Consider the following 72089-nt stretch of genomic DNA (forward strand, 5'->3'; position numbering starts at 1 on the left):
AGATACTCTTCAGTACTCACCAGCGAGGGTGTCCAGATAGGTCTGGCGGTACTCTTCACAACTCACCAGCGAGGGTGCCCAGATAGGTCTGGCGGTACTCTTTAGCACTCACCAGCGAGGGTGTCCAGATAGGTCTGGAGATACTCTTTAGCACTCACCAGCGAGGGTGTCCAGATAGGTCTGGAGATACTCTTTAGCACTCACCAGCGAGGGTGTCCAGATAGGTCTGGAGATACTCTTTAGCACTCACCAGCGAGGGTGTCCAGATAGGTCTGGAGATACTCTTTAGCACTCACCAGCGAGGGTGTCCAGATAGGTCTGGAGATACTCTTCAGTACTCACCAGCAAGCATGTCCAGATAGGTCTGGAGATACTCTTCAGTACTCACCAGCGAGGGTGCCCAGATAGGTCTGGCGGTACTCTTTAGCACTCACCAGCGAGGGTGTCCAGATAGGTCTGGAGATACTCTTCAGTACTCACCAGCAAGCATGTCCAGATAGGTCTGGAGATACTCTTTAGCACTCACCAGCGAGGGTGTCCAGATAGGTCTGGCGGTACTCTTTAGCACTCACCAGCGAGGGTGTCCAGATAGGTCTGGAGATACTCTTCAGTACTCACCAGCGAGGGTGTCCAGATAGGTATGGAGGTACTCTTCAGTACTCACCAGCAAGCATGTCCAGATAGGTCTGGAGGTACTCTTCAGTACTCAACAGCGAGGGAGTCCAGATAGGTCTGGAGGTACACTTCAGTACTCACCAGCGAGGGTGTCCAGAATCGTAGTGCTGTGCTGCGACCTGCAAAACATTGCGTAGCAGAGAGGATTACAGGTGGACGATGACCAAGACGCTCATTAGGCATCTTCTGATGAGGAGGATATTGAAGAAGAGAAGGAGGAGGGGGAATATGAAGAGAAGGAGGAGGAGGAATATGAAAGTGGGGCACCCATCACCAGACCATCCGCGTACATTGCTGACCAGGATGCCAAGGATGCTCGAAGGTTTAGTTAATTATTTCGACTGGAACAAATAACAAATGAAAGCCACCACCACCACCAATGCCCCCACCTCTTCCCACCCACCCCACTCTTTTTGCACAAAACAGTCCTTCAACCACGCATCCACCCACTGCACATCCGCCCATTGGGTTCCGTCATGTATTGACATTCAAGATGAAACAATTTAAAGAGTGAGTTGCCACTCGGGATGCAATAATGGGCAAGAAGTGGAAGTGTTGCTAATCAAAAATTTTATGTGTCATTATAAGAAAAGGAAACTTAACCACAAAACATTTTGTCAAACACCCATGTGCATACTGTTGAGTCTGTGGTTTCAATTGCAGTTATACTGAATAACAGGACACAGGCTACAGAAGTAAGTAAACAGGTCTTTAGTGATTGAGGGTCAGGGCTGAACTGAGATACACTTTGCTCTGCAGGGTTTATATACCGGTGTGGTTACCACCGGTACTACAATGTACAGGAGCCATCAAAAAGTAGTCCATCACCTTAAGGTATCCTCTTAAGGTGGTACAGGTTACATACACTACAATTCCTCCCCTTTTAGCTTAACAGTGTACACCCCAAATTAAACATTACATGGATAACATATATACAATTTACACACAACTGTTCAAAGATTCAGTCTCTGAGGAGGCCTCCTGATCCGGCCCGGATAACGCCTTTCAGGGGTCTCTGGTTCTCGTTGCTGGGGTGACTCATCCACTTGATCACCTATGGATTGAACATCATCAGGTACGTTCGAGTCTGAGGTAGATGCTACAGGCTCAATAAGTTTTTCAACTGGTGTCTCTGCTGTAGACATGTGGTTGACCCTTGTTCTCGATTCCACAAGTTGGTCAGCATGACGTCGTATTACGTTCTCTCCAACATCTACCATGTACATCAAGGGTCCTTGTCGTGCACAAATTGTTCCAGGTTGTCATTTATCATCCCTATAGTCCCTGACCAACACTGGTTGTCCTATTTCAAAACTATGAGTGGCCTTGTTATTTACATGCTGGAATTGCTTGTTTTCGACTTCCCTTCGCACATTGGGTTTTAACAAATCCAACCGGGACCGCAACCTTCTGTTATAGAACATTATGGCAGGGCTTTGATTTGTCACTGAATGCGTGGCGTTTCGATACGCCATCAGGAAATTGTCCACCTTGTGTTGTAGTGGAATATGGTCTTCACTCATGGCCTTTATCGCCTTTTTGAACGTTTGAACAAATCTCTCGGCCAACCCATTTGTAGCCGGATGATATGGGGCAGATGTACAGTGTTTCACCCCATTCTTTTTCATGAATTTCTGGAATTCTTCTGACACGAACTGTGGTCCGTTGTCTGAACATATTTGCTCCGGCAACCCATTCCTTGCAAATATGGTTCTTAGAATTGCGACCATCTTCTCAGAGGTAGTGGTCGACATCTTAATCACTTCTGGCCATTTAGAATGTGCATCTACTGCTATCAAAAACATGGAATCCATGAATGGACCTGCAAAGTCGATATGCACACGTTGCCATGGGGCTGAAGGCCATTCCCACGGATGTAGCGGTGCAATTGGAGGTGCATTTTGAACTTTTTGGCACCCTGAGCAGCTTTTAGTCAGATCCTCTATTTGTTTGTCGATACCTGGCCACCACACATAAGCCCTAGCAAGGCTTTTCATCTTGACTCCCCCCAGATGACCTTCGTGCAATTCTTTCAGAACTCTCTCTCTTAATTTTGGAGGAATAATCACCCTTGTTCCATACATCAATGTTCCTTGACATACGGACAGCTGTTCTCGTCTGGCTGAGAATGCTGGTAACAGTGGTTCGCCATGTGCTGGCCATCCCTTCACTGTCAAGTCGTAGACCCGAGACAGTGTCGGGTCATTTCGGGTCTCTCTCTCAATACCCGCATTGGTGACTGGTAAGCATTCGATGATGGTCGAGTGAAATATCTCTACAGGGTCAACTGCCGGTGCCTCTTCCGCTGTAGGTAGTGGCAGGCACGACAGCCCATCAGCATTACCATGTTGTTTTGTACCTTTGAATTCAATATCATATTGATGTGCCCCTAGGAAAAGGGACCATCTCTGAAGCCTCTGCGCCGTCATTACCGGAACACCCTTCTTAGGGTTGAAAATGGAAACCAACGGCTGGTGATTTGTCAGCAGCGTAAACTTTTGGCCTTGCAGGTAATGGTTACATTTCTTAACTCCCCACACGAGGCTGAGAGCCTCCCTATCTATCTGAGCATAGTTGCGCTCAGCAGAGGTCAATGATCTGGATGCGAAAGCGACTGGCCTTTCCGAGCCATCTGGAAACTTATGTGAGAGCACTGCCCCGATACCATATGGAGAAGCGTCACAAGCTAAGCGAATAGGCAGCGTTGGGTTAAAGTGAGCCAACACTTCCTTAGAGGTGATCAGTGCTTTGCTCTTTTGAAAAGCCCGCTTACAATCATCGCTCCACTTCCATGGTATTCCCATTTGCAAAAGAGTGTTTAGCGGGTGTAACACCGTGGATAAATTTGGAAGAAACTTATGGTAATAGTTAACCAACCCGAGGAACGACCTCAACTGGGATACATTCTCCGGTGCAGGAGCTTTTACAACAGCTTCGATCTTGTCAGGTGACTTATGGAGCCCCTCCCGGTCAATGACGTGGCCGCAGTACGAGATTCGCTTTTGAAAGAACTCGCATTTCTGGCGATTAACTCTGAGCCCATATTCTTTCAATCTGATGAGCAGCTGCTCCAAATTCACGAGGTGATCGTTATCGTTATCTCCTGTAATCAGGATGTCATCCAGGTAGCATTGTGTGCCTGGAATTCCCTGCAATACCTGCTCCATGGCCCTTTGCCAAATTGCTGGAGCCGATGCCACTCCAAAAAACAGCCTATTATACCGATATAAGCCCTTATGCGTGTTGTTCGTGAGATACTGACGTGACACTTCATCAACTTCCATCCGTAGGTACGCCTGCGCCAGGTCTATCTTAGTGAAGTGTTTCCCGCCAGACAGAGAAGCGAAGATATCTTCAATCCGCGGAAGCGGATATTGCACCGTGTGAAGAACCAGATTAACAGTGATCTTGAAATCGCCACAGATGCGAACCTCCCCAGGCTCCCCCGGCTTGTTGCTCAACGAACGCTTCATGACAGGAACAATGGGTGTAGCCCATTCGCTCCAGTCCACCTTGGACAGTACCCCTGAACGTTCTAGCCCTTCCAGCTCTGCTTCCACAGCAGGTCGTATTGCATAAGGCACCGGTCTGGCTTTGAAAAATTTTGGGTTTGCATGTTCTTCAACCTTGATGGTTGCCATAATTCCTTTCAGTGTTCCAAGTCCCTGTTGGAACACCTCCTTAGCATCGTCTAAGATTTTGGACAGTTGTTTAGGTTTGACGTCGTCCTCCTTACAGGCATCTACAGTCAGTGCTTGTATGGAATGCCAGTCCACATTTATTCTCTGGATCCATTCCCGTCCCAGTAGTGGCGGACCTCCATCAGGTAACACATGCAAGTCCATTTTCTGAAATTCTTTACCATTGTAGACCACGTTTACTTTTATCTTTCCTTTGGGGTATACTATTTGCCCCGTGTATGTTTTCAATACAATCTCCATATCCCTCAGGGGAATGTGCGAGAATAACCTTTTGTAATCTTGCTTATTCATGACCATTAATGCCGACCCAGTGTCCAATTCCATCTTCACTTGGACTCCTGCTATCCGAAGCGTGACCCAGATAGTTTGGTGGTCTGCTGTGTTACCCACATTATGTATTTTCAGACAACCCAGTTGCTTACTGCTGGAGTCTGAATCCGTCTTCTGTTCATCCGAACTGTTCTCTGTCACCTTGTGTACTTTTTTGTACTTCACCTGCGGTGACTTTTTGCTGCTGGTCTTCTTTCCTGACCGGCATACTCTCGCTATGTGACCAAGTTTGCCACATTGCCTGCATTCTTTATCTTTGAACCAGCACTGGTTCTGGTCATGCGTTGTCCTTCCACAACGATAGCACTTTACTGTGCCCAATGCCATTTCATTGGTGCTGAATTCCAATGGCCTTTGCTGTTTCTCTGCAGCGCCTCATGCTGCTGCCTCGTGGGATGCTGCAATGTTGAAAGCTTTGTCCAGCGTAAGATCCTTTTCCTCCAGCAGTCACTTCTGGGTTCCTTCCCTTAGGAGCCCACACACAAACTTATCTCTCAGTGCGTCTGCTAGTCCTGTTCCGAACTGGCAGTACTTTGATAACTTGTGCAGTTCTGTTAGGAATTCAGCGTTGCTTTCTTCTTTAAGTTGAATTCTTTTGTAGAATTTAAATCGTTCCGCTATCAGCAGCGGCGTGGGGTTTAAATGCTCCTGCAGGATAGTAACAATATCCGCGAAACTCTTCCCTACCGGTTTGTCTGGTGTTACAAGGTTCCTTAATAACCCATATGTCTTCGCACCCATTGAGTTTAATAGGGTTAGTGCTTTCTTATCCTCCGGTACCTCATTCGTTGTACAGTAAACTTCGATGCGTTCCACATAAGTGGCCCAATCTTCCACATCGTTATCAAAAGCAGTGATGTTACCCGTTTTTGGCATCCTTGCTGAGTTTCTCCTTCCCCTTTGGATATTATTATTATTATTTATTTATTTATTTTCAAAATGGCAGCTTTTCCCGCACTTGACGGCTTTTCCCGCGCTTGTCTTCTTCCCCCGCCGACTCAAAATGGCGATTCCCGCGCTGTTGCCGTCCACGCCTCCCAGCGGTCCTTTACTTTTCCCTGCGTTGCTGCTCTTGTTCCCCCGCCGCTCCCGCGGTCCCTGTGGCCATAAACGCTTTTCTGGCTGCTGCGCGTCTCTGCCCGATTGCAGTCCGGCCCCTGACACCAGCTGCGGTCGTGTTCTCCACCCTTTTCGTCGTTTTCCCTCTCCTTCTCCCCTGACAACTCGGCCGACTTCCCCCTCGTGCAGCTCGATCGGGCTTACCCGCCGCTGTCGTAGAAGGGATGCTCACTGATGCTTGACTTCGTGGTCAGCAAACCAACCCGGGTTTCCGATGGCCTCCTGTGCGATGCAGGGTGTTGAGGGCGGATGCCCTTTTTCGACGCCTGTTCCTGAGGACGAAGCTTCCTTTGATGCAAAACTGCCGCAAGGTAAGATCAGACTCATCGCCACTGTTGAGTCTGTGGTTTCAATTGCAGTTATACTGAATAACAGGACACAGACTACAGAAGTAAGTAAACAGGTCTTTAGTGATTGAGGGTCAGGGCTGAACTGGGATACACTTTGCTCTGCAGGGTTTATATACCGGTGTGGTCACCACCGGTACTACAATGTACAGGAGCCATCAAAAAGTAGTCCATCACCTTAAGGTATCCTCTTAAGGTGGTACAGGTTACATACACTACACATACCTTGGGTGAATTACAATTGCTTTAACTTACACTTCCTACTGCTTCTACTTGGTGTATCTCATGTGCTTCAGCAGAGGTAGAGGCAGGCTGCTCAGATCCCTAGCCTGACTGCTGAAATGCTGGGTTTTGGAGCCTGTGAGGGCCCTGCCAAAGACTGCTCCACCTGCACCTGTGTAGGGGCAGACTCGGCCATCCAGGGATGTGGCAGCATGTTGTGTACTGGCTGAGTGGGAGCAAAGTGTAAGAAGTGAGAATGCTTTGCGTGGAGTTCCCACTTCCATGTCCCGTTTTGCTATCATCCCTCTCCTAGGCCAGCGCCACATCACTCCTACCACTCTGCTGCAGACCAGCTTGGTGAAGATCAGTGACGTGTTGTAAGGTCATGGGCAAGGTTACTGTCACCCTGTTTAAGGAGGCAGACATATTAACATCCAAAGTGCCGTGGGACATTTTACTACATTAAAGGCGCTATATAAATGCAAGTTGTTGTTGTTGTTGCATGGCTGTCCAAATGACCGGCACAGACTCGTTTTAGAGCCGGGCTTGAAGCTCCATGGGTGTGGTCACTCTCTCCATGGAAGACAATCTCGCAATTCCCTGTGCCACCAATCAACAAATGATCAAATTGGACTCCTCCACCCTCTCCGCTACAGTGGAGAGCATGCGTGGCACGTCTGTCAGTACCTTGCTAATTTGCTGATGTACCTCTAGCATTCTCCTTCTCAATGATAGCCCCCAGGATTCAGCATCTGTGTCCAGCTGAGCAGAGCTTGGAGAGGGTTGCGCCACCCACAACAGCAGCCCCACCCCCACCCCCGCCACAATTCAGAATCTCCACAGCTGTTCCTGCCATCAGTGTCTGCTCGTGCTCACTTGTGAGTTGTGAATCACCAGGTGAAAACCCAACTAACTCTCTAAATGGACCTACCAAAGTGCGAGTATTTGCTCTACTGCCTGGCTGTAAGCCTTGTGATGGTGCACCCTCAGAAGGAATGGTGTTCTCTGAGGAATCATCCACATGCATGTCCAGTGATACTTGTTGTATGCGTGAAGGCCTTGGAAGATAAAAGACAGGGTTATGAATTAGTCGTGGCAAAGTAACAATCACTATACTCAGTGGCTGCGAAATTGGAAGCTTTAGGGCTGACCATTAAGGAGATGGAGCAGAGGCAGCAAAGGGGACAAGCTGCTCGCAGAGGGAGGAGAAAGCAGAGGGGGGAGGAAGCAAAAGAGGAGGAAGCGGAAGGAAGGAGGCAACCCAACAGGTCACTTTCTGATTGGGATATCTGGGATCGTATGACCTGCCTGCAGTACCAGTGAACAGAACCCCAATTCTCCTTTCAACATTAGTCCCACATCTTACCTTCCCTCTGTTACTGACCATCACAGCGTCCTCTTGACCACAATGCTGAAATAAAAACCACCGCAAAACCAACTTTCCAATACAACTTTAGCCATAAAAAATCAATTAATCACCCTTGTGCATTCGCTTAGTGAGTGTCTTGCATGTGCCGTTGCCTATCCTAGTGATGTCCCACAGTGCAACCCCAGTGGCTGCAGCATGGCTGGTGGAAGGCTGCTGGCTTTTAGTGGGGATCACTGCAGATGGCCTTTCAGGACGACCTCAAGGAACTGGGAGTATGAAATCAAGTGACGGTATTTCTTCTTCTTCTTCTCAACTCTCCTCTCCCTCACCTTGATCAACCACTGGCTGGTCAGGCTGGATTTCTTGTGTGTCTGAAATGAGGAAGGCACAAGGGTAGGGTTGTGGTGAGGGGAGGGGGGTAAAGCAAGAGGTGCAGCTTACACCATGTGCAGTTTGTAAATCAGGAGTGATTGTGGGATGAGGGGGAAGTGGGATGTGAGAAGGAGGATAATGTATGTAGATACCAACATCTTATATTCTTTCAGCCCCACCACTGGCCAAGGGCTCAGCCATGCCCCTGCCAAGAATGGCCAGCCCCGTCTCTTCCAAGGTGGTGAGGTGAAGCTAGGAATGTGAGGTGTGCCTCATGTTTGGTAGAGATTGTTGGTAGGTAAGTAATGAGGAGAGGTTGTGCATTTAGCAATGTTTGAGGCTAGTGGTGCAGTTGGTAGGAGGCGGCTTTTGAAGATGCATTCACTGACCTTGACCACTCATTTGAGGTCATGAAACTTCTTTGGGCACTGGAGCCATGTCCTGGGAGGTGACACTGCTGGCAGTGACTTCCTCGGTGATCTGGTCCCACGTCCTTCTTTCTGGAGGGGCTCCTGGCCCCCTATGGGGAGAGGACTTCTCTTCCAGTGTTGACCTCCTGCACAAAGCTGGAGTGCTGCATCCGAGACTCTGGGTGCACTTTCCCTGGCCTCTTGAGCCAGTTGTGTTAGTGATGAAGCACTTTTACCATTTTTTATGTGAGTAGGCTGCTCAATGTTAAGAGCCGCAGACTGCCTAGTGCTGAAGGATTTTTAATTTTTTTGTGCAGAAGGCAGCTCAGCTTTAAGAGCTGGAGACACCCTTGAAAAGGAGCAGGCTAGCTTTAAGTAAAGCTTTAAGTAAAGCTAGCCTCGCTCCAGCGATGTGAACTTGAGGTCATGAAACTTCTTTGGGCACTGGAGCATTCATCGCTAGGCTGTCCGCTTCTATCATGTTAATTAGCAAGCAGCACCAAACTTACGTGCTGCTTGCGCTTTCTGAATGGACATGAGCATATCTCGCATCACGATGTCCGCGTCTGTTTTTTGTTGTTATTGAATTTCACCCCCAGTCTTCTCACCGTTCAGTCATTGATGAAATTAAAGCAGCACGTGTGACAATGATATTTTTAATTCTGTCACCAGCCACCTTCGAGATTCCACTCTCTCCATCTGTGATTGAGAGGGACGCAAATGATTCACTTATATCCATGGCATCCTCCTCTGCATCTGTGAGCTGGAATATTTGTGGTGATCCATCTCTAGTCCTCTCCTTCTCCCTTGCGCTTTGCACTCTCTTCTCCTACAAGGAGTGCAAAATCAGACCTGTGAGTGACTGAAGATTATGGCCCAGAAATTCGTGTCGGGGGCTTCCCGCGGGTGCAAGCCCCCGACCTACACTTACCTAGCGCGCCATCAGTTGAGGCCTGGGCCTGCATGCATTTCCTCTCTGTGGCCCGGTCCAGCTCCCGGCGCGCTGTGCTTGCGTGATCCAGCGGCGTACTTAGTGCGATGCGTCGGCTGGGATCACGTGAGCACTGGGCAACCAATCGGAGGAGGGAAAAGTCCATTCATGAGTTTGACAGAAAACTCCGGGCGCCCAAAACAGTACGTAACCTTAAAATAAATTTGAAAAAAATCACACTATTTAAATCAACTATAAATAACATTAAATAAATATTTTAAACAATAATTTAAATTTTTGAAAAAATAATTGTATAAAAAATCGGGGCTAAAAATACACTTACCTGTAAAGTATTTAAAAATAATAAACCTGTGGAAAAAATGTTCTAATTTTAATTAATTGACCACTTACCTTTTAAAATGAAGTCCTTACATCTGTTTTTTTAATGTGTAAAATGTAGAGGCCTTCACGCACGGGCAAACCTGTAAAAAAAGAGGAAGTTCAACGCACACGCGCAGACTCCTGCACGCACGCGTTCATAGAAACATAGAAGGTAGGAGCAGGAGTAGGCCATTCGGCCCTTCGAGCCTGCTCCGCCATTCAACGAGATCATGGCTGATCATCCAAACCCTAGCACCCGGTCCCTACACCGACAGCCATCCCACCCAAGCCCTATCCCCGTAACCCCATAACCCCACGTATTTAATCCACCCTAACACTAAGGGCCAATTTTTTTATCATGGCCAATCAACCTAACCCGCACATCTTTGGACTGTGGGAGGAAACCGGAGCACCCGGAGGAAACCCACGCAAACACGGGGAGAATGTGCAAATTCCACACAGACAGTCACCCGAGGCCGGATTTGAACCTGGGTCCCTGGCGCTGTGAGGCAACAGTGCTAACCACTATGCCACCGTGCTGCCCCTTCGTTCAGAGGATCGGAAATGCCGGTTTCCCGCGCATGCGTAGTGCATGCAAGAAACCGGCACTTCCATCGGGTCCACGCATGAGTACTCCGTCCGTACTCACGCGTTGGGACCCGAATTTCTGGGCCATTGTATTCACCCAAAGGATGCAGTGCATTCAGTGAGGGTGACGATCAGACAGATGCATCACATTGCATAAAGATTGGGGTGAGTGGCAGCAGTAGATGGAGGTGATAAAAGTGCATAGAAAGTGAAGGCTGGGTGCTGCTGAAAATTAACTGGGTGTGAGTAATGATGTGATGGAGTATGCTTGGCAAGACAGAGTGAGCGGTGGGTGGGGGAGGGTCATTATTACATCACAGGATGCACGTGAATTGCTTCCTGCACTGCATTCAAGACCACGGCACAATGCTTCTGTTACTCACCACCTCAGCCACCTCCAACTATGCCTTCTTGGTGACAGCAGCAGGATTCTTCCTCCCATTGCTCAGTTGGTAGCACTCTCACCTCTAAGGCAGAAGGTTGTGGGTTCAAGTCCCACTGCAGAGACTTGAGCACAAAAATCTAGGCTGACACTTCAGTGCAGTAGTGAAGGAGTGCTGAACTGTCAGAGATGCCCCAATTGCTCACACAGGTGGACATAAAAGATCCCATAGCACTATTTTGAAGAAGTGCAGCAGAGTTATCCCTGGTGTCCTGGCTAATATTTATCCCTCAATCAACATTACTAAAACAGATTATCAGGTTATTACCACAATGCTATTGTGGGAGCTTGCGGTGTGCAAATTGGCTACAGCTACTCCTACATTACAACAGTGACTACACTTGAAAGTACTTTGTTAGCTTTAAAGTGCTTTGGGACGTCCTGAGGTTGTGAAAGGCATTTTATAAATGCAAATCTTTCTTTCTTTTTCTGACTGCATCCAGCAGTAATTCAAGGGAAGCCTCATTAAATCTGGATGCTGCTCTTTCTGTCTGTGTTTCCATCCTAAACACCTCCTGGCTCCCCCAAATTCTATTTCTGCATTGACCGTTTAAATAGTGGACTTCAGATCGTGTCATGTGGGTGCACATCGCGCCTGCTGTGCACCTTAAGAACATAAGAAATAGTAGCTGAAGTAGGCCATTCGACCACTTGAGCCTGCTCCGCCATTCAATAAGATCATGGCTGATCTTTTATCTCGTCTCCACTTTCTTGCACGATCCCCATATCCCTTGATTCCCTTAATATTCAAAAATCTATCGCTCTCTGTCTTGAATATACTCAACGACTGAGCCTCCATAGCCCTCTGGGGTAGAGAATTCCAAAGATTCACCACCCTCTGAGTGAAGAATTTTCTCCTCATCTCAGTCCTAAATGGCTGACCCCTTATTTTGAGACTGTGACCCCCTGGTTCTAGACTCCCCAGCCAGGAGAAGCATCCTCCCTGCACCTACCTTGTCAACATAGAAACATAGAAACATAGAAGATAGGAGCAGGAGTAGGCCATTCGGCCCCTCAAGCCTGCTCCACCATTTAATGGGATCATGGTTGTTCATCCAAATTCATTACCCTGTCCCTGCTTTCTCCCCATATCCCTTGATCCCTTTAGCCTTAAGAAATATATCTAACTCCTTCTTGAATATATTTAATGAATTGGCCTCAACTGCCTTCTGTGGTAGAGAATTCCACAGGTTCACCACTCTCTGGGTGAAGAAATTCCTCCTCATCTCTGTCCTAAATGGCTTACCCCTTCTCTTTAGACTGTGACCCCTGGTTCTGGACTCCCCCGCCATCGGGAACATCCTTCCTGCATCTAGTCTGTCTAGTCCTGTTAGAATTTTATAAGTTTCAATGAGATCCCCTCTCATTCTTCTAAACTCCAGCGAATATAAGCCCAATCGACCCAATCTCTCCTCATACGTCATTCCTGCCATCCCAGGTAGCAGTCTGGTGAATCTTCGCTGCACTCCCTCCATGGCAAGAACATCCTTCCTCAGATAAGGCGACCAAAACTGCACACAATACTTAAGGTGTGGTCTCACCAAGGCCCTGTACAACTGCAGCAAGACATCCTTGCTCCTGTACTCGAATCCTCTTGCTATGAAGGCCAACATACCACTTGCCTTCTTAACCGCCTGCTGCACCTGCATGCTTAACTTCAGCGACTGGTGCACAAGGACACCCAGGTCTCGTTACACTTCCCCTTCTCCCAATCTATTGCTGTTCAGATAATAATCTGCCTTCCTGTTTTTTGCCACCAAAGTGGATAACCTTGCATTTATCCACATTATACTGCATCTGCCATGCATCTGCCCAATCACCCAATCTGTCCAAATCATACTGGAGTTTGTCAGCATCCTCCTCACAGCACACACACCCACCCAGCTTTGTGTCATCTGCAAACTTGGAGATATTACATCTAGTGCCCTCATCTAGATCATTAATATATGTTGTGAATAGCTGGGGTCCCAGCACCGATCCCTGCAGTACCCCACTGCCTGCCACTCGGAAAAAGACCCGTTAATTCCAACTCTTTGCTTCCTGTCTGCCAACCAGTTCTCTATCCAAGTCAGTACCTTACTCCCAATCCCATGTGCTTGAACTTTAGACGCTAATCTCTTATGCTGGACCTTATCGAAAGTCCAAATACACCACATCTACTGGTTCTCCCTTATCTATTCTACCAGTTACATCCTCAAAAAATTCCAGTAGATTAGTCAAGCACAATTTAACTTTTGTAAATCAATGTTGACTTTGTCCGATCCTGTCACTGTTTTCCAAGTGCTCTGCTATAATGGACTCTAGCATTTTCCCCACTGCCGATGTCAAGCTTACCGGTCTATAATTCCCCGTTTTCTCTCTATCACCTTTTTTAAATAGTGGTGTTATATTAGCTATCCTCCAATGCATGGGAACTGTTCCAGAGTCTATAGAATTTTGGAAGATGACCAGCAATGCATCTACTATTTCTAGGGCCACTTCCTTAAGTACCCTAGGATGTAGATTATCAGGCCCTGGGGATTTATCGGCCTTCAATCCCATCAATTTCCCTAATATCATTTCCTTACAAATACTGATTTCATTCAGTTCCTCTCTCTCATTATACCCTATGTTCCCCAACATCTCTGGGAGGTTATTTGTGTCCTCCTTTGTGAAGGCAGAACCAAAGTATGTATTTAATTGCTCTGCCATTTCTTTGTTCCGCATTATAAATTCCCCTGATTCTGACTGCAAGGGACCTACGCTTGACTTCACCAATCTTTTTCTCTTTACATATCTATAGAAGCTTTTACAGTCAGTTTTTATGTTCCCTACAAGCTTACTCTCATACTCTATTTTCCCCCTCTTAATTAATCCCTTTGTCCTCCTTTGCTGAATCCTAAACTGCTCCCAATCATCAGGTTTGCTGCTTTTTCTGGTCAATTTATATGTCCTCTCCTTGGATCTTATGCTATCCCTAATTTCCCTTATTAGCCACAGTTGAGTCACCTTTTTTGTTTTATTTTTATGCCAAACTGGGATGAACAAATTCTGTAGTTAATCCATGCGATCTTTAAATGTTTGCCATTGCCTATCCAACATCACCCCTTTAAGTAACGTTCCCCAATCCATCCTAACCAACTCGCGCTTCATACCATCATAATTTCCTTTATTTAAATTCAGGACCCTAGTCTCAGAGTCAACTACTTCACTCTCCATCTTAATGAAGAATTCTATCATATTATGACCGCTCCACCCCAAGGGGCCTCGCACAACAAGATTGCTAATTAATCCTTTCTCACTACATAATACCCAGTCTAAGATGGCCTGATCTCTAGTTTGTTCCTCGACATATTGGCCCAGGAAACCATCTTGTATATACTCCAGGAATTCCTCCTCCACAGTATGGTTACTAATTTGGCTAGCCCAATCTATATGTAGATTAACGTCACCCATGAGAACTGCTGTGCCCTTATTGCACGTGTCTCTAATTTCCCATTTAATGCCATCCCCAACCTCAGCATTACTGTTTGGGGGTCTGTATACAACTCCCACTAACGTTTTCTGCCCCTGGGTATTTCTCAGCTCTACCCATACAGATTCCACATCATCAGAGCTAATGTCCTTCCTTATTATTGTGTTAATCTCCTCTTTAACCAGCAATGCTGCCCCACCTCCTTTTCCTTTTTGCCTGTCTTTCCTGAATATTGAATACCCCTGGATGTTGAATTCCCAGCCTTGGTCACCCTGGAGCCATGTCTCCATAATTCCAATTATATCATATCCGTTTACATCTATTTGCGCAGCTAATTCATCCACCTTATTACAATGCTCCTCGCATTAAGACACAAAGCCTTCAGGCTTGTTTTTTTAACACTCTTAGATGTTTTAGAATTATTATTTACTGTGGCCATGTTTGATTTAAACCCTTGATTTCTCTGACTGCCACTTTGGCTTTTCTCCTTCCTGTCTTTTGCTTCTATCCTTGCTTCACTTTCCTCTGTCTTCCTGCACAGGTTCCCAACACCCTGCCATTTTAGTTTAAACCCTCCCCAACAGCACTGCACTAGCAATCACTCCCCCTAGGACATCGGTCCCGGTCCTGCCCAGGTGCAAACCATCCAGTTTGTACTGGTCCTACCTCCCCCAGAACCAGTTCCAATGTCCCAGGAATTTGAATCCCTCCCCCTTGCACCATTCCTCTAGCCACGTATTCATCTGAAGTATCCTTCTATTTCTACTCTGACTAGCACGTGGCACTGGTAGCAATCCTGAGATTACTACCTTTGAGGTCCTATTTTAAAATTTACCTCCTAACTCCCTATATTCAGCTTTTAGGACCTCATCCCGGTGTTTACCTATATTGTTGGTACCTATATGCACCACAACAACTGGCTGTTCACCCTCCCCCTCCAGGATGCCTTGCAGCTGCTCCGTGACATCCTTGACCCTTGCACCAGGGAGGCAACATACCATCCTGGAGTCTCGTTTGAAGCCGGAGAAACGCCTATCTATTCACCTTACAATAGAATCCCCTGTTACTATAGCTGTCCCGCACATTTTCCTCCTGCCCTGTGCAGCAGAACCACCCACGGTGCCAGGAAGTTGGCTGCTGCTGCCTTCCCCCAATAAGCCATCTCCCTCAACAATATCCAAATTGGTATATCTGTTTGAGAGGCGGATGGCCACAGGGGACCCCTGCACTACCTGCCTGTGCCTACTACTCTCCCTGGCGGTCACCCATTCCCTTCCTGCCTGTGCAGCCTTTACCTGCGGTGTGACCAACTGATTAAACGTGATATCCACGATGTCCTCAGCATCGCAAATGCTCCAGTATGTATCCACTTGCAGCTCCAGTGCTGCAATGCGGTCTGCCAGTAGCTGCAGCTGGATACAATACAATACAATACAATACAAATCGCTTTATTGGCATGATAAGGTACATCTTATGTTGCCAAAGCATCAAAATACATTTATGGTTGAACACATAAACGGTTCCATTCATACAGTGTATAAACAGGTATATCCCTGAGTTTATAAATATATTTTCGCCTTGTTTATATATACTCTTGTCTTAGTTTACTGGTTGTCCCTCTGTTCATGGCAAGCTGTAACATAGTGTGCCGCCAGTGTTACACAGCTTCTCTCCTCCCCCAGTAGGAATGGGAGTTTTTGGTTGTCAGTCAGATTTCTGAATTCAGGGCATATTTGTGAGAATTTTTGATAGAAATTCTCTCTGATGCCCTGATATTTTCCACAGGCTGTGAGGAAGTGCATCTCTGTCTCAACTACTCCCTGACTGCAGTGAGAGCATATCCTGTCTTCTCTTGGCAGCCTGGTCTGCCTGTGTCTGCCTTTTTCGATCGCTAGGCTATGTTCGCTAAGTCTGTACCTTGTCAAGGTTCTTCTCAGTTTGTTATCCTTTACCATGGTCAGGTAATCAGCTATGTTGTATTGTCTGTTTAGGGCCAAGTAGCAATTGAGTTTGCTTTGGGTTTTTGTTGTTTCTGCCCAATATGACAGATATTTTTCCTTTTGCTTAGCGACGATTGTGTTGGGTCGAATTCTTTGTGTTACCCTGTCACTGTCCTGGGGCTGGTTCTTGTTAGTATTGTTATTAGTTACTTCACTGAGTCCCAGGACTAGTTGACTGAGGGTATTCTTCTTTATGGTCAGCTCTTGGCATTTCAGGGCGTCGTAGTGATAGCATTGGGGGTTGCTCATTTGTAGGTGATTCCAAAATTTGGTGGCTCTTTTTTGGATAGTGATTATTAATGGGTATTGGCCTAGTTCCGCCCTGCATGCGTTGTTTACTGTTTTCCTTTGAGTCCGGAGGATACTTTTACAGAATTCCGCATGTAGGATCTCAATTGGGTGTTTGTCCCATTTTGCAAAATCTTGTTGTGTTAGTGGTCCCCAGACCTCACTGCCATAGAGTGCAATTGGTTCAATTACTGATTTGAAAATTTTGAGCCAAATGCTAATTGGGATTTCTATTTGGATTGATTTTTTGATGGCATAGAAAGCCCTTCTTGCTTTCTCTTTCAGTTCATTCACAGCCAGTTTGAAGTTTCCCGTAGAACTGATTTTTAAGCCCAAGTATGTGTAGTGAGTGGTTTGTTCAATTTTGGTTGTTCCTACTGTGAAATTTATTGTGGGTCCATGTTGTTTGGATCTTTGCTGGAACACAAGGACTTTGGTTTTTTGGGGATTTATTGTCAGGGCCCAAGTCTGGCAGTACGACTCCAGCAGGTCCAGGTTCTGCTGTAGACCCTCCTTAGTTGGTGACAGCAGAACCAGGTCGTCGGCATAGAGGAGGAATTTAACCTTGGATTCATATAGGGTGAGGCCGGGTGCTGTAGATTGTTCAAGTAGTTTTGCCAATCCATTAATGTAAATATTAAAGAGTGTCGGTGAGATTGGCGAGCCCTGCGTCACCCCCCGCCCCTGTGGGAAGTATTTTGTTTGTTTGTCTCCAATTTTAACTGCACATTTATTGTTTGTATACATTGATTTAATTACATCATATGTTTTACCTCCTACCCCGCTTTCGATAAGTTTCAGGAATAAACCGTCATGCCAGATGGAGTCGAAAGCCTTCTGGAAATCTACAAAGCATGCGTAGATTTTGCTTTTGTTATGGTGAACGTGTTTGTCAATTAGGGTCTGTAGGGTGAAGATATGATCGGATGTTCTATAGTTTGGCAGGAATCCAATTTGGCTTTTACTCAATTTGGCTTTTACACTTCTCGCACACATGGTCGTCAGGGACACAGGAAGTGTCAAGCCCTGTAAGAATCTTGTATGTTTCAATGGGATCACCTCTCATTCTTCTAAACTCTAGAGAATATTGGCCTAGACTACTCAATCTCTCCTCATCGGACAATTCCCCCTATCCCAGGAATCAGTCTAGTGAACCTTCATTGCACTCCCTCTAAGGCAAGTATATCCTTCCTTAGGTAAGGAGACCAAAACTGTATGCAATACTCCAAGTGTGGTCTCACCGGGGCCCTATATAATTGCAGTAAGACGTCTTTACTCTTATACTCAATGCCTCTTATAATAAAGGCCAACATACTGTTTGCTTTCTTAATTGCTTGCTGTACCTGCATGTTAACTTTCAGTGATTCGTGGACAAGGACACCCAGGTCCCTCTGAACACCAACATTTCCCAATCTTTCACCATGGAGACGCGAAACACAGACAGAAAAATGTAATCATTCAATCAAGTTGAAATCAGAGAATCTGACCTGCTTACTTTACTTCTGGGTTTCGCGCATGCATGTCACTCCCCACCCTAACACCTCCAGCTCGGAACCCAACTTTGCATTAAAGGTGTTAGTTATGGAAGCTCACTACATCTACCTGCCTCTCTATCATTATTTCTGTTTGTTTATCTAACTCTCAATCTATTGCCAAGGATTGTTAGAAACTCATAACTGCCAGCCTCATTCAAATAATAATAGGTTGTCATATTCATAACTGAACCAATCACAAAGTCTGTATATAAAAGCAAATTACCGCGGAGGCTGGAAATCTGAAATAAAAACAGAAAATGCTGGAAATACACAACAGGTCAGGCAGCATCTGTGGAGAGAGAAACAGAGTTAACGGGCTCGAATTTCATTGGGCCGTTGAGGCGGGATTGGAGGCGTGTGGGGGGTTAAAATTGCAAAAACTGGCGGGCGGGCCCAACCCTGCCTCCATCCCACATCCAAGCAATTTTCATTAAATCATGTCTACTGGTCCCGTCTCCGTCTCGCCTCCAAGAGGCAGGATAGGCCGTTAACGCCCTTAACAAGCACTAAATTGCCTCTATAATGCCATTTTGATAGGCCTTTGTGATTTTAAACCTTTTCCCATGTGAATCACGCCTGTTCTGAAACACGACGGTGAAACCTGGCGGTAGCACAATTGGATTGCTGACTATCAGCTTCAGCTCAAACATTAAAGAGGAGATGTGATCAGCCATCATTTCCAGGTGGCAGGACTTTGTTGTCTCAGGTCTGGGGGAACTTTTAGAAGGCTTAACCACAGCTGTGGAAGTTTGGAGCCTGACACCCATCTCCAGTGTGACCTCCTGGGAAAACCCTCTCACCGCCATGACTGAGCCCTTCCTCAACTGAGGCATATGCCAGAAGCATGGGAGGCATTTATTTCCTTCCCCTCTGGACATCAGATGAGGACGAAGACCAGCCGCGGCACCAGCAGAACCAGGAACAACAACAGCACCAACAGCAGCAGCACCAACAGGAGCAGCAACAACAGGAGCGCCAAGCTGCTGGTCACCCAGCTGAAACTGCACAGGTCAGAAGGGGCCAGCGCATGGAAGCCCGTCGGCGCAGGAGATACCCCCCAAACAGGGTCTACAGACACATGGTCAGCTACCTCAACATGTCTGAGCAGTAGTGCCAAAGGCGGCTCCGACTTTCGCGAGAGGTAGTGGGTGTAGTGTATGTAACTGTTCTACCTTTAAGAGAACTATTGTATGTAACCGTTCACCTTTAAGAGAACTATTTTAGGTGTGGCACTACTTTATCTTGGCTGCTGTATACTGTAATACCGACGGTGACCACACCGGTATATAAGTGCTGTGTCAGGATTTATTGGGCAGATTCGCCCTGACCTTCGAATAGTAAAGTCCTGTTAAAGTTACTCTTGTAGTCTGTGTATTAATTCGCCATAATACCTACAGACTTTACAGTGGCGACGAATTCGATCTTACCCTGCGGCAACAATACTTCCGAAGCAGTTAACGAGCGTCGAGAAGAGGCACCCGCCCTCGTCGTTCTGCTGAGAGAAAACTCGAGTCTGCAGAGCAAGGAAGAAGGAAGAATTCAGACACGAAGCCTTCCATCAGCAACAGGCACTGATTGTCCCTTCTGCCACGGTGGTGAGTGAGCCGATCAGCACGAGAAGCAAGTCGGCCACGGTGACTGTGAGTAAAGGGAAAATAAAAAAAATAAACGGAGGATAAGGGCGGTGAACTCGACCACGGTCGGGGGAAAGGAGCCAGACAGAAGTCGGGCCCAGAGGCGCTGAGACTGGGGCAGCATGGAGCACGGAAACCACGGTACAAGCGGGCTGGGAGACGCAACGGCGTCGTGAGACAGCTAGACCGCGACCGGCGAAAAAGGCCGGGCAGCTACCGAGGCCACGAGGCGCTGTGACCGGGATCATAAGGCGCGGGAAGATATAAAAATAAATAAACCGCGGTGAACTCAGCCGCAGCCGGGGAGGAAAGCACCGGACTGCGAGAGGACTGGGAGGCGCGATTGGAGTGAAAAAGGCCGGGCAGCGACCGAGGCCACGAAGCGCTGCGACCGGGATCGTAAGGCGCGGGAAGATATAAAAATAAATAAATCACGGAGAACTCAGCCGCAGCCGGGGAGGAAAGCACCGGACTGCGAGAGGGCTGGGAGGCGCGATTGGAAGCCGCTGAGGGAGAGACAGAGCCCGAGCGAGTGGGAGAGACAGAGCCCGAGCGAGGGAGACTGTGCGAGATCCAGCCAGCGGCTGAAACTGTTCGCCGTCAACGGGTTGTACCCAGCGCCGGTTGCCCTGCCGAGAAAAGGGAACAACAGAGCCCGAGCGAGGGAGACTGAGCGAGATCCAGCCCAGCGGCTGAAACTGTTCGCCGTCAACGGGTTGTACCCAGCGCCGGTTGCCCTGCTGAGAAAAGGGAACAAGGAACGCACTGAAGCTGACGCGCAGGCTGCGAACCCCGAAAGCCAGCGGTCGTCGCCCGAGGGAAAAGCTTACCCCTCCCGCCAGGGGAAGAAACGCGGGAAGCCGCCAGTAGGCGGGGAAGGCGACAGAAGCGGGAAACCGCCATTTTGAAAGTGGGCGGGGGAAGAAGACAAGCGCGGGAAACCGCCATTTTGAAAAAAAAAAGTTAAAGAAAAATTTCGTGTTTGTTTCGCAGAAAGATAGTGAGAGATAGTGAAGATGCCTAAGCATGGTAACATCAACAACTTCGATTCCGAGGTGGAAGATTGGGCCACGTGCGTAGAACGTATCGAGATATATTGTGAGGCCAATAAGATAGCAGATGATGATAAAGCTCTCACCTTATTAAACGCAATGGGGGCAAAGACATACGGGCTATTGAAGCATCTTCTATCACCAGCTAAACCGGCAGATCAGACTTTCGCTAATATTGTTGCTGTCCTGAAGGATCATTTGAACCCCACACCACTGATGTTGGCGGAACGATTCAAATTCTATGCGAGAACGCAACGGAAAGAGGAAAGCAACGCGGAATACTTGGTCGAACTGCGTAGACTAGCGAAATACTGCCAGTTTGGGGAAAATCTGACAGAGGCATTGAGAGACAAGTTCGTGTGCGGGTTGTCGAAGGAAGGAACACAAAAGCGTCTGCTAGAAGAGAACGATCTCACACTTGATAAGGCTGTCCTTATTGCAGCATCGCACAAAGCCGCAGCGAGAGGCACAGCGGAAATGCAGCTGAAGGCAGCAGTACTCAGTGTGGATCAAAATGTTATCGTTGTGGGAAGACAACACACGACCAGAACCAATGCTGGTTAAAAAACCAGGAATGTAGAAAATGTGGCAAACTTGGTCACATAGCTAAGGTATGCCGGTCAGGAAAGAAGACCAACAACAACAACAAAAAGTCACCGCAGGAAAAGTACAATAAGGTACACAAGGTGGCTGAGAAGAGTTCAGATGAACAGAATTCGGATTCAGACCCAACCGTTCAGGAACTGGGTAGTCTGAGAATTCACAATGTGAGTAAGGAAGCTGACCTGCAAACTATCTGGGTCATGCTAAAAATAGCCAGAGTCCAAGTGAAAATGGAATCGGACACAGGATCAGCCCTATCAGTCATAAATCGAAGGGATTACAACCGGCTATTCTCACACATACCCTTGAGAGATACCAAGATCGTATTGCAGACATACACGGGGCAGAAAGTATACCCCATGGGAAAGATAAAAGTCAAGGTGAGAGACAGGGGCAAAGAACACCAAGGAATGTATTTATATGTACTACCTGAGGGAGGTCCACCACTTCTGGGACGGGAGTGGATCTGGGAAATAAACATGGAATGGCACTATTTAAAAGCAATAATGAGTGAGAACTCGGTGAAGACAATCAGCTCAGACTCTGAAACGGGTGACGATAAGACCAGCCCAGGTGCGAAAGACAAGTTTAAAATGGACTTGCTGACTAAGGTTGGAAAAAGGAAGGAGTGCATAAATGCTTATGCTTCAGAGGAGAACAAAGTTTCAGAACAGAATTCCACTGAACAACAACAACATAGTTTGACAGAGAATTCTGAGTCTGTCCAGTTTACAGGTATGCACAATTCTGAGGAACACCGGGCTCGAACTCAACTCCATTTCAAATTACAACAGCAATTAGAACAATTGAGTTGCCGTCTCGAACAAGAGATGAAAGCAATGAAAAAGTTCTGTGACACAGAGTGGGAGAACCTGGAAAGACAACAGAAACAGCTGATGGAGAAAAAGGAGCAGGAGCACACAAACCGTCGGGGCAAGGAGGCCAAACGAATCAAAGCTGATTCGGTTTCAGAAGGTGCGCGCTTTAATCTGGTGGAGCAAGAGGTTCAGCAACTGAAAGCGCTTGTTAGCGGATTGCAGGCAGAAAAGACTGATTTGGTCGCCATGAACTTCGAGCTCCTACTGAAGTTGGGTGCAGCATCACCGGACGATTCAAGTGGGGAAATTCGAATGGTGGAGGCTGCGGATAACGGCGAAGTAGAAACAGCAAAGGAGCCCCAGGGCAAGGTTATAAACAGCCCTGCAGCTACTGGGAAACATATGAGGTCAGAAGAGTTAACGGTCAGCCAACTCCTTCATATGCTGAAGGACAAGACTCTGAAATGGGAACAAATTGAACAGGAGTTTAAATCTTCAAAGGAGAGGGGTTTGGAGCTCCCAAAAGTTATTGAAATAGCTGAGGTTGCAACACAGACTGAGAAGATGGCAGCAGAGCAACCCTTGGATGCCAAAAGTACGCTGACTCACGTCAATGTTGAACAACAGAAGGTTGAAACAGCTGCTGCAGTAGAGGGATTGAATAGTCCGATCAACCAATCTCCGAATGAAGTTGAAGTATTGAAATCACAAATGACGTCATTAGTAAAAGGCTTGCAGGAAGCCCAGAAAAAGCTGGATGAAGCTGAACGCCTGAAGAAGTCTCTTCAGGAAAATGTCTGGATTTGGAACAAAAGCTGGCTAATGTCCAGCTGGGTATGGAGGAAATAGAAGACCCTCTCACTGGCCTAGCTCAAGATGACACCGAATATTACCATGACCTGTTGGACGACATCGAATATTACGATGACCTGTTCTGCCCAGCTTGTGATGAAAACTCCCAAAGTGCAGAAATCATGAAGAATCACAAAAAGTCTAAGGAACATCGGGAGATGGTGGCGCTACTACGGAAAAAGGAGGACGAGAAGGAGGAACTGTGCATGCAGCTGGCAGCTGACAGTGGAGCCCAGAGAGTCTCCAAGAAGCAGAAAAGGAAAAGACGAAGCAGAAGATGATGATCATCTGGACCATCATCATCACTACTAGATCACGCACGGGGTCCCTTCGAACGGAGCCAAATCAGTTTGGAAGTGGAAAAACTTCCCAAGGTACTCAAGTTATTACAAGCCAACAATGCTGGTTCAGAAGGACGGAAGTTCAAGCTGTTAAGTCCAGTAAAGGACTATTGGATGAGTCACTCCAGCAACGTGAACCGACTACACCACAGGGAACTGCTACACCACTGAGGTGTTGTCAGGACCGAGTCAAGAAGCACGGAAGGCGCATCCACCGAGATTGAATCTGTGAACTGTTTTCCGCAGAGACTGAATCTATGAACTGTTTCCCGCAGAGACTGAATCTGTGAACTGTTTCCGCAGAGACTACATCTGTGAACTGTTTTAACATGAAGTTGGATATATGTTATGATGTTATGTTTAATGGGGAATAAGTATGTTGTAAGCTAAAAAGGGAGGATTGTAGTGTATGTAACTGTTCTACCTTTAAGAGAACTATTGTATGTAACCGTTCACCTTTAAGAGAACTATTTTAGGTGTGGCACTACTTTATCTTGGCTGCTGTATACTGTAATACCGACGGTGACCACACCGGTATATAAGTGCTGTGTCAGGATTTATTGGGCAGATTCGCCCTGACCTTCGAATAGTAAAGTCCTGTTTAAGTTACTCTTGTAGTCTGTGTATTAATTCGCCATAATACCTACAGACTTTACAGTGGGTGACATCTGCGCAATGCTGCAACAAGACCTGGAGCCCAGAGGACCAGGTGGACAACCCTTACCAGTGGCCGTCAAAGTCACCACTGCACTCAACTTTTTTGCCTCAGGCTCATTCCAGGGATCAGCAGTAGACATCAGCGGCATCTCCCAGGTGGCCGCACACACTTGCATCACGCAGGTAACCAATGCCCTCTTTGCCAGCACACACAATCACATCCATTTCACCAAGGATCAAGCAAGTGTCACGGCGCGTGCAGTTGGATTAGCTAATCTGGCAGGCTTTCCAAGGGTGCAGGGCGTTGTTGACTGCACACATGTGGCCCTTAAGGCACCCCATCACAATCCAGGTATTTTTGTCAACCATTCCCTTAATGTTCAGCTGGTGTGTGACAACAAGAAGGAAATTTTGCATGTTTGTGCCAAGTACCCTGGCAGTTGCCATGACTCCTTCATACTGCGCCAGTCCAGTGTGCCTCTGCTATTCAGTCCACCAGACCAACTTAACGGATGGCTACTTGGAGTCAAGGGCTATCCCCTGAAGACGTGGCTAATGACGCCATTGAGGAGCCCATCCTACGAAGCTGAGGAGAGCTACAACTCCAGCCACATGTCCACCAGAACCATAATCGAGCAAACCATCAGTTTGCTGAAGATGCGCTTCAGATGCCTGGATAGAACAGGTGGAGCCCTGCAGTACTCAACAGCCAGGGTCTCCAGAATCGTCGTGGTTTACTGTGCACTTCACAACCTGGCACAGCGTTGCGGCTTGCAGATTCCTGAGGACCAAGTGGCTCATCACATATCCTCCTCAGATGAGGAGGAGGAGGAGGAGGAGGAGGAGGAGAGCGAAAACGAATATCTTGCAGAGGCCCATCAACCAGCGGCAGCAGTACGCGAGAACATTGCTGCCTGGGATGCGAGGAACGCACTCATCTTGGTCAGATTTGCTTAACCTATTCAATCAAGCACTTCTGCCTCGCAGCTTCTTACCTGAGCATCGACAATGGCCAAGAACCAACGGATTCCTAGCAATTTGACCACCTTACTGACAATTGCAATTAATCCTAAGCCCTCAATGTGGAAGTCCCATTCGCAAAATGACACATGCCACAATGCAGCAGTAGCCATCAGATTTCAGATTTTTTTATTTACAGTAATCATCTGATGGCTTTTTAACATAAAACATCAAATTTCACCCAAGTGACTACCCTTGTGACTATTTGTGTAGTATCTTTCTCTTACGCGTGCTCCTACATAGTGCTTCCCCTGTGGCTTCAGCAGATGTGGAGGCCCCTTGCTCACTTTCTTGCTGCCTCTGTCTCGACACCTTTGGCGGGCATCCTCTGCGGTTGCGAACCTGTGAGGGGTCACCAACTGTTTGCTGCTCCTGCGGCAGTGCAGGGGTTGAGACGCCGATCTCAGTTGGGTGTGGACTCTGGTGGGGCTCTGACCGAGGGATCTGCAGTGGCATGGAAGGCGAGCGCTAGGAGAGGAGCCCTAACTTCCTTGATGTCTGCCACCAACTTCCCTCTCATGGGTAAGGTCCCCCTCAGCGCTTGCAAGTGGCTTGAGGGCACCTTGCTGCACATCAAGGGGGCCATGGGGACCCGTATCTGCACTGGTAGTCCTACTCAGAAGGACTTCCATGAAGGTCTGGTTTCTCTGTTCAATAGACGACCTTCGCTCCTCCAGAGATGTCATTCTATTCAGAACACTCACCATGTTTTCTGCACTCTGGCGACTTATCACCTCCATGGAGGTTGCCATCCTTTCCATGGTGATGCATTCATGCGCCAATGACGCCACATATGCTCTGTTCATGTTTGCAATGGACTCCTCCATTTGCTCCACACTCGCAGCGACCCTGGAGACAAAACCTGCCAGAGATTCCTGCATCTGTTCCTGGAGTTCCAGCACTGCTGATCTTATGGGTGGACCCAGAGGCAGAGGGTCGACATGCAGCTGAGCCGAGCTGGCAGAGTCCTGCGCCCTCCGACAGGTCTCTCCACTGCTGTCCCTGTCTCCACAATCTGCTGATGCTCACTTGTGAGCTGTGATACACCAGGTGACAACACTACTCTATCTCGCGATGTTCCCTCCGAGGTGTGAGTGTCTGCGCTGGTGCTGGTTGCGGTGAATTCTGCTGACGCTGTGCCCTCAGAGGTTGCAGCTTCCTCTGAGGAGTCTTGAGGCTCATGCTCTTCCTCCTGGATAGTGGGGACAGGTGCTTGCGATAGTCCTGTGTCGGACTAAAGGAAAGAGTCAGAGATGTGAGGCCAAGGTTACATGCACATTGCATATTGCAGATGATCATAAGTCTATCTGTTCGAGCTTCAGAATCATTATCAGCGACTCATGCAATGTCATTGAGAGAGATGGAAAACTATTCTGTCACCAGCTTGCTGTGATGCGTCCGTCTGGCTGTCCCCCACTTGGGAATCTTCCTCCACTCCCACGATTTCCAGGACCGCCTCCTCCCAGGTGGTGAGCTAGGCTACTGAGGGTGGCCCTTCTCCTGTCCTCGCTCTTTCCCTCTTATTGTGAGCTCTCTCTTCCTGAAATGAGGGAGACAAGTGGAGTTTGAGTGAGAATGAAGGAGTGAGTGTGGGGAATCCAATGCATAGATGCTTAGAAGGAGACAAAGATGGAGTGAGGTGGCAAGACCAAGGGCCCTCCCTATGTGTTGTAATTTGTAATTGCACCACAGTGATAGGGAGTGTGAGGGCTGCACAGTCGAATAGTTAGGTGAATGTGACCATAGAGAGAGAGGGAATGTGTAAGGGTGCATGGATGTCAGTGTCAAGTGTGATGTGGAGGAAGAGATTGCTAAAGCTAAGTGCTGGTGATGAGAGGCAATGGGGATGAGATTGAGGTTGATGGGAAAATCATACTCACTTTTCCAGTGCGCAGAAGGTCATGAAACCTCTTCCTGCACTGAAGCCAGGTTCTGCGGGTTATTGACAAAGAGCTGACCTCCTCTGCCACCTGGATCCACACACCTTGGTTTGCTGGGGAGGCTTCTTCCTCCCTGAAGAAGGGAAGAGCTCCTATTTATTTGCTCTTGCTCCCTCTACTAAAGCCTGCAGAGCAACATCATCAAAGCGGGATGCAGACCTAGGTCTGGCTGACCATTCTTCCTGCAGGTGCCTCTAACATGCAAGGCCAAAAGCTTGGCAGTCTGCAGAAGAAGCAAGGCTTGTTGCAGACCTTAAATGCAGCAGCAATGATGACATCATCGGAGGCGACTTTCAGACTGGAAAAACTCATTGGCCATGGGTTCCCACACCTTGGAACTCAATTGGCCAATTAAATTAAAATGGCATCATTTTCCCACATCGATTTAGAATCGGGTGGCTAACCCGAAATGCGGATTACATGACCCCAGCCCGCCCAAGTATCAAAATCCAGCCCAACGTTTCAGGTCGATGACCCTTTGTCAGAACTGGAACAAGCTGGAGATCGAACAGGTTTTTAAGCAAGTGCAGGGGCATGGAAAGGGGGGAGGGGGGAAAGAACAAAAGGGAAGGTCTGTGATAGGATGGAAGGCAGGAGAGATTAAGAGACATAAAGAGATAGTGCAAGGCAAAAGGAGCTGGTAATGGGACAAGTTAAGAAACAAAAGTTAGCTCTAGATGGAAGGCAGGAGAGATTAAGAGACATTAAGAGACATTAAGAAATGGTGCAAGGGAAATGGAGATGGTAATGGGACGAGTTAAGAAACAAAAGATGGCTCTAGATGAAGTGTAAAGCTACCTGGACTATACTTCCTCCCACTCCATTTCCTGTAAGGACTCTATTCCATTCTCCCAGTTTCTCCGTCTCCTCTGCATCTGCTCTAACGATGCCACCTTCCATACCAGTGCTTCCGACATGTCTTCCTTTTTCCTCAACCGAGGATTCCCCTCTACGGTACGATTTGGACAGATTGGGTGATTGGGCAGAAACATGGCAGATGCAGTATAATGTGGATAAATGTGAGGTTATCCACTTTGGTGGCAAAAACAGGAAGGCAGATTATTATTTGAATGGCAATAGATTGGGAGAAGGGGGAAGTGCAAAGAGACCTGGGTATTATTGTACACCAGTCGCTGAAGGTAAGCATGCAGGTGCAGCAGGCGGTTAAGAAGGCAAATGGTATGTTGGCCTTCGTAGCAAGAGGGTTCGAGTACAGGAACAAGGATGTCTTGCTACTGCTGTACAGGGCCTTGGTGAGACCGCACCTTGAGTATTGTGTGCAGTTTTGGTTGCCTTACCTGACGAAGGACGTTCTTGCCATGGAAGGAGCACCGCGAAGATTCACCAGGCTGATACCTGGGATGGCAGGAATGACGTATGAGGAGAGATTGTGTCGATTGGGCTTATACTCACTGGAGTTTAGAAGATTGAGAGGGGATCTCATCGAAACCTATAAAATTCTGTCAGGCCTGGACAGGCTAGATGCAAGAAGGATGTTTATGATGGCCGAGGAATCCAGAACCAGGGGTCATAGTCTAAGGATAAGGGGTAAGCCATTTAGGACTGAAATGAGGAGGAATTTCTTCACCCAGAGAGTGGTGAACCTGTGGAATTCTCTGCCACAGAGGGCGGTGGAGGCCAGTTCATTAAATATATTCAAAAAGGAGTTGGATATATTTCTTAAGGCTAAAGGGATCAAGGGATATGGGGAGAAGGCAGGGACAGGGTACTGAATTTGGATGATCAGCCATGATCTCATTGAATGGCGGAGCAGGCTCGAAGGACCAAATGGCCTACTCCTGCTCCTATCTTCTATGTTTCTATGTTTCTATGACATGGCCCTTGACCGTGTCCGTTCTATTTCCCGTACTTCTGCTCTCACCCCTTCCCCTCCCTCCCGGAACCACAATAGGGTTCCCCTTGTCCTCACCTTTCACCCCACCAGCCTCCACATTCAACGGCTCATCCTCTGCCATTTCCACCACCTCCAGCGTGATCCCACCACCAAACACATATTCCCCTCATCTCCCCTTTCAGCATTCCGAAGGGATCACTCCCTCTGCGACACCCTTGTCCACTCCTCTATCACCCCCAACACCCCTTCCCCTTCGCCCAGCACCTTCCCGTGCAAGTGCAGGGGATGCAACACCTGCTGTTTTACCTCCACCCTTCCCACTGTCCAGGGCTCCAAACACTCCTTCCAGGTGAAACAGCGATTTACTTGTACTTCTTGCAATTTAGTATACTGTATTCACTGCTCACGATGCAGTCTCCTCCACATTGGGGAGACCAAACGCAGATTGGGTGACCGTTTTGCAGAACACCTCCGTTCAGTCCGTAAAGATGACCCCGAGCTTCCGGTCACGTGTCACTTTAATTCTCCGCTCCACTCCCACTCAGGCCTCACTGGCCTCTTACACTGTTCCAATGAAGCTCAACGTAATCTCGAGGAACAGCACCTCATCTTTCGATTAGGCACTTTACAGCCTTCTGGACTCAACATAGATTTCAACAATTTCAGACCATAACCTCTGCCCCTATCCTTTTTTTTACATTTATTTTATTTATTTATTTTTTCTCTCTCCAACATGGCAGCTGTCTATCATTCTGTCAGTGCCATTTACACTTCATCTAGAGCCATCTTTTGTTTCTTAACTTGTTCCATTATCATCTCCTTTTGCCTTGCATCATCTCTTAATGACTCTTAATCTCTCCTGCCTTCCATCCTATCACAGACCTTCCCATTTGTTCTTTCCTCCCCTCCCCCCTTTCCCTGCCCCTGCACATGCTTAAAAACCTGTTCGATCTCCAGCTTTTTCCAGTTCTGATGATGGGTCATCGACCTGAAACGTTAACTCTGTTTCTCTCTCCACAAAGTCTGTGGCCTAGAAATTCAGTGCCCTTAGCGCCGATTTTGCGGCGCTAGAGGGCCTAGCGCTGCAATTGGCGCCGGCGCCTAAATTGCCTGGGGCCCTTCCGCCGCGGTAGACCGGTAGCGCTGCGCCGGCACCGATGACGTCATCGGTGTGCGCAGCGTCCCGGTTGCCATGCCGACGGGCCCCAGCGCCGAAATTCAGTTGCGGCCGCCTCGCCCGTGGCAGCCGCAACTAAGACTTTGGCAACAGAGTCCAACATGTTTTTGCGCCGGCGCATTAAAGGCCCCGCGGCGGCCGGCCGCTTTCCCGCCGGCCGCCTGGCCGCAGCTCCCTCCCCGGACTTCCCCCCCCCCCGCCCCGGAACAGAAGCAAGCCCGGCACTTGTCCGAGGTGCCGGGCTCATTTTTAAAAAGATTTTCGCGGGCCGCGGCCGGGTGCAGGCAGCTCCTCCTTAAGGGAAGGAGGAGGCCTGCACTTCCCGAACCTGCCGCACTGCAGCGGGCGCCGCAGCGCCGGAATAGCGCTGAAATTCAGCGCGTTGCGCCAGTTTTCAGGCGCAAACAGCTCTCAGCAGCGCCGGCAGCCGTTTGGGCGCAGAACTATTGAATTTTGGGCCCGACCAGCGCGACTTAGCTCCGGCACTAACTTCCGGCGCTAAAGCCCTGGCTGCGCCAAAACTCAATTTCTAGGCCTGTATATGTTTGACTTCATCTCAAGCATATTTCTGAAGTCACAATAATGGCCAACTTTGCAACATATGCAATGACATAGACTGAAGAATACAGGTATTTTTTTAATCTCTTACTTATTATGTCAGAATTAAAAGGACAGTTACCAGGTCAAAACAAGACAGAATTGCTTCATGATTGTCATCCATGGCCTTGAGATTGACCTAATATGTGTAATCTCTTCAGAAGTACATCAAATATGACACTGGTGATAGTGTGCTTAGGTGGATAGTCTGTAGAAGAATTAAAATGTCATCCTGTCTAGCTTTCTTGACATATGTTTCAACCTTTTTATAACATTCAGGCTATTACTTAAAAAAATAGCAGCAATTAAAACAAGTTTTAAACTAAAAGTCATACCAACTGAAAATCTGAGGAAACAGTGTGGACCTTTCTGGAAAGGTATACTATTGAACACAATTAGCTTTTATTAGTTGTGCTGTAGGTCATTCCAAGACTGTAATAGAAATTAAATAACCATAATAATAAATGTTAGTTAATAAATACAATTTGAAGCAAGCGTGTTATGTTCTGCTGTATAGATTTTATTATTTTAACACATATACATTTTAGTAACTAATTGCTCTGATTTATTGGTATGAAGGCAATGAAAGAGTAGATTATGTTAATCTTTCGAGCACTAAATTTCCTTTGCAATCTTCAGAATATGCAGACAGTTTCTATCATTTCATTATGAGAAAATGGGATTATCTGTGATGTTCTGTTGGTTTATACTGTAGCATCTGGCTGGGAATGAAATATACTAACACAATTGAGAGGAGAGGAAGAGGACTCTGTAATAAACAACAACGGCAATGTTTACACAGTTTATAACGGCATCAGAACACCAAGACTGTGTTACAGCCTGCAGAATGCATCTTCATAAAATGGTTGCTTTATAACCTATAAACCAGGATAACGCTAAGGGGGAAAAATTCGGTATCGCCCCATTTGGGGTGCTATTATTGGCGGTGCACAAAGTTTAGCGCCTGGCGCTAATTATCGCCTCTGGCAGCAAACTTGGCTTTTATCGCCCCTGGAGGTGATTGGAGCACTAAATCAGGCGCTACACACCTCTCTTAAGGCGCTAAGGCTGAGGAGCGAGGCGTTACCTCACAGTGCTGGCGAAGCTCATGTGATTTCAGTCAGCAATGGAACACAGACACACTGGCACCGTCCAATTCTTAAAGGGGAGTTCTGACGAATGGTCATCGACCTGAAACGTTAAATCTGTTTCTCTCTTCACAGATGCTGCTTGACCTGCTGAGTTTCTCCTGCATTTTCTGTTTTTATCTTAAAGGGGAGGGATGATCTTGCTCTGCATCCACATCCTGCTCATTGCAGCCTTGAATCTCGGCCTGAATCTCAGCCTGGAGAGACCTGTACATCAAATCTGCTGGAAAGAACAATGGAGAGAACCAGGGGAAGAGCTCAGAGTGCAGTCCCCATAGTTTCTTCTAAATCGATACAAGGAAGGGCAAATCAAAACCAACCTGCAAAGTGCTGCTCAGTACCCAAAACTCCTTCACACAACGTTGAATCTCTCCAGAAGTCTCTCTCGCTCTCTCAGAATGTGTGGTGCAAAAATGTCACCGACAAAAAAAGGCAGGAAGTGGTCACCTTTAAATAGAGCTCCCCTAGTCCCTTTCTGACAGCATAATGCTCCCGTCAACCTGTCGTTGCTAGCAGCAGGCGGTAAGGCAGGGGGCGCCATTCAATTTCTGGTCCGGGGCACTAACGGGGCGTTGCGCACTTGACTGACGTCACGATCTGCCGGTGCAGGAGATCATGGCGGTAGTGTTTAACGCTGCCGCAAAATGTCTAGTTAATATCGCGAGCGGCGCAAACATTGCTGTGCCTGGGCGCTAGTTACTTTGTGCCCCACTTGGCTCCCTCTTAAGGCGCTAACGGGAGGCGCAAACAACTGAATTTTTCCCCCTATAACTTTTGTCATTGCTTCCAATCCCAATATATATGTAAGCATGCGTGTCTCTATTCATCTTTACTGTTGTTATATATTGAAGTAGACTTTTGTCTTTTCTTGGCAATCCCTCGATAATCAAGTAAGATTGTTCCTCAGCATATAAAAAAATGTGAGTTTTAAGATTGGTCGCATCTTTGATGAACATTTAGATGGCTTTGTAAACCAATTCTAGAGAGACATATTTTACCACAAAGCTGACATATGAAAGAAAATCCAATTGATGGTATAGTCGCAGCAGACTGACACTCTTTCCTCTGTCAATGCTTTTCTTTTCCTTTGGCAATCCTAGCTTGTTCAAAATCGTTAACTCCCTGCCTGCACATGGATTACCACAGTCTGCAGTCTTTGATGGTGTCCTCCCGTGTATTGATGTCAATTCTGCATTTATTCAGATTAGATTTCAAACTATCTTTATATCTCTTTTTCTGGCCACCAACACGTCTTTTGCTGGAGGTCATTGGCGAATAAAGTAGTTGCTTTGGGAGTCTGGAGTCATCCAATCGGCATACATAGCCACACCACCAAAGTTGGCCTTTGATAACCACTAATTCAGTACTGGTACAACTCGGTTTTGAGAGGACAAATGCATTGGTTTTACAATCATCCCAGCGAATGTGAAGAATTTTGTGTAAAGGCCGTTGGTGGAAATGCTCAAGTGTCTTGAGATGCCTTCTGTCAGTAACCAAGGATTCATAGCCATAGAATAGGGTTGATAAAACAACAGACTGGTAAACAACAACAGCAACAAAAACTTGTATTTATATAGTGCCTTTAACGCAATCAAATGGCCCAAGGCGCTTCACAAGAGTATTATAAGACAAAAAATTTGACACCGAGCCACATAAGGATAAATTAGGGCAGGTGACCAAAAGCTTGGTCAAAGAGTTAGGTTTTAAAGGAGGAAAGAGAGGTAGCGAGGCGGAGAGGTTTAGGCAGGGAATCCCTGAGCTTAGGACCTAGGCAACAGAAGGCACAGCCACCAATGGTTGAGCGATTATAATCAGGGATGCTTAAGAGGGCAGAATTAGAGGAGCGCAGATACCTTGGGGGGTTGTGGGGCTGGAGGAGATTAGAGATGGGGATGGGTGAGGCCATGGAGGGGTTTGAAAACAAGGTTGAGAATTTTGAAATCGAGGCGTTGCTTAACCGGGAGCCAATGTAAGTCAGCGAGCACGGGTGATGGGTGAACGGGACTTGGTGCGAGTTAGGACACGGGCAGCTGAATATTGGATGACCTCAAATTTATGTAGGGTAGAATGTAGGAGGCCAGTCAGGAGTGCGTTAAAATAGTCAAGTTTAGAGGTAACCAAGGCATGGATGAGGATTTCAGCAGTGGATGAACTGAGGCAAGGGCAGAGACGGGCAATGTTACCGAGGTGGAAATAGGCGGTCTTAGTTATGCCGCGGATATGTGGTCGGGAGCTCATTTCAGGGTCAAATATGACATCAAGGTTGCGAACAGTGTGGTTCAGCCTCAGACAAATGTTAGGGAGAGGGATGGAGTCAGTGGCTAGGGAATGGAGTTTGTGGCGGGGATCAAAAACAATGGCTTTGGTCTTCCCAATATTTAATTGAAGAAAATTTCTGCTCATCCAGAACTGCATGTCAGTCAAACAATCTGTGAGGCCGTGGAGGGGTCGAGAGAAGTGGTGGTTGTAATGTATGTAATGTATATACCTTAAGGGAGAGAACTACCTTTTACAGCTCCTGTATACTGTAGTACTGGCAGTGACCACACCTGTATATAAACCCTGAGTAGTGATCTGTACATTTAGCTCTAGAATAACCCTCATTCAGTAAACACCTGTTGAATCGTTCCCTGCAGTCTGTTGTCTGATTATTGAAGGACACAACATTAAGATACACGGACATAACATTGGCGATGAGGCAGATTCGAACCTACCTGCAACTCTGCATCACCACCCAGGGATTCACTCCTGGAGAACAGTGGAAGGAGGTCGAGTCCAGAAGCACGGGTGTCGACCACGGGCAATGGCCCAGTCATCCAGCGGAGATTTGAGCATCGCAGGGGAGGCTGTCGAGAACCAGGCTTGGCTTTCCAGTCACGGTGGTCCAGCGAAATGGGCTGGCAAAAGGTACTGCGCAGACCCTTCCCGGACAGCGACGGGCTAGAGCCCGACCGAGCGGCACAGAAAAAGGCCGAGCAGCGTCGACGGGGGAGAGAGGGCAGAGCGCACAGGGCGCAGCCAGTGTTCAGGACTGAGCGGCGTCAATGGGGGAAAGAGATGAGAGAGAGCAGAGCGCAGCCGGTGTTCAAGGGCTGAGCAGCGTCAACGGGGGAGAGAGACGAGAGAGAGCAGAGCGCAGCCGGTGTTCAAGGGCCGAGCAGCGTCAACGGGGGAGAGAGGCGCACAGGAAAATGCGAGGCGCTGCCATTGCCACGAGGACCGCAGAGAGCGGCGTTGGCAGCAGCGCAGGAGCAGCGCACAAAACCCACAGGGCGTCGCCATTTGCCACGAGGACCGCCGAGAGCGGCGTTGGCAGCAGCGCGGGAGACGCCATTTTAAGCTGCAGCAGGGAAGAAAGGAAAGCGCGGGAGACGCCATTTTAAGCCGCAGCGGGGAAGAAAGGAAAGCGCAGGAAACGCCATTTTAAGCCAGTCTAACCACACCCAAAAATGATGAAGAGTGGCAGTATCACAGCGTTCGACAATGAAGTCGAAGATTGGACGACATATGTCGAACGCATAGAAGTATACTGCAAGGCGAATGAAGTGCCAGATGACAAGAAAGCGCTGGTATTGTTGAATTCAATGGGTGCAAAAACGTATGGCTTACTACGAAACCTAGTAACACCAGAGAAACCAGTAGAAAAGGATTTTGAAAACATAGTGTCAATCCTACAGGACCACTTAAACCCCACACCACTGCTGATAGCAGAAAGATTTAAGTTTCACAAAAGGAACCAGCATAAAGATGAAAGTAATGCTGAGTATTTAACGGAACTGCGCAAGCTATCGAAACACTGCCAGTTTGGAACGGGACTAGCAGATACTTTAAGGGACAAGTTTGTGTGTGGGCTTCAAAGTGAAGGAACCCAGAAACGGCTTCTATCAGAAAAGGATCTTACGCTGGACAAGGCTTTCAGCATTGCAGTATCATACGAAGCAGCAGCACGGGGCGCTGCAGAGATACAACGGAGACCGCAAGAATATGGCACAAATGAAATGTCATACGGAACAGTGAAGTGCTATCACTGCGGCAGAACAACACACGACCATAATGATTGCTGGTTCAAGGACAAAGTGTGCAGACAGTGTGGAAAAGTAGGACACATAGCAAGAGTCTGCAGGTCAGGAAAGAATACCAGCAGCAAGAAATCTCCACAGGAGAAGTACAAGAAGGTACATAAGGTGACGGAGAGTAGTTCAGAAGAACAGAAGAGTGATACAGACTCCGGAAGCAAGGAGCTGGGTTGTCTGAAACAACATAATGTGATCAGAACAGAGGATCACCAAACTATCTGGGTCACGCTCAAGATAGCAGGAGTCCAAGTGAAAATGGAATTGGACACAGGATCAGCCCTAACAGTCATAAACCGAAGGGACTACAAGCGGCTATTCTCACATATACCCTTGAGAGATACAAAGATTGTCTTGAAGACGTACACGGGGCAAAAAGTCTACCCCAAAGGAAAAATAAGGGTGAACGTTCTATATAACGGCAAGGAAACACCAAAAATGGACCTATATGTATTGCCAGATGGAGGACCACCACTACTAGGACGTGAATGGATCTGGAAGATACAGCTAGATTGGCATTCCATATAGGCACTGACTGTGGCTGACAAAAAGGATGATGACGTCACACCTGGGCGACTGTCAAAGATCCTAACTGACGCGAAAGAAGTGTTCCAGCAAGGACTCGGAACACTAAAAGGCATGACAGCGATGATTAAAATTGAAGAAAACGCAAGCCCAAATTTTTTTAAGGCCAGACCGGTACCTTATGCGATCCGCCCAGCCGTCGAAGCAGAGCTGGAGAGTCTGGAACGTTCAGGTGTGCTGTCCAAGGTAGACTGGAGCGAGTGGGCTACACCCATCATCCCTGTGATGAAAAAGTAATTGAGCAGCACGCCTGGGGAACCAAGGAAGGTTCGCATCTGTGGGGACTTTAAGGTAACAGTGAACCCGGTCCTTCACACCGTACAATAACCACTTCCGCGGATTGAAGATATTTTCGCCTCGCTATCTGGAGGGAAACGCTTCACTAAGATTGATCTGGCCCAGGCGTATCTGCAAATGGAGGTAGAAGAAGCATCAAAAAAATACCTCACAATCAACACCTATAAAGGTCTCTACCAATACAACCGGCTGGTATTCGGGGTAGCATCAGCTCCGGCTATTTGGCAGAGGGCAATGGAACAAGTCCTGCAAGGGATCCCAGGGACCCAGTGTTATTTGGACGACATCCTGGTCACGGGCAAAAATGACAGTGATCACCTTGCCAACCTGGAGCAGGTGCTCACTAGATTGCAGGAATATGGGCTCCGAGCTAACCGCCCCAAATGCGAGTTTTTTAGAAAACAGATCTCGTATTGTGGCCACGTTATCGATAAAGAGGGGTTACATAAGTCCCCAGAGAAGATTGAGGCAGTAGTCAAGGCTCCAGCACCGGAAAATGTGTCACAACTGAGGTCGTTCCTCGGGCTGGTAAACTACTACCATAAGTTCTTGCCAAATTTGTCTACAATACTACACCCACTGAACACCCTACTGCAAACTGGGGTGCCATGGAAGTGGAGTGACGAATGTAGACGAGCTTTCCAGAAGAGCAAAACACTAATCACATCGAAAGAGGTATTGGCCCATTACAACCCGGCATTACCAATTTGGTTGGCATGTGATGCGTCACCCTACGGCATTGGAGCGGTGCTGTCGCACAAATTCTCGGACGGCTCAGAGAGGCCAATAGCCTTTGCGTCACGATCACTAACCTCAGCCGAGCGTAACTACGCCCAGATTGACAGGGAGGCCCTCAGCCTAGTGTGGGGAGTGAAAAAGTTCAATCACTATCTGCACGGGCAGAAGTTCACCTTGCTGACTGACCACCAACCACTTATCTCCATCTTTAATCCAAAGAAGGGCATTCCGGTGATGACTGCGCAGCGGCTACAAAGATGGTCCCTTTTTCTTGGGGCGCACCAATATGAAATCGAGTATAAGGGCACGAAACAGCATGGAAACGCTGATGGGCTATCATGCCTGCCACTGCCTACTGCGGAGGAAGCAGCAGCAGTGGATCCTGTCGTAATATTTAATTCGACTATAATTGAATGCTTGCCAGTAACTAACACTGGTATAGAGAAGGAGACCCGAAATGACCCGACACTGTCTCGGGTATATGATTTGACGGTGAAGGGATGGCCAGCACATGGCGACTCACTCTTGCCAGCATTCTCATCCAGAAGAGAACAGCTGTCTGTATGCCAGGGGACCTTGATGTGTGGATCCCGAGTGGTAATTCCACCCAAGTTAAGGGAGAGAGTGCTCAATGAGCTTCACGAAGGTCACCTGGGAGGGGTAAAAATGAAAAGCCTAGCCAGGGCTTATGTGTGGTGGCCAGGAATCGATAAACAAATCGAGGACCTGACCAAGAGCTGCTCAGGATGCCAGAAATTCCAAAATGCACCACCAAAAGCCCCTCTACACCCATGGGAGTGGCCCTCATCTCCATGGCAACGGGTGCATATTGATTTTGCTGGTCCATTCATGGACTCAATGTTTTTAATAGCCGTGGATGCGCACTCGAAATGGCCTGAGGTCATCAAAATGTCCTCCACCACCACGGAAAAAACTATTGCAGTCCTACAGACCATTTTTGCCAGGAATGGCTTGCCAGAACAGATTTGCTCCGACAACGGACCAGTTTGTGCCCGAAGAGTTCCGGAGGTTCTTGAAAAAGAATGGGATAAGGCATTACACATCCGCCCTGTATCATCCAGCCACAAATGAATTGGCTGAGAGGTTTGTACAAACCTTTAAGAAGGCAATAAAGGCTATGTACATGTGATGAAATATGCCATTCATCACTCACAGTATTCTTTGCCTGTGACTGTGGTTTAGTTTCGGTTTCATTTCCCTTACCTCAGTTCCGTTTCCTCACCATTGTATTGTATTGTAATGTATTGTGTGTAGGGCTCCGCCCATACCTGGCCCCTATGTAAGCTGGCTCAGCCTGCCTCGCATCCAGTACAGCAGACCTCTGGATGGAAGATACCTCTCCACTGTGTGTTACCTTCTAAGTTAATAAAAGCCTTGTTTTGTTCCGCTAACATTGAGTCTCGGATTTATTGAGGCACATCAGTACAATGACAACATTCTGCTGCAGCACAAGGTGGACAATTTCCTGTTCATCTACCGGAACGCGACACATGCAGTCACCAACCAGGCCCCAGCCATGATGTTCTTTAACCGAAGGTTAAGATCTTGCCTGGATTTGCTCAGACCAAACGTACGAAGAGATGTTGAGAGTAAGCAATTCCAGCACATCCATGAGAAGCCAACAAGGAGCTTCAATGTAGGGCAACCAGTCTTGGCCCGCGACTACCGAACAGAAAAATGGCAGCCAGGAACGATATGCACACGGCAGGGCCCACTAATGTACACAGTGGACGTTGGGGAGAGCATCGTGAGACGCCATGCTGACCAGATCCTAGAGTCACAGGAAAGAGTCAACCCCATGTCTCGGCCATACGTACCTGGTGAGGAACCCGACGTACAGGTCGCATCTACCTCAGAAACAATAGCATTGGAAGCTGATGAATCAACTGACGACAGGGTGTTAGAATCGTCTCCGCACCAAGAGCGAGACACTCGGGAAAGGCGTTATCCAGAAAGAATCAGGAAGCCTCCCCAGAGACTGAATATATGAATGGACTATTTTCATATAACATTGTATATTAAAAATGTTAATTGTTAAATGAGTATTATGGTACTGTTAATCTAAAAGGGGAGGAATTGTAATGTATGTAATGTATATATACCTTAAGGGAGAGAACTACTTTTTACAGCTCCTGTATACTGTAGTACCGGCAGTGACCACACCTGTGTATAAACCCTGAGTAATGATCTGTACAGTTAGTTCTAGAGTAACGCTCATTCAGTAAACACCTGTTGAATCGTTCCCTGCAGTCTGTTGTCTGATTATTGAAGGACACAACATTAAGATACACGGACCTAACAGTGGTGAGGTAGAACTGGGTGTCGTCAGCATACATGTGGCAACTAATGCTGTGTTTTCGGATGATGTCGACAAGGGGCAGCATGTAGATGAGAAATAGGAGGGGGCCAAGGATAGAACCTTGCGGGACACCAGAGGTAATGATGCAGGAGTGGGAAGAGAAGCCATTGCAGATGATTCTCTGGCTACGATTAGATAGATAAGAATGGAACCAAGTGACTGCAGTCCCACCCAGCTGGACCATAATCTTTGTAGCTACATCCAGCTCTTTTTCGTCGAAGACACGGGTCCACAGGTGGCCAACAGCCGCTGAGGCACTATTAGTGCGGTCCTGAATCTCCTCATTGATGTTCTTTGACAGATAGCTACCAAGGTATGCAAAGTAGTCTACATTCACTAGAATTGTTCCATTCATGGTTATTGATGAGCAAGAAACCAAAGTACCAGGTGTGGGTTGATAAAGCACTTTTAATTTGGAAACATTAATAGAGAGTCCGAATAGATTGTAGGCTTCAAAAAAAAAGCCTAGGATCATTTGAAGATTGCTAGCAGAGTGAGCCAAAATTGTACAGTCATCAGAATGCTGAAGATCGATAATGTTGGTGGTGGTAACTTTTGTCTTTGCCTGTAAGCGCCTTAGGTTAAAAAGCTTACCATCTAGTAGGTATTTCTGTCTTTGCCATCTGGGACTTACCATTGTCTGGGAGGACTGCAGGGCGAAAAGTTGGGCAGGGACGATAACGCATCCCCAACAGAGCCTGCCTGACTTTTCTTCCTTTTAATAATGGCGGGCAATCATCCGTGTCTAATTTTCTTCTCTGCGCTCTGTCCAGCTGTTGCTTAATGCCCAGGCTGTAAAGACAAAACTCGACACAATTATCTTCAAGCTCCAGTAATAACTCAATCAGGCAGGCTGTGGAGTGAGGTCCAGAGAAACATGGAGCACTATGTCTATTGAAGACCACAGGTGAGGGGGAGGTAGGTCACGGCTGTCATTCAGGTTACATTATGAATAGCACTGCTCTAAATTCTCTTCAATTCCATTTGGCGTTTGTACTTTGTCATTAAGGCTCACAGTATTTTGTCGTTTTGGCTCACCTTTTCCAAAAACAGACAAGATTTTCTGAGAGCTGAATGCTGTGATGTGGGATGTTTTTCATATCGTATTAATTGTGAGGTAAATCACAGAAAAACAAACAAAGTAAAATATTGGCAGTATTCTCAGGAAAAAATATACTAATTTTCCAGTTCTGCTGCATTGAAATGCAGTATGAATACTGTAATATGCTTGGTGCCTCAATCCTGCCATAGTCCTCAAAGGGTTAATCTGGTGCTTTGCGGGGCAGTAATGTGCATCAGGCAGAGATTTCAAAGCATACTGAGGATAAAGTGATGTCTCTCTTCATTACCCAGAAGTCAATGCTGCAATCTGGATTGAATGCTGAAACTGCAAAGAGGATTAAACTAAAAAATCCTTCAGTAATAAGCGCCATCATTAGTGACCAACTGCATTAGAGGTTAAACCGTCGTCACAAGATTTGCCCAATACAGGCAGCTATTGTGGCTTTCAAAATATATGTGGGTTTTCATTGTAGACCATCTTCACGTTGATTTAATGTAAATTTCTAATACTAAAAAATCATTAAAAAATGTACAAAATTGAGGTCTCTGAATGAAGTTTACAATAACTTATTATTGTTTTGAGGCAGAAATATCACTGCACTTCTCAAGGGGTCAATTAAATATACAAACGAGTGAACTGATCTTGGTTTGAGTGCATCAAATTCAGATTTCAGTCATGTAAGCCAAGCCAAAAACATTAAAACAGCCATGTGGGCATAATACTTTCCTTAGTAAAATGAAGCTGCTATCATGCTGTAGAATCAAGCTACTTACATGGCTGTGTCAATGTTGATTGCTCTGTTCTGCATTGAGTTAATCCTGGTGTTGAATGATCACACAAAGAGCCCTGTTTAGATGTTTGCATTGAAAGTATATATAAAAACAGACAAAAAATCAGCAGTGTGAATTTAATTTCTTCTGCGTAATAATTACAGTGCACCGGTTACAGCATTTTTCTTATTCTACCTTAACGCAGGTGTAAAATCTTTGAAATAGTGTGGACAGAAATTTATACAAACATGTTAATGGAGCCAGTTGAATTACTCTGCAGAAGTGATATTACAGGGAGTGGGATCAACATGGCAAGATAATCACACACTTAAATTAGTTCCAACATACAAGCAGAGGAGCTAGTAAATTAATAATAAACTGTATGGGCTGATTTTCCCACTGCACACACACACAACACAGAGCCGTTATCAGGAAATCACATGTGCACTCCCCTCAATGTTCTGTTCATTACAATTAATTCAAAGCTTCACTAAGCTGAGCACTAACTACTGGAAATAAAAGGAGTGAATTACCATTCGGGTTTTCCCATTTGTCTATTGTAACTAGGGTAGAAGAGCCACGTAAACATCGGGAAATCATTTTTACGGGGTTTCAGCAGCTCTTCCACTGAAGTCACCGTGGTCGGAGAATCCCTGCAGAAACACACCCCAAAATTCACGACATAATAAAGATTTAAAAAATACAGATTCTACAACAAAATTATTAAACTTTATTCCCCTATCTTGGTGCAAAACCAATCTCTCTCCCCCTGTGTGAACAAACTATTCCAATCTCCTTCCAGTTCCTCACTACTCTGCCTCCACAAATATCTCCTGGGGTCTCCTGCTACCCATGCACTCTGCATTACACTTGAAGATTTCTACTCTCTTGTAATTAAGGCTTTTCGCATTTACATCTTGGACCGTACTCAAATTTGACTCACAGTTGGTGACTTCTTCTCCCTTACTGAGGCTGCTCCACATCCGTCACCCTAACTGTTGTGGCGGTGATGTGGCTCTCATCGCAGGTTCCATCTTGACTTGTTCCCTTACTCTTATGGCATTTTCTTCTGCTTTATCATCTCACCCATTACGATCACAGTTCTCTTTCAAAATCCTTCTCATCTGCTTCCTTCCCAAGTAGGTAAGATCCCAGCTGAAATGTCTTCCCCTCAATCAACCTCTGCAGAAAGCAGCTCCTCATCTTCTGTGATTTCTACCTTCACCTAAATAATCTGTTCCCCTCTCCAATTTCTCTGCACTCCTGTCCTCAATTTTCACCTCCAGTACAAAATGAGGTGCTTCAATCTCAAAGACTGAGACTATCAGCTTGGCTACCGCAGTCATCGCCTTTTCCCTCTCAGATTTCTTCCAGCTCATTTTGCCTTGACCCCAAATCATGCCACAGCTTGTCCCCCATCTCTCTCAGGACCTTCACCAAGGTCATCTCTTCTATAAGATCCACATCTTAAGACCTGCATCCTTGAATCTTTCGCAATCCAACTTCTTATCACACAGCTACCCTTCCTTGGCCAAATGCTTACTGACTTTGTCATTGACTCCCTCTCCTCAGGCTTTGACCCCACCCCACCTTCCCCCTTCAAGAAGCTGATATCTCCTCCATGATAAACCCACCTTGATCACTCTATCATCTCCAGCTACCTCCCTATCTCCTTCCTCAATTATGTCTTTGTGCCCCAGCCCCATGCCCATCTCGCCATTATTCTCTCTTTGATTTCCTTCAATCCAGTTTCCACACTGCCCACTGCACAAACATTACCCTGGTCAAAGTCACTTGTGACTGTTACCATGGTGCACTATCTCTTCTCATTCTCCTTGACTTTTCTGCAGTATTCAACCATGTCCAACCACTCCATCCTGCCCTATCATCCTTCCTTTGTGATCCACCTCTTTCAAACTATCCTAGCTTTGTTCCATTCCTACCTCTCCCTATGAAGCCAGCACAACTCCTGTAATGGCTGCTACTCCTGTCCCTGCCCAAGCTACCTTGGGTGAGCCCTGATTCTCCATTCTTATGCATTTCTCTTCCTTGTCAGCATGCTGGCATCATTTGCAGATATAAGGTAATCTATCACCTACATGATGATTATACTCAACTCTATCTCTCGGCCATCACCCTTGACTCCTCAACAATCATTGTGCCTGCCAACATTCACAATCATAGTTCACACATGAAGAATAGACATTTGAGGGGGATCGCAGGGCACTGCTGTCGATCATAGACTCCGACCTCAACAACAGTCATATGCAATTCATTTCTGCATGAGTTCTCCCGATCGACTGCTGAAGATTTCATGGATACCATTGAGAAATGGCACAAGTGAATTTTATACTGTTTCTCTGGGATTTCTTTGGATCTTTTGCCTCAGATGCCAGATGATCGAGAGAACCCCCATGGAACCACAACCCAATAGTTTTCAGAAGAGAGGAAAATGGGAGAAAAATGGAAAGTTCAAATTATATTGTAAGGGGGGCATCTTTTAACTGGTTTATGGTAATTTACCTGGCCAGCAGCCTTTTGCTGCTGCACTCTAAACCAATTTACAAACAGCGGTTTCGAATCGCTACCCCTCCTTCAGTTCTGAGTGGAGGAACTTATAATTAATGATATTAAAACGGACAAGTGGTTTGGATGAGAGAAACAAGTTTTATTACCTAAATAAACTACAATCCAAAGAATAAACTATACCACACGAACACAGTAATTACAGTAAAACTATATAACAGGGGGTTGCAGACAGCAAAAACGAGGGATAAAATGACTACAATGTTATTTAAACAATCTTAGCAATTACCCTCAAATCACCACCCCCTAACTCCTGCTAGGTTGCCTTGCCGAGGAGTCAGAACACCCTGCTCACCTGTGGTCCAGCGACGTAAAGAGAGAGCGATAGCTTCTCAGCAGCTATCTTTTATACCTGGTGAGGTCCTGCCGTTCTGCCCTGCAAGGGCTGTGTGCAAAATTCCCCGCCCAAAGGGTCCAATACACAAGAGAAAGCTGTGATTGGCTAACTCAAAGTGGTTGGACTGGGTTAGAGTCTGCACTGTGGGGCCGAAATGATCCCGCCCACATCCGGAGTTCACCTGGGCTAAAACAAAAGAGAATGCAACAGCCCTATTGTCCAGTGCTGGGTGATTTAAAAACCCATTCAGTTCTTAAACAGATCCCATTCACGATACAAAAGTCTCTTCTGCAGTTTAGATGTATCCACTCGATATACAAACAAATGCTAATAGCATTCAATTGCTTTGTAAACAAAGCATTGTCCTTTGTCTTCGGCCATGTGGTGACAGACATTTTTGTCCCTGGAAATTTAAAAGCACAACGCCCAGGGATTCTTTAATCAAAAAAATTAATCTTCAGAACTGTAAATTATTGCGAATTCTTATAGTCCGCCCTTGGATACTTCCAGCTTGCTTGTAGTATCCTCTTGAAGAAATGAGCAATAATTTCTGACCCCTCACAAACAACCATCCCCTGTATTTACCTAATAGCTATCTGCCACTGATCCCCGTCCTGTCTATTCCCCTTAAATTCAAGAAAAAAACCATGGTACGGTAGGCATCTTACAGAAACTTCAGTTCTCAATAAGGGGCCTCATACCCCTACACGCTTGTAAAATTATACAGTGTAAACCAAATTTACAATCACTTTTTTACATCATAAGTTATTACAAAATGTTGCAATCTTAGTTACACAATGTAATCAAAATGATCCCAAGCACGGAGAGGGTCCTACGCCTCTGCTCAACTTGGAGTTGTCACAAACTGGTCCCAAGCACGGAGAGGATCCTACGCCTCTGCTCAACTTGGGGCTGCAACACAAAATACAAAAAATCATTAAACATTTGAAACAACGTGCTTAAATAAACCCCGATCATCACGTGCCGATGATGGGTCGTGAAATTCGAGTGGGTATTGCTCCTCCCACTCGGGCAGTAAAAGTACCTTCCACCCCCCTTTAAGCGTCTTAAACTTTAAAACAGGCAGAATGGATTTACAGACCAGTCTGCTCCGCCAGCCCCGAGCCGTTCCCTTGTCCTTTTGTGGAGGCGGGGTACCCCTCCTGTTTAAAATATACCTTAGCACAGACCGAGACTGGGGAGCATGGGACCTCGACTCTCAGTCCCTCCCCCTCCCGTCTTCCCTCGACTGGCTGCAGAAAGATGATGGGTGCCTGTGTGGCGGCTCTCCCTGGCCCTACACAAGCTTGGATCCCAGATCCGGCCACCCACTCATCCTCCCCAGCCACACTTGCTAACTTTGCCCGTGGGCCCCCGGGTGAGTTCCTCCCTTCCCCGAATGCACCCACGCGACTCTTGGGTCTCCCCCTCCCTTACAATCCTACCCGGGCCATCACCACCCACTCCCGGGGAACGCGTCCCTATGACCAGGCGCCCGCGCTTCCCCATCATGACTCCTCAACAGCGAGGTCTCCCGCAAGTGAACTTCGGTCAGGATAGTGCCGGGTTGCGGGCTGTGCCCCACCCAGCTGGGGCCCATCTCCTCCCCGTAGGAGGAGTAGGCAAGTTCCTCCGGACCCTGTCCGGTTTTTCCCGAAGATCGCTGCGGGGTCTCCTGGATTCGTCCAGTGGCGAGGTGATCCCCAATATTCTGTCTCCATATCTTCATTCGATGCCCAGCTCAGGCTGGGCGAACATGGCTGCTTCATTTTCCAATCTCCTGCAAAAACTTAAAAGGACATGCAGCCAGGTCTCACTGACCTGCTGCCTTAGGTGGAGACATGGTCGGGTCCCTTGACCTCGGACCAAAATACAAACATTCGGCACACATGTAAACTTAAACTCTTTAAACTTAAACTTAAGACTAGTTATATGAAACTAAAATACACCTTAAACGCACGCTATATTCACACATAGCTATAATACAAATGCCGCCCATCTCCAGACGGCCAGGCTAATCTCTGGCACTGTCGCAGATTGCTGCTGGCTGCAGCGAAGCTGGACTGCCTCCTGTCTCTGGTCCCCCGCAGCTTATGGCTGTTGAGTGGGGACCCCTGTTCTTTGGCTTCTCCCTGGCTCGGGAGGCCGCCCTACTCCACTGTAAAGTGGGTGACCATGCTTTCTTAGGCTGGGGCACCCGAAGAGACCTTCTGAGGGGCGTCTCAGTGGGGGAAACTTTGGCTGGCGGACCCTGAGCCAGGGTCGCAGCCCTAGCTGGCTGGGAGCCTTCTCCCCCATGTCCAAATAGCCTGCACTGTATAATGTACCTGGCAGCCGGCCGGTGCAAATCTCTCTCTGGGTTTGTCTGCTCTTCCCTGCGCACTCCTGTGCTGGGGGCAGGTATACTCTCACCACCCGCTGCTGGTGGCTGGAAAATTTCCTCCCCATGTTTAAAACCTGGTGTCAGCTCCCTCCCTATGTCTCCTGCAAGAGGGATTGCTATCCCTGTCCCCCCCAGGGTCCCACATCATGGGGGGGACCACTCTAGAAGCTGGCTGAGAAGCTGGTCCCTTTAAACAGGCCACAGTGCCTGTCTTTACAGGTGGTGAACTTGAACTTGCATGGACAGCAAACTCATGTTCCCTCACCCAGGTAGCTTTAACTGGGGAATTTTGGACCTGCCTTTTTTCTGGGGCCAAAACTATCCCCTCTGTGCCTCCCTTGTCCCGGATTTCTGCTACTGGACCTGCTCTACAGGGGTCCCAGAACTCTCCTTCCCTGTTCCCTGGCTTAAACAGCTTACTCTGAACATGAATGGCTCCTCCCCCCACACAAGCCACAGTGCTTGCCTGTGAACTCGAACTTGCTGTGGGCTGAGGATTCCTATTCTCAGGCTCACTCCTCACGGGCGGACCGTACCTCCGTTGTTGGAGAGGGTACACTGGTCCTGGTCCCTGCCCGCCTAGCGGGACCTGCTGGTGTTCTCCTAACACCCCATTGTCCACCCCTCCTCGCTGCCAGAGCTCCTCAAGACTTGGAGCTGTGGGCTGCGGTCTTGGTGTCTCTAATTCCCAATCCAGCACCGTTCTGGGTGCTGCCTGTGGGGCGGTTTGATTTGGGCTGCCAGTAAATTCCAGCTGACCTGCCTTCGGGCTGATCAGACAAATCATCCCCCTTGCTACCTTTAAAGCCATGTTAAGGCTTTCTATCTCTGCCCTACAGGGGCCATGATCTGCTTCCTCAAACCTTAGGGCGCAGGCCAGCTTATAAGCTGCCTTTACTTCCCTAAACTTTCCCTCCTGCTCTGTCACTTCTGAGGAGAGGCGGGCATTCTCTTCCCGCAGTCTCATCTCGCTCCTCTTTGCTTCTATAATTTGATACCTTAGGAACTCTGTCTTGTTTCTCACATGGCTCTCTCCCTCGCTAGCTTCTTGGGTGAGGTGTGCATTCTCCTCTTGTAGCCTCATCTCTCTGTCCCTAGCCTCTGCTACTACCTGCAGAAGGCGCTCTATAAATGCCTGGCATTTCGTGACCTCTGGTGTGAGGCGTGCATTTTCCCGCAGCCTCATCCCACTAGCTCTGGCCTCATACACCTCTCTGAGGCGTTCTACCTCCGCCTGGCATTTTTCAAGCTGGGACTCCCGATTCTTGGCATCTTTAACCTCCTCCTGCACCCTCTTCTCACCCTCCTTAACCCAGCCACCTATACCATGATAGGTCAGCCTACACGCTGCTGCTAACATCCGCAGGGCTACCCACATACTGAAAACGAGAGAAACTATAGTTGATTCTTTCTCCAGATCCAGACCACTTATTAAATCAAAAACTGCCTCCACTCCTACCTGGCTCGCCATTTTGTACGGGGGGCATCTTTTAACTGGTTTATGGTAATTTACCTGGCCAGCAGCCTTTTGCTGCTGCACTCTAAACCAATTTGCAAACAGCGGTTTCGAATCGCTACCCCTCCTTCAGTTCTGAGTGGAGGAACTTATAATTAATGATATTAAAACGGACAAGTGGTTTGGATGAGAGAAACAAGTTTTATTACCTAAATAAACTACAATCCAAAGAATAAACTATACCACACGAACACAGTAATTACAGTAAAACTATATAACAGGGGGTTGCAGACAGCAAAAACGAGGGATAAAATGACTACAATGTTATTTAAACAATCTTAGCAATTACCCTCAAATCACCACCCCCTAACTCCTGCTAGGTTGCCTTGCCGAGGAGTCAGAACACCCTGCTCACCTGTGGTCCAGCGACGTAAAGAGAGAGCGATAGCTTCTCAGCAGCTATCTTTTATACCTGGTGAGGTCCTGCCGTTCTGCCCTGCAAGGGCTGTGTGCAAAATTCCCCGCCCAAAGGGTCCAATACACAAGAGAAAGCTGTGATTGGCTAACTCAAAGTGGTTGGACTGGGTTAGAGTCTGCACTGTGGGGCCGAAATGATCCCGCCCACATCCGGAGTTCACCTGGGCTAAAACAAAAGAGAATGCAACAGCCCTATTGTCCAGTGCTGGGTGATTTAAAAACCCATTCAGTTCTTAAACAGATCCCATTCACGATACAAAAGTCTCTTCTGCAGTTTAGATGTATCCACTCGATATACAAACAAATGCTAATAGCATTCAATTGCTTTGTAAACAAAGCATTGTCCTTTGTCTTCGGCCATGTGGTGACAGACATTTTTGTCCCTGGAAATTTAAAAGCACAACGCCCAGGGATTCTTTAATCAAAAAAATTAATCTTCAGAACTGTAAATTATTGCGAATTCTTATAGTCCGCCCTTGGATACTTCCAGCTTGCTTGTAGTATCCTCTTGAAGAAATGAGCAATAATTTCTGACCCCTCACAAACAACCATCCCCTGTATTTACCTAATAGCTATCTGCCACTGATCCCCGTCCTGTCTATTCCCCTTAAATTCAAGAAAAAAACCATGGTACGGTAGGCATCTTACAGATACTTCAGTTCTCAATAAGGGGCCTCATACCCCTACACGCTTGTAAAATTATACAGTGTAAACCAAATTTACAATCACTTTTTTACATCATAAGTTATTACAAAATGTTGCAATCTTAGTTACACAATGTAATCAAAATGATCCCAAGCACGGAGAGGGTCCTACGCCTCTGCTCAACTTGGAGTTGTCACAAACTGGTCCCAAGCACGGAGAGGATCCTACGCCTCTGCTCAACTTGGGGCTGCAACACAAAATACAAAAAATCATTAAACATTTGAAACAACGTGCTTAAATAAACCCCGATCATCACGTGCCGATGATGGGTCGTGAAATTCGAGTGGGTATTGCTCCTCCCACTCGGGCAGTAAAAGTACCTTCCACCCCCCTTTAAGCGTCTTAAACTTTAAAACAGGCAGAATGGATTTACAGACCAGTCTGCTCCGCCAGCCCCGAGCCGTTCCCTTGTCCTTTTGTGGAGGCGGGGTACCCCTCCTGTTTAAAATATACCTTAGCACAGACCGAGACTGGGGAGCATGGGGTCTCGACTCTCAGTCCCTCCCCCTCCCGTCTTCCCTCGACTGGCTGCAGAAAGATGATGGGTGCCTGTGTGGTGGCTCTCCCTGGCCCTACACAAGCTTGGATCCCAGATCCGGCCACCCACTCATCCTCCCCAGCCACACTTGCTAACTTTGCCCGTGGGCCCCCGGGTGAGTTCCTCCCTTCCCCGAATGCACCCACGCGACTCTTGGGTCTCCCCCTCCCTTACAATCCTACCCGGGCCATCACCACCCACTCCCGGGGAACACGTCCCTATGACCAGGCGCCCGCGCTTCCCCATCATGACTCCTCAACAGCGAGGTCTCCCGCAAGTGAACTTCGGTCAGGATAGTGCTGGGTTGGGGGCTGTGCCCCACCCAGCTGGGGCCCATCTCCTCCCCGTAGGAGGAGTAGGCAAGTTCCTCCGGACCCTGTCCGGTTTTTCCCGAAGATCGCTGCGGGGTCTCCTGGATTCGTCCAGTGGCGAGGTGATCCCCAATATTCTGTCTCCATATCTTCATTCGATGCCCAGCTCAGGCTGGGCGAACATGGCTGCTTCATTTTCCAATCTCCTGCAAAAACTTAAAAGGACATGCAGCCAGGTCTCACTGACCTGCTGCCTTAGGTGGAGACATGGTCGGGTCCCTTGACCTCGGACCAAAATACAAACATTCGGCACACATGTAAACTTAAACTCTTTAAACTTAAACTTAAGACTAGTTATATGAAACTAAAATACACCTTAAACGCACGCTATATTCTCACATAGCTATAATACAAATGCCGCCCATCTCCAGACGGCCAGGCTAATCTCTGGCACTGTCGCAGATTGCTGCTGGCTGCAGCGAAGCTGGACTGCCTCCTGTCTCTGGTCCCCCGCAGCTTATGGCTGTTGAGTGGGGACCCCTGTTCTTTGGCTTCTCCCTGGCTCGGGAGGCCACCCTACTCCACTGTAAAGTGGGTGACCATGCTTTCTTAGGCTGGGGCACCCGAAGAGACCTTCTGAGGGGCGTCTCAGTGGGGGAAACTTTGGCTGGCGGACCCTGAGCCAGGGTCGCAGCCCTAGCCGGCTGGGAGCCTTCTCCCCCATGTCCAAATAGCCTGCACTGTATAATGTACCTGGCAGCCTGCCGGTGCAAATCTCTCTCTGGGTTTGTCTGCTCTTCCCTGCGCACTCCTGTGCTGGGGGCAGGTATACTCTCACCACCCGCTGCTGGTGGCTGGAAAATTTCCTCCCCATGTTTAAAACCTGGTGTCAGCTCCCTCCCTATGTCTCCTGCAAGAGGGATTGCTATCCCTGTCCCCCCCAGGGTCCCACATCATGGGGGGGACCACTCTAGAAGCTGGCTGAGAAGCTGGTCCCTTTAAACAGGCCACAGTGCCTGTCTTTACAGGTGGTGAACTTGAACTTGCATGGACAGCAAACTCATGTTCCCTCACCCAGGTAGCTTTAACTGGGGAATTTTGGACCTGCCTTTTTTCTGGGGCCAAAACTATCCCCTCTGTGCCTCCCTTGTCCCGGATTTCTGCTACTGGACCTGCTCTACAGGGGTCCCAGAACTCTCCTTCCCTGTTCCCTGGCTTAAACAGCTTACTCTGAACATGAATGGCTCCTCCCCCCACACAAGCCACAGTGCTTGCCTGTGAACTCGAACTTGCTGTGGGCTGAGGATTCCTATTCTCAGGCTCACTCCTCACGGGCGGACCGTACCTCCGTTGTTGGAGAGGGTACACTGGTCCTGGTCCCTGCCCGCCTAGCGGGACCTGCTGGTGTTCTCCTAACACCCCATTGTCCACCCCTCCTCGCTGCCAGAGCTCCTCAAGACTTGGAGCTGTGGGCTGCGGTCTTGGTGTCTCTAATTCCCAATCCAGCACCGTTCTGGGTGCTGCCTGTGGGGCGGTTTGATTTGGGCTGCCAGTAAATTCCAGCTGACCTGCCTTCGGGCTGATCAGACAAATCATCCCCCTTGCTACCTTTAAAGCCATGTTAAGGCTTTCTATCTCTGCCCTACAGGGGCCATGATCTGCTTCCTCAAACCTTAGGGCGCAGGCCAGCTTATAAGCTGCCTTTACTTCCCTAAACTTTCCCTCCTGCTCTGTCACTTCTGAGGAGAGGCGGGCATTCTCTTCCCGCAGTCTCATCTCGCTCCTCTTTGCTTCTATAATTTGATACCTTAGGAACTCTGTCTTGTTTCTCACATGGCTCTCTCCCTCGCTAGCTTCTTGGGTGAGGTGTGCATTCTCCTCTTGTAGCCTCATCTCTCTGTCCCTAGCCTCTGCTACTACCTGCAGAAGGCGCTCTATAAATGCCTGGCATTTCGTGACCTCTGGTGTGAGGCGTGCATTTTCCCGCAGCCTCATCCCACTAGCTCTGGCCTCATACACCTCTCTGAGGCGTTCTACCTCCGCCTGGCATTTTTCAAGCTGGGACTCCCGATTCTTGGCATCTTTAACCTCCTCCTGCACCCTCTTCTCACCCTCCTTAACCCAGCCACCTATACCATGATAGGTCAGCCTACACGCTGCTGCTAACATCCGCAGGGCTACCCACATACTGAAAACGAGAGAAACTATAGTTGATTCTTTCTCCAGATCCAGACCACTTATTAAATCAAAAACTGCCTCCACTCCTACCTGGCTCGCCATTTTGTACGGGGGGCATCTTTTAACTGGTCTATGGTAATTTACCTGGCCAGCAGCCTTTTGCTGCTGCACTCTAAACCAATTTACAAACAGCGGTTTCGAATCGCTACCCCTCCTTCAGTTCTGAGTGGAGGAACTTATAATTAATGATATTAAAACGGACAAGTGGTTTGGATGAGAGAAACAAGTTTTATTACCTAAATAAACTACAATCCAAAGAATAAACTATACCACATGAACACAGTAATTACAGTAAAACTATATAACAGTGGGTTGCAGACAGCAAAAACGAGGGATAAAATGACTACAATGTTATTTAAACAATCTTAGCAATTACCCTCAAATCACCACCCCCTAACTCCTGCTAGGTTGCCTTGCCGAGGAGTCAGAACACCCTGCTCACCTGTGGTCCAGCGACGTAAAGAGAGAGCGATAGCTTCTCAGCAGCTATCTTTTATACCTGGTGAGGTCCTGCCGTTCTGCCCTGCAAGGGCTGTGTGCAAAATTCCCCGCCCAAAGGGTCCAATACACAAGAGAAAGCTGTGATTGGCTAACTCAAAGTGGTTGGACTGGGTTAGAGTCTGCACTGTGGGGCTGAAATGATCCCGCCCACATCCGGAGTTCACCTGTGCTAAAACAAAAGAGAATGCAACAGCCCTATTGTCCAGTGCTGGGTGATTTAAAAACCCATTCAGTTCTTAAACAGATCCCATTCAAGATACAAAAGTCTCTTCTGCAGTTTAGATGTATCCACTCGATATACAAACAAATGCTAATAGCATTCAATTGCTTTGTAAACAAAGCATTGTCCTTTGTCTTCGGCCATGTGGTGACAGACATTTTTGTCCCTGGAAATTTAAAAGCACAACGCCCAGGGATTCTTTAATCAAAAAAATTAATCTTCAGAACTGTAAATTATTGCGAATTCTTACAATATAGTAACTGAAAAGCATTGCATACTCTTGAATATATTTTATAGTCCATAAAACATTCACTTGTTTTGTAAGTTGTTTTGAGATAAACGAGATTAGATGTCCCATGCAGAATTCTTCCATACAAGTGATTACCACCACTTCAGAAAGCACTAATTTTACATCTAAAACAAAACCAAGCTCCAACTCCCTCTGGGAGGGTGGTCAGGTAGCATCAGAATTGCAGCATAGTTTCCAATATGCTCGGTTTCCACCCCATTTAGGCTAAGCAACTGGCACAAAACCAAGCAAGGTTTTAAAATGATGAACTGGGATTTCCTGTGTATTTTCCCCTGATAGGCATGTAATCAGGGTGGAAATCAAATACATGGCCTAAAATATATTAGAGTTTTGGGCATAAATAAGCAAGCACAATACGCCCACATCTCCTCGCCCTTTTACAATCATCTATTGACCCCTCCACCCGAACACATCTGCACTCATAATACTGGCCACGCCCCCAAGTTACCGAGCCTTTTAAGTGAGATTCCTGCAGTTGATCCTGCTCAGAGGCTCCTTTCAAATTACGAGCAGATTTTAAGGCACAGCAGAAAACAACATTTTTTTGGTGTTTTATTGAAATGTTTTGAATGTTTTTAATAATTTATCCTCACTGAGACCTGCACTGTATTTTCTGTTTCTGTGAATGGATTTTTATGGCATCAGTATGTGGTATTAAAAATTGAAAAGCTTCCCCGATTGCAGGTTCCTAAACATGTGCCTGATGTGCATGAATGATGGTTGAATGAGTTGAAACTTTAATTTTCATACTTAAAGATGAAATATATGGTATGGGTTCGGCACTTTCCTTGGGCCCCAAATGTTTATGCTGATTTCCACTGATGTACACCCATTTTACCTTTGGCCGTATTCTAATGAGATTCAGAAGAAAGTTAAGCATAACTTGACATTGGCAGATTGGGTGCCAGAAAAAGCACATTTTGGGGTCTAACTTCTGGGCTATACCCACAGGGGAAATTCTAGGCTGACATATTTATTTTTCATTGAGGAAAATAACATCCCCCCACCCCCCATCCTCAATAAGCAACAACTTTATAATAACATTTATTTTATCTGTTATCTAAATCTTGACTATTAAGCAATTAAGTCTGATATTTAAAGTGAACCACTGGTCAATTTTGTATGTTTCTTTCTCTCTGTTTTTCTCATTCTAATTGATTATTTTCCACTTTTGTTGTCCACCAATCATATTATGCAAAAATGTTGCTTCAAATTTAAATTTCCTACCCAAACACATTTCACCAAGAAAAAAGAAACTACCCCGTCACATTCTGCAAAATGTATTTCTTCAACATATAGCTGCCATTCACACCACAACATAACCCCATAAAAATAAATTGACTATTGGGTTGCTTCACAATCCTTTGCTACCTCCCACGCCACAGCATCTCCAAGGCCTGCACTTTGAAACTCTCTCCCAATTTCAACTGCAACCTAGCTGCCTCCCATTTCCAAGCCCTCTGCCCCGATTTACTAACACTGTTCAATATGCTCTCACTCTCCATATAAGTGATACTTCCACTACTTTCCCTACCAATAGAACAGTGGATAGAGGTTCAAGGCAGTAGTGACTTTTACAGCTATGGGCAGAGCTCTCCCTGTCATAGACAAATTTTACAGGTTGGACTACAAAGGCAGCAAAATCCCAAATCTGCCTCCATAGTAAAGTGTAGATGATGGAGGCAGATCTGCTGGGAAAGGTCCAAGTAACTGTGGTGGGGTCTATAGTCTCAGCTTCTTAGTTAGTAGTGGCTCAGGCAGACCATCTTAGGGTGCAGCTGGTCCTACCTCTGCACCTACCTGTGGAGCCCTTCCACACCCTCCAGGTCCCAGAGAGCAAGAAGGAGTCCCAGGGAAATGCACATCAGTTTAGGGTACTTAAGTAGAAAGTTAAATTCCCTGCATGGTAGGAAATCAAAAAGGGAAGAAATGAAAAATATCATAAAGTCCAAACCTAACAGGGCAAAATTGGAAAAAAACCCACATTGGCCTAGAAATTCAGAGGTTTAGCACCAGCTGTTAAAGTTCGTTTTGAAGAAAAAGTGGCGGATGACTCGCTTCTGCCCGCTTCCGGTGGGTCCCGTGGCAGCCACCATTTTTGGCAGTTCGGCAGCGCTGCCATTGCCTGCACTCACTGCAGATATTTAGATTAGGCAGATCGTGACGTCAATGAGTGAGCAACGCTGATTTGATGCATGATCTGCCATTTTGGACGCTGCCACTCCACTTAACGCCCTCTCCTAATCTCGACCAGCTGACCAAACATTCAGCAGCAGGAAGTCCCCCAGCAGCGCTATTTAAAGGGATCATCAACAACTTGCAGCTGACTTGCTTTCTCAGTTTTATTGGCCCTATGTTTCTGCAACTCTTTGGAGCTTTCTAAACTTGTTTAAAGTTGTTGACATCACAGGAAGTGTTGCTGCAAATGGAGAATGCCTTGCTACTCATTTAAAGTATTCTGCTCACACCACTTGCTCACAGTCATGGGGACTGATGTAAGAAAACTACTAGGCACTTGGTCTAAGCGTTAAACAAAGCTTTAATCAACTGTTTTACAACATGGCGGTCTAGTTGTGTCCTTCACTAGTTCCTGTTAAGAATGTCCTGTGCAAGCTGGGCCCGTGCCTGAGCATTTATACTCTCCCTGGACAGCGCCATCCACAGGCCGCTCAGTATTATTTCATAAGTCTTTCTTTCATGAATGACTGATTCATGTCAGGGGCTCTACTTGCAGTCCCCCTCGTACTCGAGTATCTTCGGGAGATGGAGCGGAGGCAGCGAAGTAGAGGAGAAGATGCACACACAGGAGGAGCAGGAGGGCTCTCAGCAGGAGGCCTTACCCACCTAGAGTCTTCAGCGAGCACTTCTCGTACCTCCACTTAATTCAGGAGCAGTGTATTAGTAGGCTCTGTTTCACCAAGGAGGTGGACACAGAATTCTTCCACCTCCTGCAACCAGACCTGCAGCCTCAGAGCAGGGGAACGATGGCTCTGCCAGTGGCCCTCAAGCTCACCGTGGCCCTCAATCTTTTCGCCAGTGGATCTGTCCAGTCTGCAGTAAGAGACAGAGCTAACATCTCCTAGTTCACTGCCCATCGCTGCATCTGGGAGGTCACAGAGACGCTCTATTCCAGGAGAAGGGAAGTCATCGTCTTCTCTGAACAGAGAGAAGCAAGATGAGCATGCATGTGGCTTGGCCAGGATAGCGGGCTTTCCCATGGTGCAGGGCACCATTGACCAAACACATGTGGCTTTCTGGGCACCGTGTAACAATCATGAGATTTTCCGTTACTGCGAAGGCACTTAATGCGCAGTTGTTGTGCGACTATGCCCAATGCATCATGATGGTCAATGTCCGCTATCCTGGCAGCAGTCATGATGCCTTCATCCTGTGCCAGTCTGGTGTGCCAACAATCTTCCAGCTATGTCAAACCCGAGGGTGGCTGCTCGGAGACAAAGGCTATCCACTGTACAACTGGCTGATGACTCCCCTCCACAATCCCACCACTCGTGGCCAGCACTCATATAATGAGAGCCATGCTGCCACGAGGAGTGTCATCGATCAGACCATCGGGGTGCTCAAACAACAGTTCCGCTGCCTTGACCGCTCGGGAGGAACCCTCCAGTACTCGCTGGAGCCCTTGCCATCAGCAGCTATGGGACAACCACAAGAGGAGGAGGAGGAAGAGAAAGAGTAAAAGGAGGAGGAAGCGGAGGAGGCAGAAGATGAAGAGGAAGAAGGGGAGGAGAAAGGGAGGAGGCAGGCTGTCCATGAGCGTGCATCAGACTCCGATTCGACTGAATGAAAACCCAGATTGCAGTTGCTCACCACTTCCCCATTATACCATCCCTCTGTCAAGAAACATCACAGAATTCTCCTGGGCACAAAACTGAAATGAGAGCCACCAGAAAACAGGCATTCCAAACAAAATTCATAACTTTATCAAATTCAATCAAAATGACAATATCAACTATTCACCTTCGTGCATTCCCTTCATGTCTGTCTTTCGTGTGCCTTTTCCTACTCTAGTGCTCCTACGAATTTCTCCCCCAATGGCTACAGCTTGGCTGTTGCAAGGATTCTGACTTTCAGTGGGGGAGGCTGCAGATGGCCTTGCAAGATGACTGCGACCAGCTCTGGGCATATAAGGCCCAGCTGTAGATTGCATCACCTCGGCACAGGCAGCAGCAGCTTGGGCTAGCTGGTTGATAGGCAGCAGCAAGGCCAATGGCAGGCTGGCAGTGGTGGGAGTAGGAATACTGTCATCCTGAGAGAAACATAGAAACATAGAAGATGGGAGCAGGAGTAGGCCACTCGGCCCCTCAAGCCTGCTCCACCATTCAATGCGATCATGGCTGATCATCCAAATTCAGTACCCTATCCCTGCTTTCTCCCCATATCCCTGAGAGAGGACAGCAGGGTCCTGCTCCACTGACCCACTGCCACTCCCCCAGGGTGGTGCCTCAGCATTCCTAGCAATCTGTTGGAGCACAGATTGCTGGACTGCTGTGTCACCCTGCAAGCCCCTCTCGACACTCGTAAACCCAATGACAATGGCAGCACTCCAAACCTGAGTGGCAGCAAGCTGAGACTGCAGGAGAGCAGTCTGCACTTCCAGTGCAGCAGTGAGACGCTGGGTCGTTTCCATCTGTGCTGTAATTGGAGCTGTGAGATCGCCCATCACACCCAACATCATCTGTGGGTCCACAAGGTCTCTCCTGGAGTTGTCCATTATTTCCATCCTGGAAATTATGGGCTCCAAGCTCTGCACAAAGCCCCGTGCAATGTTGGTGCTGGACACCTCCATGCTCCTTGACACTGACAAGTGGCTCTCTGATAGGCTTGTCATTGCACCAAACATTTCTGTGTGCATGCCCATCACCCTTTTTCTGAAGGCCTCCCTTCTGCAAATGTCAGATGCAGTGCCGTTGTTGTTGTTGTTTCTTCTTCTCCTTCTTCCGAAAGCAGAAAGGCACAAAGGTCAGGTTGTGGGGAGGGGAGGGCAAGGGAAAGCAAGATATTCATGCATACACCATTAGTAGTTTGCAAATTAGAAGAGATTGTGGGATGATTGTAGCTAAGGAGGAGGAGTGTGAAATATTAGATGAGATAAACATAGTGAGAGAGGAAATATTAAGGGGTTTAGCATCTGTGAAAGATAAATTGCCAGGCCTGAATTAAATGTTTCCCAGGCTATTAAGAGAAGCAAGGGAGGGAATAGCAGAGGCTCTGACCATCACTTTCGAATCATCTCTGGCTACAGGTGTCGTACCGGAGGACTGGCAGACTGCTAATGATGTACCATTGTTTAAAAAGAGAGAAAGGGATAGACCGAGCAATTGCAAGCCATTCAACCTTTGGTGGTGGTCAACCTATTGTAATGATCAGTAACATGTCATTCTTGAATGGTACACTAGGTGGATCTGTATGTTTAGAGGTGGGCTACCCACAAGGCAGTAGTCAAGATGGATGCCTGTACACTAGTCCACATGGCTGAATAAATGACTAGCTCAAGCTAGCTGTTCATAATGAAAACGTCTATTTATTTATGAACATAACATGGTACCAGGATTGGTAATATCTGCTGAATATTGTGAAATGCGGCATGGAGAATTTGAAGCCACCGGAGGGTTTGAAACTCACAGGGAATGTCGACTGCAATTGGCGGACTTTCAAACAACAATTCAAACTCTATATTGCTGCCATTAGGTTCGGTACGATGCCAGATGCAAGGAAAATAGCGTTACTGCTCACGGTTGCAGGCCCGCAGGCAATAGAGGTATTTAATATGTTTGTATTTGATTAAGAGGAGGACAGAGAAAAAATGGACGATGTGCTAAAGAAGTTTGATACACATTGCTCTCCCAAAAAAACAAGACCTATGAGAGGTATGTGTTCCATGCACAGACACAGCAGCAAAATGAGACTTCTGATAGCTTTGTGACCGATCTGAAACTGAAAGCACAGACATGTAATTTCTTTGAACTGAAATCATCCATGATTCGTGACCAGATTGTGTTTGGTATTCATGATAAAAAGGTCAGGGAACGTTTGTTGAGAGAAACTGAACTAACATTGGAGGATGCTGTGAAGATATGCCATGCCAGTGAGCTAGCTCAACAGCACGCAAAGACTTTCAGTGAAATTAATAATAATGCAACTGTAGTGAATGACTGTGCTGCTGTCAGTGCTGTGTCCTACAAGGGGAAGAAACGTGGGCAGAACAGGAATGCAAAGCAATCGGAGGATGGAACTTTTAATTGTAAACTCTGTGGTTACCAGCATCAGTCAAGACAATGCCCAGCATTTGGGAAAATGTGCACAAAATGTAATGGAAAGAATCACTTTGCCAAACAATGCTTTTCAAAAGTAAAATCAAAGAAAGGGCAACAAGTCAATGTGATTGAGGACACTGATTTAAGTGAGACATTTTTTGTAGGAATGGTGTCATGTGACAATATCGAAAAGGATACAGAAAATGTGCAGCCCTCAGGAATGGACACTGCTGAACATAAAGTTAATGCAGTAAAAGAGGACAAATGGATGATGCCACTGCAGGTAAATGGAGCATTAGTTACATTGAAACTAGACACTGGGGCAAAAGCAAACTTAATCAGTATGAGTGACATTAAAAATATGAAAGAAAAGCCCAAAATACAGAAAAAGTCAGTACTACTGAAGAACTATAATGGACAGAAAATAGATAGCTTCGGTGTATGCAGACTTAAAGTGACAGTCAAAGACAAAGTGCATCATCTCATGTTTTCTGTTGTGGCTGAAGGACTTGATTCACTACTAGGTGACAAAGCTTGTGAGGACTTAGAACTGGTCAAGAGAGTCTACCGTATAAACTGTGCCATAAGCAGACCAGATGACTCAATGGATTCTGTAGTGAGTAATTTCCAGGATGTGTTCAAAGGATTTGGAGTTCTACCATTCACTTACAAGATCCAGCTAAAGGAGGATGCTCAGCCAGTGGTACATGCTCCATGGAGAGTTCCAGCACCCCTGCGTGACCGGCTCAAGAAAGAACTGGACAGAATGACCACACTAGGAGTCATCAGGAAAGTCGAAGAGCCAACAGACTGGGTTAACTCCATGGTATGTGTAAAGAAAAAGAACAATGATCTAAGAGTATGCATGGATCCAAAGGACTTAAATGCAAACATAAAACGTGAACACTACCAAATTCCCAAGCGAGAAGAAATCACCAGTGAAATGTCAGGTGCCAGATACTTCACAAAGCTCGATGCCTCACAAGGGTTTTGGCAACTGAAACTGGATGAAGAGAGCACCAAATACTGTACCTTCAACACACCATTTGGCAGGTATTGTTTCCTCAGAATGCCTTTCGGGATAATATCTGCATCTGAAATCTTTCATAGAGCGATGGAACACATAATTGAAGGTCTGGAAGGAGTTCGGGTCTATGTTGATGACATCATCATCTGGGGCTCCACACTGAAAGAACACAATGAGAGACTGACTAAAGTGCTACAGAGCATACGCTGGAATGGACTGAAGCTCAACAAAGCCAAGTGTCAGTTTGGCAACCAGGAAGTCACTTTCCTAGGAGATAATCTATCTGGTAAAGGAATAGAGCCAGATATGGAAAAAGTAAACGCCATACTCAACATGCCCCGACCCACTGACAAAAAAGGAGTGCTATGCATCATGGGGATGATAAACTTCATTGGAAAGTTCATTCCTAACTTGTCAGCCAAGCCAGCCTGTCTGCAAGACCTGCTAAATAAATCAAATGAGTTCGCATGGACAGAAAGACATGAACAAGAGTGGATGAACCTCAAAACAGTGCTGACAACCACACCTGTACTCACCTTCTTTGACCCAACAAAGAGAATCAAAGTGTCAACGGATGCATCAAAAGATGGCCTAGGCGCAGTCTTGCTACAAGCAGAGGGTGAAGATTGGAAGCCTGTTGCCTATGCCTCCAGGTCTATGACTGACTCTGAGTGTCGATACGCCCAGATTGAAAAGGAATGTCTAGGCTTGGTAGTTGGACTAGAAAAGTTCCATGGCTACATATATGGACTTCCCACTTTCACAGTTGAGACAGACCACTGCCTACTGGTTGCCATCATAAAAAAAACCTGAATGAGATGTCTCCAAGGATTCAATGACTCATGATGAAGCTGCAAAGATATGACTTTGAACTGATCTACACATCAGGCAAACACATAGTGTTAGCAGATGCACTCTCCCGAGCACCCACAATGAGTCATGTGAGCTCTACTGAGGAAGACGTGGATGTTCATGTGAGTATGGTTACTGCTGCGCTGCCCATGTCAGACACAAAATCAAAGCAAATAGCAGAAGAAACAGTAAAAGATACAGTGTTACAAACAGTAATAGAGAACATTCATCATGGTTGGCCAAACGGTTCCTGTCCAAAGTACTATCACGTCAGGTCAGAGTTAAGTGTTGCAAGTGGACTATTACTAAAACAGAACAGAATAGTCATTCCACAGGCTCTATGTCAAGACATGCTCAAAAGGATTCATGAGGGACACCTCGGAATTGAAAAATGCAAAAGGAGAGTTTATTGGCCTGGCATAAATAAGGACATTGAGAACATGATAGGCATATGTGAGATATGCCAGAAACACCAAAACAAACAAGCAAAGGAACCAATGATAGTAGCTGACTTACCAACAGCACCATGGCAAAAGGTTGGTATGGACCTCTTTCATTTGAATGGTAAAGACTATCTAATAGTGATTGACTACTATTCTAACTATCCTGAGATGGCGCTGCTCTCAAGCACATCAGCAAGCAGTGTCATAATGCATGTTAAATCCATCTTCGCCAGACATGGAATTCCCAGGATTGCCGTTAGCGACAATGGTCCATGCTTCAACTGTAAGGAGTGGCAACAGTTTGCAGCACATTATGACTTTCAACACATCACATCCAGTCCTCTGTATGCTCAGTCGAATGGTAAGGCAGAGAAAGGTGTTCAAGTTCTCAAACAGCTACTGAAGAAAGCAACAGAAAGCAAGTCTGATCCTTATCTCGCCCTGCTGAGCTACCGAACCTCACCTTTAGACTCTGGTTCTTCACCTGCTGAACTCCTAATGGGTCGCAAGTTGCGCACCACACTACCCTACTGTGCAAAAGAAAAGCAGAGCAAGGAACTGAGACAGAGACTTCAACTCTTAAAGCTGAAACAGAAATCACACTATGACAAGTCATCCAAAACTCTGAAACCATTGACAAGGGATGATGTTGTCAGGATTGATGATCCAAATACATGGAACAGGAAAGCTACAGTTCTTGAGGAAGTAGGACCAAGGTCATACACTGTTAGAACTGATGAAGGACAGATTTTCAGGAGGAACCGCCATTCCCTCCTGAAAACATAAGAAACTATCCAAGGGCAAATCGATGACAATGCCGCAACTGAATCTTGTCACTCACCACCAGAACAATCTAACACAAACACACATACAGGCTCTCATGAAAACACATCAGACTTACCTGTGCTGAGAAGATCCACACGTGAAGTAAAAAAGCCTGATAGACTTAATCTTTGAGCACAAAGAAAACTATAATAAAAGAATGAAAAGCTTAGAGTTCATAAAGTAAAGCTTTGAAAATGTGTTGACTGTTGTGAAGATGTTTATGTCGTTATGATTGATTGATATTGATTTTGTTTAACCTCTAAGGAAGGGGGATGTAATGATCAGTAACATGTCATTCTAGAATGGTACACTAAGTGGAGCTGTATGTTTAGTGGTGGGCTACCCACAAGGCAGTAGTCAAGATGGATGCCTGCACACTAGTCCACATGGCTGAATAAATGGCTAGCTCAAGCTAGCTGTTCATAATGAAAACGTCTATTTATTTATGAACATAACACTTATTGGAAAAAATTCTGAGGGACAGTATTAATCATCATTTAGAAAGGCACGAATTAATCAAGTATAGTCAACATGAATTTGTTACGGGAAGGTCATGTCTGACCAACTTGATTGAATTTTTTCAGTATGTAACAAGGAGGTCAATGAGGGTAGTGCATTTGATGTAGTCTACATGGATTTTAGCAAGGTGTTTGACAAGGTCCCAAATGACAGATTGGTCAGAAAAGTAAAAGCCCATGGGATCCACGGGGAAGCGGCAAGTTGGATACAAAATTGGCTCAGTAGCAAGTAGCAAAGGGTAATGGTCGACAGGTGATTTTGTTGCCTGGAAGGCTGTTTCCAGTGGGGTTCTGCAAGGCTCAGTACTAGGTTCCTTGCTTTTTGTGTTATATATCAATGATTTAGACTTCAATGCAGGGGGCACAATTACGAAGTTTGCGGATGATACAAAAATTGGCCGTGTGGTTGATAGGGAGGAAGAAAGGTGTAGACGGCAGGAAGATATCAATAGACTGGTCATGTGGGCAAAATGGTGGCAATGGAATTCAATCCGGAGAAGTGTGAGGTAACGTATTTGGGGAGGGCTAACAAGGCATGGGAATACACAATAAATGGTAGGATACTGAGAAGTGTAGAGGAACAGAGGGACTTTGGAGTACATGTCCACAGATCCCTGAAGGTAGCAGGACAGGTAGATAAGGTGGTTAAGAAGGCATAAGCGACACTTTCCTTTATTAACCTGTAGGGGTTTTTGGCGTGTGCCCAGTCAGCTGTGCCCCTGACTGTCTCTGAGTGGTTTGAATCGCTCCCACACCCCCTGGGTTCTAGACACCAGACTTAGGTACAGGTGGCGATACAGAAAAACGAGTAGACAAGTGATTCAGTGCAAGAAAACCGTAATTTTTATTAAAGGCAAAACAACATCACAATACTGAGAATTACTAAGATGATTACAGGCATATAAAAATAATACACTTATTTGGGAATGGGGAACACACGGCACATCGAGGGAACAAACACCTTAAAATCCCCTTATCCTTATCCCACCCCCTATACCTAACTAGATTAAGCTATGAGGGGCCAGGGACTTATGCTCACCAATTCGAAACCTGTTGACCTTTAACGGTTGTGAATTTTGGGGTCCTCTCTTGCTGTCCTTTGGGGTACTTCATCACCACATGGTCACAGGGCGCGGCGATGGAGTTGTTCATGTGAATCACCCTCCTTTTCCTCAGTTAACGTCTTCGTCGAGTCGCGATGGGTCTTCTTCTTTCTCGGGCGGTTTAGTCGCTGATGGGTTTTATAATGGTTGGGGCTCGGTTGGCGGTTTATATTGTCAATATGCTTTTACTACCCATGCTTTGAACACCAACTTATCAAACGTCAGCTTATAACTAGGCATTTGTCCCGCAACGCGTCTTTCCGCTGCCCTTCTCTGCCTTTCCTGGTTTACCGTTTTCTTCGTCTCATCTCGTCTCGTCTGTTCGTGGCCCCGTGTGTCCTGTGTGTTTACGATTCGGGTCTCGTTCTCCTCCCGCGTTTGACCCTCGGTGTAGTAATGGGTGTCCTTGATGTTGAGCGGCGCGGGAAGCGAGAAGAGAGCCCGCCACGAGGCACGAAGTGAGAGCAAGAGGCAGGAGGCAAAGGCCAAGAGATAAGAGAGCGATCACTACCAAAGGGCCTACAATTATACCCAGTTCTTCATCCCTTATCTGCGCGCCAAATCAGGTCAGTCCTTTTGTCTAACGTTTGGCGGGCTCGTCTAAAATGATTACAGCCATTTACTTTAACGACTTCTGGGGCTGTTGTCTCCTTGTATAATGGCTTTGATGTCCTGGCTGTTTGTTATTTATGAAATTGAATTGTCCTCATCCTGGCTTGATGGCTACTGTGAGCTGTTACTGATTACGTATGCAGAAACTTAATGGCCTCGATTAGGCCCATTCTGACTTGATCTGTTCCAAGGTGAATGAATGCATATTCTGTGTTTACCTAGCTGTCTGGTTTCACAAAGTCTTTTCACAGATTCATGCATTCTAGGTTTCGTTTCAGGTTTTGAAAAGTGCCTGCCTTTTTGCAGGGCCTTGCTTTTAAAATCATGTACTTTTGGTCACGAGGTTGCAGAAGCCATTTTGGGTACCCTTTTTAATAATTTGTCCATACAGGGTCCCTTTTATCCATAACTTTTGGGGAATGTGGGAATTTTGAGAACCATACAAACCGAGGCATAGAATATAAGAGCAGGGAGGCTATGCTTGAACTGTATAAAAGGCTAGTTAGACAATAACAAAAGCAAAATACTGTGGATGCTGGAAATCTGAAATAAAAACAGAAAATGCTGGGAATACTCAGCAGGTCAGGCAGCATCTGTGGAGAGAGAAACAGAGTTAACGTTTCAGGTCAATGACCTTTCGTCAGAATTGTTCGGTCATCGACCTGAAACAGAGGAAAGGGAAACAAGGATAAAAGCAAAAGACAGGAAGGAGAAAAACAAAAGTGATAGGCAGAGAAATCAAGGATTTAAATCAAACGTGGCCACAGTAAATAATAATTCTAAAAGATCTAAGAGCGTTAAAAAAACAAGCCTGAAGGCTTTGTGCGAGGAGCATTCGTAATAAGGTGGATGAATTAGCTGCGCAAATAGAGGTAAACGAATATGATATGATTGGGATTACGGAAACATGGCTCCAGGGTGACCAAGGCTGGGAACTCAACATCCAGGGTATTCAATATTCAGGAAAGATAGGCAGAAAATAAAAGGAGGTGGGGTAGCATTTCTGGTTAAAGAGGGGATTAACACAATTGAAAGGAAGGATATTAGCTCTGATGATGTAGAATCTGTATGGGTAGAACTGAGAAATACCAAGGGGCAGAAAACATTAGTGGGAGTGGTATATAGACCTCCAAACAGTAATGCAGAGGTCGGGGATGGCATTAAATGGGAAATTAGAGAAGCGTGCAAAAAGGGCACAGCAGTTATCATGGGCGACTTTAATCTACATATAGATTGGGCTAACCAAATTAGTAACAATACTATGGAGGAGGAACTCCTGGAGTGCATACGGGATGGTTTCCTGGACCAATATGTCGAGGAACCAACCAAAGATCAGGCCATCTTAGACTGGGTATTATGTAACGAGAAAGGATTAATTAGCAATCTTGTTGTACGAGGCCCCTTGGGTCGGAGCGATCATAATATGATCGAATTCTTCATTAAGATGGAGAATGAAATAGTTGACTCAGAGACTAGGGTCCTGAATTTAAATAAAGGAGACTACGATGGTTTGAGGTACAAGTTGGGTAGGATTGATTGGGGAATGTCACTCAAAGGGTTGACGGTGGATGGGCAATGGCAAACATTCAAAGATCGCATGGATGAACTACAGAATTTGTTCATCCCAGTTTGGCATAAAAATAAAACGAAAAAGGTGACTCAACCATTGCTAACAAGGGAAATTAGGGATAGCATAAGATCCAAGGAGAGGACATATAAATTGGCCAGAAAAAGCAGTAAACCTGAGGATTGGGAGCAGTTTAGGATCCAACAAAGGAGGACAAAGGGATTAATTAAGAAACATAGGCCTAGAAATTCGGTTGGTTGCGCCAGCGATTAGCGCCTAATGAGCCCGAGATTTGGGGCGTTACCCAATATTCGGGCGGGCGCAATGAGGATAGCGACACCTCCCATATTGAGTATCCATTTAGCGCCTGCACTAACTGTTAGCACGTGCCCGCGTGCGCAGGCAGATCATGACGTCATTTCAGTGTGCAACGCCCTTTTGGCGCCCCTGACTGGATATTCGGTGGCGCCCGGAACCTTTCCGCCTGGCGCTATTAGTGACAGTTCGATGGAATGTTCCCAGGCCCTTCTCGGAGTCCTGGGGCGCTATTTAAAGGGGACAGCTCTAGCATAAAAGCTGCAGCCACTTGGCCTGTTCATTCTGATCGTTGCTGGAGAGAATTGGTGAGCTACTGTTGTACAGGATTTATCGGATTTAGCCTTCGAATACTTGGGACCTTCAGCCCTGTCCGGAGCAGTTGGAGTGCTAGCCATTACAGCGTTTTGCCCGTCTGGCATAGCAATGGGAGCTGCTTTGAAGGGCAACGTCCTCATGGCCGGACACTTTGAAGGGGCACAGAGATGGCGGGAGAGAGGGCCGGGATTGGCCAGAAGGAGGAGGGGCAATGGAGGCCGGCCACTCCGAAGATACGCTGCGAGGGTTTTCAGGCAGCAGGTGTCATACCTTACCATGTCGGAGGAGCAGTGTCTGCGAAGGCTCTGATTTGGTAAGGAGGTTGTGACTGAGCTGTGCCACCTGCTTGCTGAGGATCTGCAGCCGCGTCTATGGTGTAGGACCTCTCTGTCGGTGGCCGTCAAAGTGACGGTTGCCCTCAACTTTTACGCCACCGGATCCTTTCAGTCAGCCACTGGGGACATAGCAAATATATCTCAATTTGCAGTGCATTGTTGCATCCGGCAAGTGACAGCTGCCCTCTATAGAAGAAGGCGTCAATTAATCACCTTCCCTCTGACCCTGGAGAAGCAGGCGGAGCGTGCGCAGGGCTTCGCTGCTATTGCGGACTTCCCCATGGTGCAGGGGGTCATTGATTGCACACACGTGGCTTTGTGGGCGCCATTACTGAATCCTGAGGTGTTCCACAACTGCAAGGGGTTCCACTCCCTCAATGTCCAGCTGGTCTGTGACAACCGCCAGATGATCATGGCAGTCAACGCGCAATTCCCTGGGAGCAGCCACGATGCGTTCATCCTGCGGCAGACCTCAGTTTCTGACCTTTTTGAGGGGCCGGCTCACCCACGAGGCTGCCTTCTTGGCGACAAGGGCTATCCTCTCTGCCCATGGCTCATGACCCCGCTCCGTTTGCCCGCCACCCCGGCAGAAGAGCTTTACAATAGCAGCCATCAGGCGACCAGGAACATTGTGGAGCACACTATTGGTGTGCTCAAACAGCATTTCCGCTGTCTAGACCATTCGGGGGGAGCCCTGCAGTACTCGCCGGAGCAAGTGGGTCGCATCGTCGTCGTCTGCTGCATGCTCCACAACTTGGCCATTCGACGAACCCAGCCAATGCCAGCTGCCCCTCAAGGTCCAGCAGAGCAGGCGGACGAGGAGGAGGAGGAGGAGGAGGAGGAAGAGCAGGCAGACGAGGAGGAGGAGGAGCATGCGGACGAGGAGGAGGAGGAAGATGGGAAGGCTCCTGAAACTGGAAGGGCCGTCCGTCAGAGGCTCATAAGGATTCGGTTCGAGGACCCTCTGACAGAATGATGGGTCTCATTCGTCCTGTGCACTTCTGATCGTATAAAGCCTATGAAGGCCACCATGAGTGTAAATAGTTACGAGTACCATTGTAAATGAAAAAAATTCTTTATTTTCAAAAAAGCGCTTCCTTCCAGCATAACAACGTCATGTCAACAAAAACCATAACTAACAAAATAACAGTTAACTCTCTGGCAAAGCCGCAAAACTAAACAAACCATCACCAACAATCAGAACAGATGAGGGCGTCCTTGAATTTGGGGAAAGAAACGTCTCCGCACCTCCCTCTACTGCTGGCCCCTTGATGGAGACCGACTTCTCTTTCGCAGTCGGCCCCTTCCCTCCCTGCTGCTCCTCCGTAGTTGAACCCCAGTGGCAGTGTCAAGGATGGGGGATGCCTGGTGACTGTCTGCAAGTGCAGAAGCCCCTGAGGGACGGCCTGGACGACCTCTGGGCTTGGAGGGTGCGGAGGCTGGCTGCTTCATCTGGCCATGGCTGGAAGCAGCATGCACTGCAGGTGGTGGCAGCTGCACTGCAGACGTTCCAGCGGTGGCATGAGCAATGGTCACCTGCCGAGAGAGGACACCTGCACCATGGTCGGTCGACACACTTGCTCTCGGAGGGGACCGGCTCGGCTCTACCGCCACAAGCGATTGCTCCACTGATTCCTGGCCTCGTGTGGTACTAGAAGGGCCCGGGGTGATCCTAGCTGATGCAGATAGGGTGGCAGCAGTGAGAGTTCGCGTTGCCTCAATCTGGGTCTGGACGAGGCCAGCAAGTGACAGCGTGGCAGCAGTGAGGACCTGTGTGGCAGGTGCCAGTGCTTCGGAGAAGCCCTGGACAGTTCTCTCCATTGCTTCGGACAAGGCCGGAGCAGTCCATTCCATTGCCTTGGACAAGCCCTGGACAGACCTTTCCAGGGATTGTCCGATGCTCTGAACAGTCCTTTCCATAGCGGCCTCAAAGCCCTGGACAGTCCTCCCCATTGCTGCCCCGAAGCCCTGGACAGTCCTCTCCATTGCTGCGCCAAAGTCCAGCACACACTTTGCCAGTGTTTCTATCAACTGAGGCATCCTCCCCACTGCAGCCATAAGCTCAGTGTGCCTGAGCCGGGCCTGGGTGCTCATTTCAGCCAGGCTACGCACCTCCTCTGCACTCTGTGCAGCAGTCATCGCTCCCTGCCTTGCCCTCCGGGGAGCCGGTGCCCGAGCTTGCCTACACCCCTTGCGTTGATGCAGGCCGCTTGTTCCGGCAACTGGCTCCTCATCAGAGCCCACCCCCCTCCCCTCCAGGGAGCTACTACCCCAGTCTGCAGATGTGTTGGCTCCCCTGAGGCTGGAAAGGATGATTCGGCTTCCTCCTGATCGTCGCCTCCGGAGGCACTGGCAGCTTCAGGGCCCGGATCCCGAGCTGGTGATGCAGCATCTGAAAGCAGGGAGGTGGAAGAGCAAAAGGACAGGTTGGCAGCAAGGCATGCCAGATTGCAGCAAGGGCAGCACGGTGGCATAGTGGTTAGCACTGTTGCCTCACAGCGCCAGGGACCCGGGTTCAAATCCGGCCTCGGGTGACTGTCTGTGTGGAGTTTGCACATTCTCCCCCTGTTTGCGTGGGTTTTCTCCGGGTGCTCCGGTTTCCTCCCACAGTCCAAAGATGTGCGGATTAGGTTGATTGGCCATGATTAAAATTGACCCTTAGTGTTAGGGGGGATTAAATACGTGGGGTTACGGGGATAGGGCTTGGGGGGGATGGCTGTCGGTGTAGGGACCGGGTGCTAGGGTTTGGATGATCAGCCATGATCTCGTTGAATGGCGGAGCAGGCTCGAAGGGCCGAATGGCCTACTCCTGCTCCTATCTTCTATGTTTCTATGTAAGGCTATGACATGGCTCCACAGTGAGAAAGCTTGCTGGCGGGGGGACCAAGTGGAAGGAGACAGCTGAAAAAGGTGAGATCCTTACTATCGCTGTCGACAATGGGGTCGGCAGCTGCAGTGGTTACAGGGCCACTCAGACGCCCTCCAAGAATCTGGTGCACTCTCTCCTTGAGATCCGTGAGAGTGACCACTTGTGGAGGTCCTCCACCGGTTCGAAGCTGGTCCTTGCGAATCGTCGCCAGCTTGGACTGCAGGGGAAAGAAGGGGAATTTCTGTTACATGACGCCCTGAGTGATCATCTCATGCCCCCCATGGTGCAAGAGCCCTTACATGATGCCCTGAGTGATCATCTCATGCCCCCCATGGTGCAAGAGCCCTTACATGACGCCCTGAGTGATCATCTCATGCCCCCCATGGTGCAAGAGCCCTTACATTACGCCTTGAGTCAAATGTGCATGTGTGTGCCCAGAAAGGGCCATGGGTACTTGCTGACACATGGCCATTGGGGCATCGCGCACCCTGTAGCCATGAAGTCAGGTGCAGATGGAGGGAATCAGAAGTTTGCATAAACACCACACACCCTCACAACCCGAGTGAGGTCATTGAATTTCTTCCTGCACTGAACAGGGCTCCTGGTCACCATGCTGCTGGAGTTAACCCTCTGACAAACATCCCTCCAAGCTCGGCGGTAGTCCTTTTGATTCGGCCTCCTGCCATTGTCAGGATAGAGAACATCTCGACGGCGCTACACTGCGGCCACCAAGTGCTCCAGAGCCTCAGTGCTGAAGCGCTCTGCTCTCTGTCTCACCTTCTCCATCTTGGCCAAGTTTTTTGCGCCAGAGAAAGGTGTGCGCCGATTCTGAGGCCTACAGGGCGATGAATGTGGAAGCTGAGGCTGACTGACCCACCCCTTTAAGAGCCGGCCGGCGCCTGGAAGTCTCGTGGTTATCGGTAATTGGGATCATCTGCGCTGCACCCGTCCGCGCCGATATTGGGTTGCGCCGGAAGTTTTGCGCCTTAGGAGGGCCGTGCAATGTCTGAATTCGCGCCTCAATCAGCTTTGGGGGCGATGCAAACCAATATCGCGCCAGGCGGCGATAAGTTTCGACTGGCTATAAACTTTGCGCAGCGCCAGTTCTAACGACTCAAGCGGGGCTATATCCAATTTCTAGGCCAAAGAAACATAGAAGATAGGAGCAGGAGTAGGCCATTCGGCCCATCGAGCCTGCTCCGCC

The sequence above is a fragment of the Somniosus microcephalus genome, chromosome 1 (assembly GCF_052327205.1).
Source record: "Somniosus microcephalus isolate GS21.2 chromosome 1, FLI_Smic_1.0, whole genome shotgun sequence".
Lineage (NCBI taxonomy): Eukaryota > Metazoa > Chordata > Chondrichthyes > Squaliformes > Somniosidae > Somniosus > Somniosus microcephalus.